General features: G+C 45.0%; 1 protein-coding gene across 3 annotated transcripts; it reads right to left on the bottom strand.

Annotated features, from left to right (window-relative positions):
* Window positions 1-32,706: 32,706 nt before the first annotated feature.
* Window positions 32,707-59,338, bottom strand: Cep43 (centrosomal protein 43). Of its 3 annotated transcripts, XM_036168877.1 has the most exons (13): window positions 59,085-59,338; window positions 58,716-58,769; window positions 55,349-55,403; window positions 54,855-54,943; window positions 54,348-54,485; window positions 53,471-53,551; window positions 51,088-51,147; window positions 43,548-43,774; window positions 42,106-42,218; window positions 40,575-40,643; window positions 38,285-38,324; window positions 37,499-37,595; window positions 32,707-34,715 (listed from the first exon to the last, which is right to left on the bottom strand). In XM_036168877.1, exons 1-13 carry the CDS (start codon window positions 59,211-59,213, stop codon window positions 34,641-34,643), a joined length of 1,227 nt encoding a protein of 408 aa, XP_036024770.1. In that variant the 5' UTR covers window positions 59,214-59,338; the 3' UTR covers window positions 32,707-34,640. The 3 variants fall into 3 exon arrangements, with proteins under 3 accessions (XP_036024770.1, XP_036024772.1, XP_036024771.1); XM_036168879.1 differs by lacking the exon at window positions 51,088-51,147 and having other exon boundaries at window positions 43,548-43,771; window positions 59,085-59,336; XM_036168878.1 differs by lacking the exon at window positions 51,088-51,147 and having other exon boundaries at window positions 59,085-59,335.
* Between the last annotated feature and the right edge of the window lie 7,586 nt (window positions 59,339-66,924).

The following is a 66,924-nucleotide window of genomic DNA, read 5'->3' on the forward strand; positions in this document are numbered from 1 at the left end:
GAATGTGAACATGTGATAAACGTTTGGGGTCTGCCATTCTTCACAGCGACAATAAATGTTTTATAGAGAAAAGTGTTGACATGGTGGGACTGTCTCTTCCTCCTCAAACTTCCCTGTGCAGTTTCAGGCGCAGTTGGATAGTTCTTGAGTTCCTGTTGGCGGCATGGAGGTTTTTGTGCTCACTAAACACTAGGGAATAGGCACTAGGGAAACCTGGAGTTGAGCTAAGCGCTGTTCCTTCAAGGGAAGAAATACAGAACTTGTTATCCACCCAGAAGGCCGGAGCAGATGTGTTTTCTAGCCTGGTGACCTTTGCGCTGTGTGGCCAGGGACTTTTTTAGCACCAGACCCTTATTGTAAATTTGTTTTTCTTAGTCAATCTATAGAATCCATATTTATGGACTTAAAAAAAAGAGCATCCATGTAGTCATGTCTGATCTGCACTTAATTTATTTTGTCTTCAAGGAAATTTATGTAGGTTTTGTTGTATGTGCAGAATCGAATTAATTACCACAAGAATAGTTTTCACCAAATTGGGCTTAAATATGCCTAAAATAAACCATGTGGAGTTAGACTCCCAAAGTTTGATCGAACCAACACTGGCTACTGAGTTGCATTGAGCTGAACTGCCTTCTTGCTTCCCATGGCATATCTCTCTGCAGCCCATTAAGGCTGCAGAGATCCCTGCAGACTCCTGATCTTGCCAACTGTGCACAGTGGGTCTCCCCTCCCCAGCTTTCCATGTGGGAGCTCTGCAATCTGCATCAGACACTTTGTCTTCTCCCATCTTCTAGAGGGCCTCGTGGACCCTGTTTTAATCACTTTAACCCTTGTCATCCATCGGTGGGACCCTCAGTGCAAACAGACACAGGGACAAAAGGCTAAGGACGGCTTAAGCTCACCCCAAGACCAATCTTGGGCAGAAATGGTGGGTTAGAGAACCTTAGTGATCAGAACATTTAATTATTAGAGTGTGTGTGTGTGTGTGTGTGTGTGTGTGTGTGTGTGCGCGCGCGCGCGCGCGCGCGCGCGATGGGCAAGCATAGTATAGGGATGTGTGCCTGCCTTTGAACATGTGTGGACAACTTTGGAAGTTGTTCCTTCCTTCTACAATTGCTTGGATTCTAGGGACCAAACTCAAGTCACGATGTGATGCTTCCACATAGCAAGCACCCTAACTCACTGAGCCAGCCAGCTTGCTTACTCTGACTTGGGCTTTAAAATTTTCATTTTTATTAATTATTTGCAGACATGGGCTTTTTAAAGTAGGTGCTTTACCAACAGGGACAGCATATACCACCACATCAAGAAACATGAAGACAGTGAAATGCTCTGATGTCCTTGTTCCTCATTTTTTTGCCTGAACCAGACTAGCTTTGGAGTTGTAGGAGGGGAAAGAGGAACGAGTTACAGGGCATAGTGATTTGTTTGTTTGTTTGTTTGTTTGTTTTTGAGACAGAGACTCACTACGTAGCTGTGGCTGGCCTGGAACTCACTATCTAGACCAAGCTGTCCTCAAACTTAGAGATCTGCCTGCTTTTGCCTCTGAATGCTGGATTAAAGGTATGTGCTGCCATGCCTGGCCTATTTTTATTTATTTATTTATTTGTTTGTTTGTTTGTTTAAAATTTATTTATTTATTTTGGTTTTTCAAGACAATTTCTTTGTGTAGCTCTGGCTGTCCTGGAACTAGCTCTCTGTAGACCAGGTTGGCCTCTAACTACAGAGATCCACCTCCTTTGCCCCACAAATGCTGGGATTAAAGCCATTAGCCACCACCACCCTGCTATTTTTATTTTTTAAATTATTTTTTTAAAATTTTATCTGTGTTTTACCCATCTGTACTATGTGCCTGCCTTGTGCCCTGGGAAGCCAAAATAAGGTGTCTAAGGGTGGAACTGTAGTTACAGACAGTTGTGAGCCACCATGTAGGAGCTAGTAATTGAACCTGGGTTCTCGGGAAAGGCAGTTAGTGCTCTTAACCACTGAACCATCTCTCCACCCCAGGGATATGTTTTGAAAGATGAAATTTCTGTAGACATTTGCTGTGTCAGAATGTTCTCAGATCATAAGGCCAGATAGAGAGAATACCAAAATACATCTTTCAAAATCCTGATACAAAACAATTAAGGTGCCATTGCCATCAGACCCTGGGGACTCCAGGAGCCAGAGTGCTGAGACAGGGCAGCCTGAGCTGCAATGACATCTGTCTTTTGCGGCAGAGGTCAGCAGAGCCAGGGGAAAGGTCTGCAGGCATAGAAGTCTGGAGGGTCTCGTCATAGATGAAAGAAGCCAACCTCAAATGTGGGAGAAATGCCTGGGGGCTGGCGGGCTGAAGACAGGACTGTGAACTGGAGTGGCCAGGACCTCAGCCGGCCTTGGCCTGTACCACTCAAATAATGTTCACCAGGTGCCACGGTGTTCTGGGAGCTGGAAACTGACAGCGCACAGCCCTGCCCCAGGAACTTGGCAGGCAAAAATGGAGAGAATAATGACAGAGAGGGGGTTCACAGCTTCAGAAATTCGGGAGGATCAAGGGTTCCTGGGGCCAGGGCTGGGCTCCAAGAAGCTCCTGAGAGCCATGTGTGAGCTTAGCATTGGGGAGTGGGGGGGGGGGCAGGAACGTACTGCAAAGGCCATGGGCAGAACCTTCCAAGCTCAAAGGAACCAAGCACTGTACTGGCTAGCTTTGTGTGTCAACTTGACACAAGCTAGAGTCATCAGAGAGGAAGGAGCCTCAGCTGAGGAAATGCCTCCATAAGATCCAACTGTAAGGCATTTTCTCAATTAGTGATCAATGGGGGAGGGCTCAGCCCATGGCGGGTGGTGCCATCCTGGGCTGGTCATCCGGGGTTCTATAAGAAGGCAGGCTGATCAAGCCATGAGGAGCAAGCCAGTAAGCAGCACCCCTTCATCACCTCTGCATCAGCTCCTGCCTCCAGGTTCCTACCCTGTTTGAGTTTCTGTCCTGACTTCCTTTGGTGATGAACAGCCATGTGGAAGTGTAAGCTGAATAAACCCTGTCCTCCACAGTGAAAACCCTAACTGGGAGAGAGGACTATCCTTGAAAAGGCCTGGGAGGGAATCACAGGGCCCCGAGGGAGGGGCACCTGGGTGGGGTCGATGGTCACCATCAAAGCAACAGATGTTGAGATTCCCGTAGGTATAGCCAAGCCAGCAGGAAGGTCAGACTTCTGGATGAGGCTCAAAGGAAAAAATACATATATAAAGAAGAACAAAATGAAAAAGGATACCAAGCCACACTTTCCCCTGGAATCCTTCCTTTCTTCTTTTTCTTTTCTTTCTTTACTTCTTTCCTTTCTTTGTTTGTTTGTTTATTTTATTTGTTTTGAGATAGGGTCTTGTATAGTCAAAGCTAGACTCAAACTCACTATGTACCTGAGGATGATCTTGAACTTGTGATCCTCCTGCCTTGTCCTAAGTGTTCAGATTATAGACATGTGATACTGCAGGGTGTTTAACCACCAACCCCACAGTTCCCTGAAGTTTTCTTGAGTGGGAGCAGCAGGAAATATTAGATAGAAGGATTTATAGTGTGGAAATAAACAGATAGAAAATACAGGATAGCCTTGAGAGGGCCTGGAACCTATTCCAATGGGCCTGACCATTTCTGCCGTAAGGTATTTATAGAAATGGCAAGGGGTAGTGCAAAAGACCTCCCCGCAGCACAGCCAAGTTCAGACCATCTCAGACACCTGCATTCAGGCCAGTGGTCAAATCATCCTCTCTATGCGGACCTGCTGGGTAAAGCCACAAGGAACCTGACACCCAGCTCAGATTTTTTTTTTTTTTTTTAATGAATAATTAAGAAGCTCCCAGAAGTGTGGCTTCACATCTGTTTCAGGATCAGAATGGCTCTATGGTTTCCTTGAGGACTTCCTAATCGTTCCTCATGTGGGTGAGTGTCATGAGTGACTCCCACATACAGGGCCCAGGTCCCCACAGGACAACTTGGGGGTGGGAGTGACTTGGAGCTGGACCCAAAGGTCCCAGGTTCCAAACAGAACAGGATGAGGAAATGCATGGGTGGGTCTGACTCAGCGCCTGGAAAGGTTTTTGTTTGTTTGTTTTTTTCATGCTGCAGACTGTGAGCTCACAGAATATGTAGGGACTCACCTTAGTGAGTCACAGAGCAACCTGCTTCCTTCCTGGGTGGCTCCAAGCCTGGGTGCAGCCGAGGCAATGGGGTCAACATAGAGCGTGGTTGCCAGGAGCACGTCTTGATTTGGGTGGACCACTTCAGATTCACTTAAAACCCTCTGGGTGGGGTGAGGGAGGTGTTTTAGTCAGTAAAGAGCCTCCCAGGTAAGCATTAGTACCTGAGTTTGGGTCCCTGACTCCCATTTAAGGAACACTCACATTAAAGCTGTGTGCAGCGGCTCGCATCTGTAACCCCAGCACTGAGCGGGTGGAGCGAGCACAGAGTCAGATGAATCCTGGGAACCCAGAGGCCAACCAGCCAAGATGATTGATAAGTTACAGGTTCAGTGAGAGACTGTCTCAAAATACAAGGTAGAGCAACTGAGAAAGACACTGGACATCTACCTCTGGCCTTTATGTTTGCATCCGTGTGCGCGCACACACACACACACACACACACACACACACACACACACACACACACACATGCACACACACTTCCTGGGCAGAATGGTAGCTCTCATTAGGGAGAGGCTTTGCTGTCTGAATTGGCTTGTGCTGGTTGGAATCTCTCACTCACACCTCGTTCATGCTTAGGGGGAGGCTGGGAACCTAGAGCTCAATCAGAGCACATGTCAGGCCAAACCGGACTCGTGTGGCCTGTGATAGGAAGAGCTGTGAAGCCACATTCACAAAATACAGGGATCTGGACCCTTACATCAGCCACCAGTGCCATCCACCCACTGGGGAGGGCAGTAGATGTGGGGAGCAAGAGTACCACCAACCTCTCTCTCCCTCCCTTCCTCCTCCGCCTCTCATTTTGGATTTTTGAGACAGGGTTTCTCTGTGTAGCTTTGGAGCCTATCCTCGCTCTCTAGACCAGGCTGGCCTTGAACTCATGGAGATCCGCCTGCCTCTGCCTCCCGAGTGCTGGGATTAAAGGCGTGCGCCACCACCTTGGCTCCAATTTCTTTCCTGATCAGACAATAAACTGGCCTTTTCTGCCAGACCAAGCCCATGGACTAGCACGGATGTATGTTGCCTCAGAGGTTGGTCTGAAATGAGTACACTCAGTCTCCAAACTAGAAAGGTGGGGGCATCGTGGTAGCTGTGTTGAGGTTGTACAGAGCTGTTGTGGTGAAGAAAACAGCCTGCTCTCACTTCCCCTTGTGTGTCTAAGGGTTGCATACCAGGAACCAAGCTGAGCCTGGGCAAACCCAGCAGAAGGGTAGTTCTTTAGTAGGAGGCTTTACATTAGGGAGAGTGGTCCAGCAAATGGATCTGGTCACTCATATCTCAAATCCAGCTGTCACGGGAGAGTTAAAACCAAAAGTGCTTAAGCAGGACACAAGGACAAGGGTCCCCCCAGTTCTCCTCCGCCTGCCCCACCTGGGGGCTCCGTGATCACTCTGTCTGTGGGACGCATAACTTCATGTTTATAAGCATGAGTTACCGAGAGCTTTAATGAGAGGTATGTGGCTGGAGGGGTATCACGCAGTGTTTGACCAGCATGTGCCAGGCCTTGGGTTCCCTTCCCAGCACCACACACACATCTAGTCAGAGACACAGCAGCATGTCTAAATGCCAACCTCAAGTTTCTAGGTGCTTTGCAAAGTGTCCTGTTATGTTTCCGTATGGAAAAGTACACAGTGTCTAAATAGCCCGGGATCACATGAGACGCTGATGCAGACTGTGGGGTGCTTCTCCAGGCAGGTCACAAAGTCCTCGTTGCTGCTTGACCACACGCCTACGAGACTGCAGTGTGCCCTCGATTCCAGTAGACCCACTGTGCGTGTGCCCCTAAGTGTGCGTGTACCCCTAAGTGTGTGAGTGCCGCTAAGTGTTTCCTTTAAAGTAAAATAAACCATTAAGAGAACCAGGAGTACCAGTCAGCCCCCAAGATGTTGTGCTTATGTGGAAAGACCAGCACTGAACTATGCCTATTTCCTCGCACATCAAGATACCCCCCAAACTCCAGGAATTCCCTGGACTTAGCATGATGGACTGGTAGCACACAGCAGGGCACCCCAAGCACGAAGCCATCCTTAGATGTTGAGTGGTGTCTGACCAATCAGCAGAGGCCTTAGAACAGACAGCAGCTCTCAGAAGAAAGGCAAAAATTGTCCACAGAGGCCAGTGTGGGAGGCCAGTTTTCCCCCAGAGCTGCCTTCTGCCTGACTTTGAGTTTGCAAAAATCTTCATCTCTTGGGTAAAGGCAGGAAATTCTGCCCCAATGCTGGCTTACTTCTTGAGGGTCCTTTATTAGTTCCCGAAGCCCACTGAGGAACTAAGGCAGAAACAAGAGGGAGTGGAGAGGTCCCAGGACCCAGGGGCCTTGTGGAAGTTAGGTGAGCTTCAGGTGTCCCGCAGAGACTGGTCAGGAGCTCCTGTCACCGGTGCGAGTCCCTTGGGAGTAGTCTAATGGTAAGCGTGCACGCCTGCCAAGTACAGCTGAAAACACTGAGGTAGAAGATGCCTGTGGAAAGCCCCTCTGGGTATCACTAGTGGTTCCTCGATGGTGCCTGTTCTCTGTGACCCAGAAGCAGAGACAATGTAAAAGCCTGACTTCCCTACCTCCTGTCCACACAGTCAAGCCGGGGGATGGACTGCCATCTCCATGTCCCATATCTATGCCTCTGTTGGCAGGACAGGCCCCCGGGTCACAGTCCCAGGGATCTGGAGGAGTGTGGGAGAGTGGGTGTGGGCAGGGCAGGAAACAGTGACCATCTGCCAGTCTGGGCAGAAGACCGACCAGGAAATCACTCTGAATGGGAAGATACACCAGGGTGGACTAAATGTTAAGCTCACTGGTTCTTCAGGAGAAAAGAGCACTGAGCAACAGTAGCTGCCTATTTCTATAGGGTAAGTACCCCATTAAGGACGGTCTCGGGCACGCAGCACAGCATCACTGTGAGGAGACTCATCATGTGATGGCTGGATTCAAGACCACAGTAGAGAGACTGAAGACCCGAGTGTGGAAGAATCCATGTTCAGAGAGCACACTCTTTAGTATGCCACTGACGTGAGATTCTTGGACAAGATCAGTGACGAGATCAGACAGTAATGCAAATAGATCAGCTGTTACTGCGAGTGGGAGAGAGAGGTGCAGGGTCTGTGAGATGGGAGGACATGGGGACAGCAGGGTGCAGGGTCTGTGAGATGGTGGGACATAGGGACAGCAGGGTGCAGGGTCTGTGAGATGGGAGGACATGGGGACAGCAGGGTCTGTGAGATGGGAGGACATGGAGACAGCAGGGTGCAGGGTCTGTGAGATGATGGGACATGGGGACAGCAGGATGCAGGGTCTGTGAGATGGGAAGACATGGGGACAGCAGGGTGCAGGGTCTGTGAGATGGTGGGACATGGGGACAGCAGGGTGCAGGGTCTGTGAGATGGGAGGACATGGGGACAGCAGGGTGCAGGGTCTGTGAGATGGTGGGACATGGGGACAGCAGGATGCAGGGTCTGTGAGATGAGAGGACATGGGGACAGCAGGGTACAGGGTCTGTGAGATGGGAGGACATGGGGACAGCAGGGTGCAGGGTCTGTGAGATGGTGGGACATGGGGACAGCAGGATGCAGGGTCTGTGAGATGGGAGGACATGGGGACAGCAGGGTACAGGGTCTGTGAGATGGGAGGACATGGGGACAGCAGGGTGCAGGGTCTGTGAGATGGGAGGACATGGGGACAGCAGTGTACAGGGTCTGTGAGATGGTGGGACATAGGGACAGTAGGGCAGGGTCTGTGAGATGGGAGGACATGGGGACAGCAGGGTCTGCGAGATGGGAGGACATGGAGACAGCAGAGTGCAGGGTCTGTGAGATGGTGGGACATGGGGACAGCAGGGTGCAGGGTCTGTGAGATGGGAGGACATGGGGACAGCAGGGTGCAGGGTCTGTGAGGATGGGGCCAGGATACAGATACTCTGTGTCTTGGTTGTTTTGGTTCTGTTGGTAAGGACTGGTTAAAACTCACTGACATGCTCCTGAAGTGAATGCATTTGGCTGTATGTAAATTATGTCAGGAAATCTGATATTAAAATGTAAGGCTCCCCTCTCTCAAGCTTTGCCAGTGAAGACAGCAAGGCTGAGTTTGGTTCTGAGGCCGGGGAGGCTCTCAGGCTTTTGACTGTAGATCTGCTGTGAGTCTTCCATCAGGAAGGCTACAGAAGTGCCCAGGCTGGCAGCTCTTTGTCAGAATAGCATGAGAACCTGTCGGATTCCTTCAAAAAAGTGCCCACACCAGGGGCTCACACACAGGAGGAATCTCTCACAGCGAAGGAGGGCAGACATTGGAAATCAGAGGATTAAGATGCTAACTCTTCATCTGCAGTACCCGAGAAAGCATCACTCCGACCTCAGCTGTCGCTGCATATTCTAAAAGGCCTCCATGCATCCAAGGTGGCATCAGCTTGAATCCATAGCTAACTACACTTCCCAAAAGTTATTTCTGAGGGTCCAGGTGGCCATGCATTATGGAGAGACACCACCATCTAATGGCACTCCCAGCTGCATGTACAGTCTAGATCTTCTCTGGTACTCCATATACCCACGACCCACCCTGAGAACTCAAAAGAATTCCCAGTGCCTGAAACCAAACACGCTGCTCCCGCCCCAAGTGAGTTCCTGAAAGGTGAGGTGTGCCTGGCTCAGCAGTAGGTGACTCTTGACTGTCTAGAAAGACACCTCAGAGTCATCCTTGAAGTCTTGTCTTTACAACTGTTGCAGCAGCCACTCAAGATTTTAACACAAGCCCTCCATAAGCCCAGTACCTTCTCTCTCCCTTCTACACCAACCATCTAGACATGGTCCTCACCTGCCAAGTGCACACTTTGCTCCAACCCCTGTCCTCCATAGTCAGTCTACACTCTTCAGAGAAGGGAGGTGAGTTTAGTGGTATTTGGATCACATGTGTGTTTTGCCTTGGGGCCACCCAGATGCCTCAGAATGGAACCCTAAATGATCACTAGGATTCATAGTGTTCACAGGGGAATGGCCGTGCTCATAGCTCCACGTCCCTGAAGTTTCTTCCCTCCCTGTTGGTTTTACCAGTCATCCTGGCAACCATGCTATTCCCTTGGGTGTGCTTAGCCCCCAGACATGCAGCTGGCTCCTCCCTTCCCTTGGCCATTCCTGATCGCCCTTCTCTCGAGAGCTTGTATTCCCAGAGATTCCTCTGTAGCCTTTGTGCCACCTCAGATCTGTCTGAACGTGTGAGGTCCAACCCAGAAGGACCAGGGCCTGTCTTGTTCCCTGCTGTCTCTCTCTTGTTTGGGGCAGAGCCAAGCAAGTAACAGGGACTGTTGGATCCGTTCAGATTGAAAGAATAAGGGAAGCCGCGGTTGACGTGAAAAACTAGAGTGTGGGTTTTCATGACGCTTATCTCATTTCTGCAGCAATCTGTAGACCCGATCTTGTGTCAATCTTGAGTGGATGCAGAGATAGGGAAGGCAGCATCAACCTGGGGCGAACTAATTTTGTGATTTGTCACCCTCAAAGGGAAAGAGGTTTGGACTTGAAAAAGAAATGCCATAGATGGTCTTTTTGTTTGTTTTGTTTTTTTCGAGACAGGGTTTCTCTGAGTAGTTTTGGTGCCTGTCCTGGATCTCTCTCTGTTGGAGACCAGGCTGGCCTCGAACTCACAGAGCTCTGCCTGGTTCTGCCTCCTGAGCGCTGGGATTAAAGGTGTGCGGCGCCACCGCCCAGCCATAGATGGTCTTTATGCATAAGCGGTAGAGTTTGCAAGTGGAGGTAACTTCCTTCCTAACCTCTCCTTGCTGGAGACCCAGCTCATTTGCCACCATACTAAGGACCCTGTAGACACAGCAAGTATCTTGTTAAACACAGCTTCTAAACTTGGCAAAATCCACAAGGCCATTCCAGCCCTAGATATAGCTGAGAATATTAGTGGGTCATGTCCTGGACTGCTTGACTTTACAATTCCTTTTAAAGTGGATCTCTCTCTCTCTCTCTCTCTCTCTCTCTCTTACTACACTATTATGTGGTACAGAATTAGTTACTTTTCTCATTTCTGTGACTAAACACGAGCAACTTGATAAGAAGCCACTTGAAAGAAGAAGGGCTTATTTGGAGTGACGGATTGAAGGTTCATTGTAGAGGGGAAGATGTAACGACAGGTGTGGCCCACAGCTGTGGCAGGATGACTTTGTTCACATCTCAAATCTGGAAGCAGAGAGTGGCAAACCCTGTTGTGCGCTTTGCTATCTCCTGTTCCCCTTTTTATTTGACCTCTGACCCCAGCACGTGGATAGAGTCACTGACATTCCGAGTGAGTCTTCTCTCCTCAGTGAAAGTTCTCTGGAAACAGCTTCACAAACACACCCAGCAGTGTCTCTCCTAGGCAAGTCCAAATGCAGTCAAGATGAGCCATCATGGGCACAAACTTAAGAAGCAGAAGCAGAGGCAAAATGCAGGCCTAAGAGATGAGATGCAGGGGCGGGGGGTTGTTTGGGTGAGGGACACAAGATCCACAGGGTGTTCCCTGGAATGAAAGAAGAGAGCTCTAACACTGAGGGCATAGACCAGCGTGGGAGTCTTATTTCTCTAATGTATTGACTTCTTTGAGCCTCTCTTTTTCTCTTCTGGGATGTGTATGAATGTGGCTACTTTAAAAGCACAGATTAGACACATACCAGATAAAAAGAACCAGAGGAGGGGCTGGAGAGATGGCTCAGGGGTTAGGAGCACTGGTTGCTGCTCTTCCAGAGGATCTGGGTTCAATTTCCAGCACACACATGGCAGCTGACAACTGCCTGTAATTCCAGTTCCAGGAGATCTGACACCTTCACAGCAATGCACATAAAATAAAGTTAAATAGATTATTATTATTTTTTAAAAGAATCAGAGGAGAAGCAGGACAGTCGGTCATGTCTGAGTCATAGTAAAGTGTTGATACCACAGACCAGAGTTTTATGGATCTAACTTGTCAGAAATAATGCTAAATGATCCCACTAAACAGCTACAGTTCTGGCCATTCCAGACTGTCCTGTTAATGTGATAGATAGCATTTTCTGGGAGCCATCTCTTCAGAAAGTTGATGGGGGAAATGTGGATTCAGGCATAAGGTCTGTAGGCATGTCTCCACAAACTTTACACTATGCCCAACACCAAGAATCCCCTAAGTGGGAGATGTGGGTATGGGGACCAGAAAAGGAAGGAAAGAACAGACGAGCTGCAAGAGGCGAAGTGGCTGAGACAGCAGACCTCAGAGTTCTGGCGTGGTTATGTGGCATTGCTGGGTGGGGAGGAGATGAATGCACTTGTTGAGTTCCTCCAGGGAGTCGGTACTGACAGTGGCATCTACACAGAGACTCCACACTCCCCTACCCCCACCGTCTTCTGTGTATTCAATGAACAGATTAACACTAGAGCCTTGTCTGATGCAAGAATTGCCTCCAGACCACTGCTGCAGCTGAGGGCCACTTTCTGCTCAATATGACGAAATGGAGAACGTAAGACAAGTGGGCAAAAGGCCAGCCTGGGTTCCTCAAAAGATTGCTGATCTGTGGCTGAAAAGAGTCCACTGACCAATGAGGCTTTCTCACTATAACCCAAAAGGGACCCTACAGCTCCCATTCTCTCCACAGAAGACCCTACACTCCCATTGTGCCCACAGGAACTCTACAGTTCCCATTCTGTCCACAGAGGACCCTGGAGTTCATATTCCACTTACTGAAGACCACTCCAAAGGCTGGTGTGGACCCAGGACACTAGTGTTCCCAGAAATCCCTGCTTCTTCATGAGGACCACCCCTATAAAACAGTTTAATAGGAAGGGGGTTCCTGGGTTTCAGCCAAAGCTGCACTGTCTACTTCTTGTATCTGGCCTGTCAGAGGCACCTCAGCTTGTACCAGTGAAAGTGGGGTCTCTTATTTGGAGAAGGCAGCAATCGCTCACAAGTGTGGGGCCATGAATCTCCTCTTTTTTATTCTCCAGCAGTCATTGAAATTGAGGTCAATCTCCTCCTGTTAGCAAAGCCCTCGACAGTGGAGGCTGCTCCTTCAAACAGGGGCCTCACCTGGAAGTCCACACCTTAGACCTTCCACCAGTGGGAGTGGAACCCAGAAAGCTCAGGATGCTTAATTTTTAAACAAGCTTTCCCACATGATTCAGATGTTAGCTCAATTTAAGGTGGTTTTTTTTTTCCTCCTTAAAATTTAACCCTCAGTTTGACCATTGGCCTACTTATGTACAATTAATGTATACTGTATTTAAGATGCTGGAAGCTCACCGACATCTCCAACAGATCTAAAGCAACCACTTACTGCCTAAAAGCATAGATCACACCCCAGTAGTTCTCATTTCCAGTTCTTCCCTCCCATGGCTTTTTTCAGACCTCCCTCCTCACAACTTCTGTGCAACTATTTTTAAGTTTACTTCTGTAAGCTATAAACATCATTAAAATTTTAACTTCAAGCAATTATTTTTAAAGAATTAATCATAAGAAAAAACAATTTTGGTATGCATTTTGTTTTTACTATTTCCAAAGCTTTTCATATTTTTTGTACATCTAAGTCTTCATCTGGTGTGATTTTCCTAAAGTCTAAAGAAATGAACTTCAGATTTCTTGCAGTATGTCTGCCAGCAGTGAGTTACACTATATTTTGCTCTGTTTTCTGTTTGTCTGAAAGGATGATCTGAAAAACGTGTTGTTTTGCTCTCCACTTTGAAAATATACTTGGAGTAGATACACAACTCTGGATGAACAGTTTATTTTTTTCTTTCTATAATTTATTATCTGAAAAATGTGTGTGCCTATATGTAATTGTGTGCAGGTAAGTCCAGGTGTCCTTAGAGTTCAGTAGAGGAGCGTGGGTCCTCAGGAGCTGAGGTTACAGGCAGGTGTGAGTGTCCTCGTAAGAGTCCTGGGAATGGAACTCCAGTCTGTCCTTCTCAAGGACATAAAGGTTCTTAGCTGCTGCCCTGCCTCCTGTGCTTGAAGACGAGTATTTGAAATGCTTGCCTTCCTGGGTGTTTGTCTGTTTTCCATCTCTGATGTGCCCTGTGTGTTCTCTTTATCTTTGATTTTTATGATGCGTCTAAGCTCTTCTGGCGTGGTGGTTTTGTCCAGGTTGTATGCATCTTGCCGAGCTTGCTGTCTTGACTGTAAGTGTCTCAGTTACTCTCTCATTTCTTCTGTCCCGTTCTTTCTCCTCCTCTGGGGCTCTGACTATGGGTATATTTGATCCTTGCCACAGTCCTTGGTCCCTCTACTGTGTGAGCCACCACATGGGTGCTGGGAATTGAACCCCGGGCCTGTGGAAGGGCAGCCAGTGCTCTTAAGCCTGGGCTGTCTCACCAGCCCTTCCTCTACTGTGTGAAGGTTCCTTCATTCTCATTTACTTCATGTGTTGCTTTATATGGCTTCTGTTGACCGGCCTTCAAGTTCATCTTTCTTCACGGAAGAAGTGTCCACTGGTGAGTGTGCCGAGGAATGCTTTGTATCTATTTTTAATTTTTATAAACTTTATTATGAAAAACCATTGCAAATAAATAAAAACATCACACACCAAAATTAACCAGACTCAAAATCTGCACAACTCAATGAGCTTCTATACAGTTAGAATTGACATTCAAACAGGAATATTAAATTTTACACTTTCAGTATTGAATATATTTTATGTACTTATTCACCACTAACACCAAAACTCCACAACAGAATTAGAAAGGCAACTGGCTTTATATCCCTTTTCATAAATCATGTCTATCAGCTAAAAATAAATCAAATTCCTTTTCTCTAGCATCATATTTTAATATACATTCCTATTTGTGGTATAATATCTCTATCTCTGCCTGAATTTCCAATCTGTTCATGTATGCTTTCTACATTTTTCCTACATATTTTAACATATAGAATAAATGTTATACACATTAGAATGTGTATCACATATAAATAGTATATATTATAGTTACTTTAAACTTTAAATATATAGTTCCAACATCTGGGGCAAATCTAAGTCTGATGCTGGGGATGGCTTTATGCCCTAGTTAGCTTTTACTGTCAACACAGCCAACAATCACCTGAGAAGGGACTCTCGGGGGAGGGACTGTTGGATCAGATTGGCTTGTGGGTAAGTCTATAGGGAATTGTAATGGTTGTCAACTGAGGTAGAAGGGCCCAGCCCACTGTGGGCAGCACCCTCCCTAGCCAGCTGGTCCCAGGCTGTATAAGAAGGCCAGCTGAGCTTGAACCTGTGTGTGCACCAGCAGGTAGTGTTCCTGCATGTTTCTCCTTCAAGTTCCTGCTTGAGTTCCAGCTCTGGCTTTCTTCAGTGAGGGAGTGTGACCTGGAAGCACAAGCCAGATAAGCCCTTCCCTCCGCTGACTTGTTTTTGTCTTGTTGGTGTTCATCACAGCAACAGAAGGAAACTCGAACCCTTTTACGATGAATGTGTTTCTGATTTGTTTTGCTTTCCTTTCTTCACTATCATTTTTTAAGTTAGCTGTTAGAAATTATATGTAAAATGTATTCATTAACCATAACATGGATACCCAGGGCAAATGAACCTTCAATGGGAAAAGCTTTGCTTTAGCCTATAGTTTTGGCAGCTTCCATTCATGAATGATTGGATGTAATGCCTCAGGCCTTGGATGAGTGGAGAGCTAAGTGGCTGTCAGCGTCATCAGGAGTGGAGTTAGATCTGGGGTTGTTTGTTGATCACACTTTCCATCACCAGTTTTTCTAGCGCCCCTGGGGAGAGACTGCTTCAGTCATGCAGGACTGAACTGCAGGGGTTCCCCTCCTACCCACTCTGCCTTCTTCCCTCTTTCTCTCTGCTGTTCTAGGTTCCCCTGTAGCAGACAGCAGCTCTCTACTGGTTCTGCACTTTCCCGGACCTGGCTGCTGCTGCTTGCCCTGTTACTCCCTGACAAGCTCATGGCGTTAGAAGGAGCCATTTCTGTTGTCCTACATCTTTCACAAACCTTGGAGGGCTCTTCTATGGCATGCTCACGTCTCCTTCCTGTGCCCATCTTGGATGGGAGAAAGTGTCCTTCCGAAGCTGTCTGTCAGCAGCAGAGTCTGAATTCCTCTTCTCTAAGCCAAGGGCAACATTTATATCTGTCCCCTGGGGCCACTGGTCATCACCTACAAACAAGCCTGTGCAGCTGAAGAAGCCTAGTTCTAGGTTCTTGCACCTCCTCAAACTCTCCTGTGGCCCCTGGGGACCATTCATGGAAAACAGTGTCAGTGAGAGTTGCTCGTGTCTGAGGTCCCACACTGGGAGAAGATGCAACCCAGGTTTGGCTTCTAATGAGTCTTTACATGTTGTGGAATAATGTTTTTGTACACTGTGAAGATTTCTCACCCATTTTGGTTTAATAAAGAGCTGAATGGCCAATAGCTAGGCAGGATTTTCAGGCACAGAGGATGCTGGGAAGAAGAAAGGCAGAGCAAGCAGCATGGGCTTTACAAAGTAAAAGTAATAAAGCCACATAAAAGAATATAGATTAAAAGACATGGGCTTGCTGGGTGGTGGTGGTGGTGCACATCTTTAATCCCAGCACTAGGGAGGCAGAGGCAGAGGCAGGCAGATCTCTGTGAGTTTGAGGCCAGCCATCGTCTACAGAGTGAGTTCCTGTCTCAAGGAAAAAAAAAAAGATATGGGCTCATTTAAGTTATAAGAACTAGTTAGAAACAAGCCTAAGCTATCAGCTGAGCTTTCAAAATAAATAAAAAAATCTTTGTGTGGTTATTTGGGAGCTGGCAAGTGGGACAGAAAAATCTGCCTCCATTCATGTTTTGGTTGCTGTGTTTCCATTCTGCTCAGCAGGCATCTGCTCTCTTTGGTGCTGTCAAATCTGGAACCAGTTGGACATTCCAGCCCCACAGCAGACTCTCCTCTCCCTCCCCAACATCCCGTGGTCCCTCTGGTATTCTAAGATTCTGATGTCTTTGCTATCTCTCACCCCATGCTCTGGAGGGGGTGGTGCAGGAGAAGTTATAGGGTTGCAGCCCACCCCCTTTCTTGTTAGGACAAGCAAGGCTGTTTTGCTACTTCCTACAGCGTAAGAGAAAGCAGAAGCCTGAGTTTATAGTTAATGCTGAGCATGTGTGTGCTTCCAGGTTTAGTAACAAACACAAATGTGGCCCTTCATGTAAACTACTTCCATCCTGAGGATCTGCCTCATTTCCCTCACATGAGGTGGCAAGATCACCAAGAGGGTGGAAGCAAAGACAGAACATGCTAAAGTTTAAGGGAGCCAGCACAGGCTGTGGGGAGGACAGAGTGGGCACATGGGGGCAGTCAGAGAATGGGAAACACTGGAAAAGAGTCTGGAGAACAAGGAACGCCTTGGAGATGCTAAGATCACATGGAGGGCAGAGACATTGAATCCAGGTGTGTCCTTGGGGAACTGGGAGCTGGAGGCATGTTCTTAGGGCACAAGGACCAGAAGACCTGGTCTGAATGGGGCAGAGCTTCATGTGTCTCCCAGGAAGTTTGTCCAGCCCCCTGGCAAAACCTTTGGTGCAGGGTGGCATTAAGCTATCTTCTTGCCCATGGGGAACTTTAGCTGGGGTCATGAGAATCAAAGTGTAGAGCAATAAAGGCCACATTCCCTCCCACATCAGGCTAGATCAGGAAGCCACGCTGCTCTCAGGTAGTGCACAGAGACTCCCCTAAAGGCCACTCAGCCTGGGGACCTGAAACTGAGACACCTGTAAGGGGCCCACTGGAACAAGTGGGGCTTCCCCAGAGGCAGGAGAAGTAGCGTGTTCAGAGCATAGGACAAGCACAGTATACATCAGGCTCCAAACGGAGCCAGGAGGAGGTGAGCTTTGCTAGTGCCACAGCCCCAAGCTGTCACTTGCCTTCTCCTATGAACACGCAGAAGGTTAAATGTCCAGCCTCACAGTGTTCCATTTAATATACATTTTCTAGCCCTCCCCTGATGATTGGAATCTCTAAAAATTAATCAACCAATTAATTAATTGTGCATTGATGTTTTGCCTGCATGTATATCTGCATGAGTGTGTCAGATCCCCTGGAACTAGAGTTACAGACAGTTGTGAGCTGCTGTGTGGGTGCTGGGAATGGAACCCAGGTCCTGTGGAAGAAGAGCCAGAACTCTTAACCACAGAGCCATCTCTCTAGTCCCCATTGTTAGAATTTACCCTGCTAGCTACTTGGCTGACCCTGGTCATTCCCATTATCCCTGGGCCACTAGGGACTGGCCTGTGTATGTATGAACCCCTAGATAAGTACTGTCGCCTTCATGGGTCCAAGTCGTCTGCAGTACCCAAGATATCTGGGGCTCTTTCTCAGAAGGCATGTGCCTGGGAACCTGCTACATCCTGGAGAAATCTTAGAAGGACCATGCCCTAGTACGGGAGGACTCATGTGGTCTTAAACACAGGTCCACTCAAAGTCCTCATGGTAGCATTGTGGGAATATGGTCCACAGGATTCTGTTGTTCTTCCCTTTCAGGTTCCGTATCAGCATTTCTGCAGCAAATACAATGCACAAAACTCTTGCTGCCAGGAGCATCACACACGGGTTCCTCTGCAGGGAAGAGTTTTCCCTCAACTTCAAGTTCACAGCACCCGATCTTTTTAAAAAGGTTTATTATTTGTGTGCATGTCCTTATGTCTACGAAGGGTGCTGGTGCCATCAGAAGCTGAAAGAGTGCATCAAATTCCCTTGAACTGGAGTTATAATTGTTTGAAAGGGAACCAAGCCCAGGACCTCTGGAAGAGGAGTCAGTGCTCTTAACCACTGAGCCATCTCTCCATTCCCTAAAGATTTATTTTATTGCTCTTAATTATGTGGGTATGTGCACATGCTTGTAGGTGCCTGCAGAGGTCAGAGGCTTTGGATCCCTGTGGAGCTGGAGTTATGGGTGGCTGTGAGCCACCGTGACATGCGTGCTGGGAATTGAACTTGGGTCCTCTGCAAGAGCTATATGCACTCTTGACCACTGAGCCATCTCCTCAGCATTTCCCCAAGCCTATCTTGGTCTGGTTTGTTTTTCTTTTATTAGGAACAGAAAAAGCTATTCCTAAAGGTCACTTTAAATTAGGCTACAAGTGATGAGCATTGTTTTGAATTTTCTGAAAACCAAGGTATTGTCCATCTGACATTTCAGTATCATTTACACAACATGGGAGAGATGATATCTGCTATGGATTTTGTCCATGGATCTAGGCTCATGAAGCCCCCACCCAAGAAAGGTTATGGGAACTCTCATTTCCTCTTGCCTTCTGCCTTCAGAGTCTCAAAAGGAAATTTCTCTGACCTATGGGGTCAGTGGTTAAAGGCGCTTGCTAAGCAGGTTTGACCCCGAGTTCAAGCCTTGGACCTATAGTGGAACGCTGTCTCTGATCTCACTTGTGCAGGGCTGTTTATGGAACTCTGTGGGTCCACATGGAGACACTGGGCTGCACTCACTGTATGAACCAATTGCTTCTTTTCCTTTGATGTTAGAACATACTGATTTTACCATCTTTTAGAATGGGTTTTTGGTATCATTGAGTCTATTTTTTGTTCTAGTTTCACTAATTTTGGGGGCTCATGAACTTTACATTTCCTTTTTTTATAGTTTCTTAAAGCAGCTTAGTTTTTTTAATTACAATTTTTAATTGAAAATATTTTTTGAAATATACTATGATTATGGTTTCCCCTGCCTTTACTGCTCCCATTTTTCCCCAGCACCCTTGCTTAGATTTTTTTGAACAATCACCAAATGCCATAAATTTTCTTCAAGTGCTGCTACATATTTTGATATATTTTCATTTTCTTTTCAGTTCAGATTTTATTTTCTTTGTGACAGGGCCTCACTATGTAGCTCTGCCTGTCCTGGAACTCGCTATGTAGACTAGCTGGCCTCAAGCTCACAGAGATCTGTCTGCTTCTGCCTTTTGAGTGCTGGCATTAGACGTTGTGAACCATCACGTCCGGCTCTCAGAATATTTCCAGCTCTCAGAATATTTCTAAGCTGTCTTGAGACTTCCTCTTTTCAGAATGGACTGTGGAGGTGCACTGTTTAATTCTCAGATGTTGAGAGATTTTGAAATAATGCCCCAATCTTACTTTCTGGGTCATGTTTTCCTGGCACACTTTCTCCATCTCTTTTCTTTGTAAACACTAGTTATAATTTGTATGTCATAAAATTCATTCATGTAAAGTGTGTGATTTGGTGGCTTTTAGGACATTGAAGAAAGCATTTTAGAATCTTAATAATTATTGTCTTTATGCTCACCTTCTGTCCCCTCTTCCTCAGCCCTGGGCCTGTTCTATCACTATAGAAATCATGTAATATGTGGAATTTGTGAATGACTTTTTCACTTACAGTATTTCTAAGCTTCAAGTTATAGACTATGACAGAACTTATTCATCTGTCCATCCATCATCTATCTATATCTATCTATCTATCTATCTATCTATCTATCTATCTATCTATCTATCTATCTACCTACCTACCTACCTACTTATTGTGGTCAAATTATTGTCTTGAATGGATGGAGCATATTAATTAGCCTCTACTCATCTATTGATACTGGAGGCTGCTGCCACCTTGACTATAAACATTCCTGGTCAAATTTGTGTTTCCATTTGGCATGAGAATGCAATTACAGACAGGTTTGTTTGCTCTTACAGTCACTCCTGATTTAGTCACCTGAGGGAGTATTCAGCCAGTTGCCAAACTGCTCTACTTCACATCCTCACCAATAGTATCTAAGGGTTCTGGTATCCATGTTTTTACCAGCACTTATCTGATTTTCCCACTCTGGCCATCCTAGGGAATGGGAAATGATATCTCACTGTGGTTTGTACTTACATTCCCTGGTGACTCATGATATCCATCCATCTCCCCATGCACATATTGGCCATTTGTCTATTTTCTGTGGGTAAATCTATTCAGATCGTTAATCATAATTAGGATATCTGGCTATTATTTTTATCATTATTGAGTTACAAGGACTCTTTATATATTATAGATCTGTGCCATTTGACTTGCCAAGTTTTTCTTATTTTGGACATTGTCTTCACCTTCTTGACAATGTTTATCAGAGAAATGCATGACTTGTGGTGCTGCTTATTTGGAGACAAATTCTTACTCTTTAGCCCAGGCTGGCCTTGAACTCAAAATAATGCCTCTGTCTTAGTTTTCCAAGTGCTGGGATTATAGATCCACCATGTCTACTTACATTTACAAATTTATTTTATTTTGTTCCTATTTTATTTTAGTCCTTGGACTTTGGGTAATTTATCTAAAAATGGTTTTTTGTGGGTTTTTTTGGCCAAACACAAGGTTGTGAAGATTTATATTCATGATTTCTTGTTAAGTAGTTTAGTTTTGGTCTTCAAGGCTGTGACCCATTTAAATTTTTTTACATTTATTATTTATTTATCCATCTGTGTATTGTGTGTGGGTGGGGTGGCATACATGCAACAGCATGCATATGGATGCCAGAGGGTAACTTCCAAGAGTCAGTTCTCCTACTATGTGGCTTCTGGGGAATGAATTAAGTTTTCAGTCCTGATAGCAGCTGTCTTTCCTGCCAAATCGTCTTGCCATTCCTAATCCATTTTAAGTTATGTTTTTTGTATAAAATGTGAGCTCAATATCATTCTTTTCCAGGTGTCTACTCATGTATTCTAGCTCAGAGGTTCTAAACCTGTGGGTCATAACCCTGTGGGGGTTGCATATCAGATATCTTACATATCATATATTTGTTACAATTCATAACAGTAGCAAAATTACAGTTATGAAGTAGCAACAAAAATAATTTTATGGCTGGGGTCACCACAACATGATGAATTGTATTAAAGGGTCACAGCTTTAGGAAGGTTGAGAATCACTGACCTGGCGTCATGATATGACAAGACTCTCCTTTCTGCAATACATGGCCTTGGTACACTAACAAGATCCATCTGGCTGTGGATGTCTTCATTTACTTCTCTGCTCCCAATTCCACTTTGAGCTGTATTTCTCTCTTTGTGTCAGTGCCACTATTATTTTAATTTCCATTGCATTGTGGGAGATTTAAAACTCAGGAGGTGATGGCTATGACAAAATCTGATCACATGGTCTTAGGCCTTTGGAACTGGCTTGTGAGAATTTGGGAGTGTGTAGAAGCTGGAGCTAGTGAAACCCTAAAATGCTGTGAGCAGAGCATTCTGGGCCACCTGGTGTGATCCTGAAAGGCCAGTCTGAAAGAGCAATGCAGAAGTGAAGAGTGGGTTCCCGGGGCGTCAGAGGGAACAGGAGCCCACTGGGACGGGAGGTCAACTGTGTCACAGTCCGGCATGTCTTACCACAACAATCTCAGCGAGGCTGAATTCAAAAGTAATGAACTAATTTGGTAGAAGAGATTTCAAAACTTAGTTTAATAAGATTTAGTTTCATCACATACTTTCTATTTCTATAGGCAAAAGTAATTCTATGTGATAGAGAATTCCCAATGCTGTCCACTGAGTATGCCACTTATGGGGCGTTTTCCCTGCACCACTGGCCTGGATCATGGAATAAAGAGTACATTAATTCTTTTAATAGCAAAAGAAATGTTAGATTCCTAGCATAGTTATTGTATTTTGGCAAACAAGAACTTTTGCCAGAATAGGAAAAGCCGGAAAATGTAATTTTTGGTGATGGTGACCCCCATATCCTTACACATTCATGCTTACGATCTTATTCTCCTACAGTGTGTTACCCACTCAAGTAACTCAGAAAACCAAATCCAACTAACATGGAGCACTCTCCATAAACCTTGATGCATCATTCTGTTTATCAGCTTTTCTTCCCTGTGACAGAATACCAGCTGTAACAACTTGAGAGGAAGAAAGGGTTATTTGGGCTTACAGGCTTAAAAGTGAGGCTGATCATCATGGTGGTGAGTGTGTCGTAGGGTGAAACTGCTCACATTTGGAGGCCAGGAAGCAACAATGAAAGACAGCAAAGGGCTAGTGCCTCAATAGCCCCTTTAAGAACACACCCTCAATGACCCAACTTCCCCCAACAGGCCGTCTCCTGACATTTCTGCTCCCTCTCAGCACCGCCATCAGCTGCAAAAACAAGCCTGTAACACATGGGCTGCTGGAAGAAGCCAACCACAGCAATGCTGTGGAACAATCCTTTTGTACACTGTAAAGATCTGTCGCTCGAACTGGCTTACTAAAAATCTGATTGGCTGAAGGTTAGGATTTTCGGGGCAGAGAGAATACTGAGAGGAAGAAGCAGGGAGTCTGAGGGTCATGAGCAGATGCAGAGAGAAGCAAGATGGGCATGAGAGAAGGTACCAAGCCATGTGGCAAAGTGTAGATAAGAAATATGGGCTAATTTAGATGTAAGAGTTAGTAACAAGGCTGAGCTATCAGCTGAGCATTTACAATTAAGTTTCTGAGAGATTATTTGTGAGAGGCTGCTGGCACAGGAAAACTGCCTACACAGCAGTTATCTTGGCACTCATATGGCTCACAGACTCCGTTAGAAGCATGAGCTATCCACCACTGCCCCAAGAGCCATGTGAGGAGTGAACCACAGTTCTCTCAGCACTTCTGTCAATGGTTAACTTTTCTGGTTTGTTGTTTGCAGTTAGGATTGCACAGGAAATATGTTTCTAGAAGATGCCCAGATGGAGCCTTTCCAGTACCAAAGGCATAAAGAAATGGCTAAAGAAACTGACTCAGTGAATGTCCTGGTACACATGAAGCCTGACATTTTCATTCTGATAAAATGAAACATTATGTAAGCTGAAGTATAAGTAAAAAATTCAGGAATTAAGCACATTAAAACTCTGTTTCTCTCAGATCAAAACCAGATCAGTGAGTCAGTTTTCAAGTGACAGAATTTTGCTCCACACAGTTTCAAGACCCGAGTGCTTTTTCACTGTGGCTACGCCAGGTTGTAGAGCCCTGAGGTAACTCAAAGGCCATAAGCTTAGTAGTCACTGACAGATGGCAGCCTCTGAAACTTAGTTTGGCCCTACAGAAACACCTGAAGTACTAGATGATTGACACTAAAGAGGGTGGCCTTGAATTCAGAAGTTAAATCATTAAGGAACAATTTATTAAACAATTGAATTGCATCCTGAGCATACTGTCAATTTTAAAGTTGGCAAATCTTCCATTTAAAGAGAAAATTGAGTTGATAAGTGCATCCATCTTTGAGTGGTCCTATTAGACAAGGCTATGGGGTCAAGTCAGGACTGGGGAATGAGGACTCGCTCAGCACACCGCTGCTGTGTGACAGGACTCACTCTCAGCAGGTACATTACTTCTAAAACCACACAGGTCAAACCACAGTGGAAAATTTGGCTGATCTGGAGAATAACAGCAAGATAATCTTCTGCACGCCTTCCTATTTGGGCACTAATCTAACGTGGCCTATATTTTTGTGTGTGTACCCACGTATGCATGTGTGATTATGTGTGGGAGGGCACATGCATGCTGTGGCCCACAGGTGGGGGCAGAGGCAGCTTTTGGTTCTCTCTTCCACAATGGGCTCTGGGGACCAAACTGAGGTCATCAAACTTCTACCTGCTAAGCCCCTCTCACCCACTCTCCGGGTCACTTTGTGAGAATCAGCTGTTTTGGGGGCAGACTGGACCAATCAGGAAGCTCACAGGACACTGTCTCTGCCCGCCCTGGTACTGGTGTTACAGATGCTCACTGCCACACTGAGAATCCAATTCCATGCTTGCCCCCCCCCCAGCCTCCTCTCCCACCTGCTCCTGCCCCAGCAGCCCCCCCCATTCTCCCTCTTCATCCATAGGCAGAACAGTGAGCCAGATGAGTATTTACTTGGTTATACAAAACTGCACCATTAAATACAGTTTTCATCTATACATCTTTCTTTTCATTTGCCTATTTATTTATTTTGGTGGACTAGGGCTCGAACCCAGGACCTTGCCAGGCAAATGTTTTACCACTAAACTATAGCCATAGCCTAAACAAGTTAATTTCTCCAATCTTTCAGAGTCCTCAGTTCACATTCAGTGGAAAAAAATTTTTTAAAGAAGCTAGTGTTTCTTAGGGCTCACTGCCAAATATTTTTGTAAACCCATGGTGATTTTTGTTTTCCTTTTTCAAAGAAGTGAAAAATCCCTTTTGATAAGCCGCCCCCAGGGCCCTAGCAGCATGATTTGAAAGTGTATGCAGGGTAGCTGACCTAGTTTTGGGCATCTTATGTAGGTGATCTTGCTTAGATACCACAGAACAAACAAAGCTATGAAACTGTTTTAAATACTCTTTGAAGGTGAGCTTTGAGGACATCTAGTCCTTTTCACTGACTTTGAATACAGCTTTCCCAGATCTCGGAGGCCAGCTTGATCTCTCATCGCATCCTAAGCACCAGGGATCGATGGCTTCTCTGGCTTGTTCCCTTGGCGAATTCTAAGATCCATTGGTTTCTTTGTGAAGTCTCATTGTCCTTCACCAAATATTGTCAGACCTGGCATCCTGCTGCCCACGGCCCCAGTTGAGGCCTGAGAGCTGACTGCACAGCATCAACTAGTCATTTCCAAAGTCCTAGGAGTTCAAGCAGTCATTCAGGGAGAAGTCATGTTGTGGAGGGGTGGGGTGAGGGGCAAGTGCCACTTTCATGGTTTCACGGTCTGTGGGACCCCAAGAGCTAGGGTTGCAACAGCTCTGAGGAAGGGCCGGGGTCTCGCCTTACTAGCCATAGGCTGTGGAGGACACAGTAGGACCCAGACACTGACTGCAGACAGTGGTCAGTCCTAATCTCCCTGAGTAAGCATTCATTTGACATCTGTATTAGTGTTTTCACTCAGGACACATACTTTTACACACACACACACACACACACACACACACACACACACACAAATTATTTGAACCAAGCCTCACTTTAACATCTATTTTGATTACTATTTAAGGCTTCAGATGAAGCTGGGGACAGATACATGAATGTGATGAGGAAGTGGGGAACAGGGGGAACAGTCATGAACTCACTGGCACAGGACTTTCTCAATAGGACTGATAGCAAGACAATGAACACATGGGACTTCATGAAACTGAAAAGCATTTGCATGCCCAAGGACACCACCATTCAGACAAAGTGGCCCGCTACAAAACAGGAAAAGACCTTTACCAATTACATATCCGATAGAGGGTTAATACCTAAAATACATACAAAACTGAAGATAAAAAGCTGGTCAAAAAACAGGGACATAAAACTAAACAGAGTTCTCAAAAGGTGAAACACAAATGCCTGAGAAGCACTTAAAGAGTGTTCAACATCCTTAGTCATCAGAGAAAGGCAACTCAAAACCGCTCTGAGATTTCATCTTACACCACTCAGAATGACCAAGACCAATAAAACAAATGATAGCTCACGCTGGCAAGGATGTGGGAAAAGAACAACACTCATCCATGAATGGCGGGAGTGAAAACTTATTAACCACTGTGGAAATCAGGAAACTGGGAATAGATCTACCTCAAGAGCCAACTGTACCACTATGGGCATATCTAGACTCAAAGGGCTCTACATCCCACTGCAGAGACACTTGCTCATCATCCATGTTCACTGCTGCTCTATTCATAATGGCCAGAAGCTGGAAACAACCTAGAGGTTCATCAACAGATGAATATGAATGAAAATGTGCTACATTTACACAATGAAATATTCAGCTGTTATTAATCATGTAATTCTCAGGTAAGTGAATGGAGCTACAAAAAAAAAAAAAAATCATACTGAGTAGGAGGAAAAAAGGTCCTAAAAGATGGTATGTCCTTGCTCATACGTGGATGTTAGTTTTTAAGCCTTCAATGGGCATGCTACAATCCATATACCAAAGAGGTTAGAGCAAGGGTATAGAACAAGGGAGATCTCCCAAGGAAGGAGAAACAGAACATACAGTTAGAGATGGGTGGGGGGAGACTGGGAGGATTAAACTGCCAGAGAGGGAAAGGGAGTAAGAAAGGGAATTCCGGGGGACAGCTAACACCAAGGGCCAGTTGAGGGTCATATGAAAACAGACTAGAGTAGAAGCTTCTTAAATGTACACATATTCAAGAAATCGAAATGGAGCCACCAAATAACAGTGGAGACAAAGTCCCAACTTCTGCCACCAAGTGAAACTCCGGGTGCCGGGAATGGGTTACTTCTAGTTGAAGTTTTGGCCAGAAGGGCCCCACAGAAATCCCCAAACAACTTAGGCTATTGGTTGTCCTCCACAAGCTGATGGTGAGGCCCTATTGCTGAAGACAATATTCTCACTGAGCACAGAGAAGTCAAGCTGGTGCTAACTACAGCCTGCACCCTGCCAACTAGTATTCATAGCACTGGAAGGTCCTCTGTAAGCCACCAGAGGAGAGAGGTTGAACACCAACCCAAACTATAAACCCTTTGATCTGCAGTGGTAAACTGCTGGGATGTACCAGTTCAATGGTGTCCACAACATTGTGGGAGTAACCACCCACTCTCTAACTGGCTGGAAGGCCCATTCCAGGAGATGGAACCCATGCCTGACACTGCTGGAGTGATCAGTAACTGAGACCAGATAAGCCATGGACCTAAGGGAAAACCAAATAGTGTAGTTCTACTAAAGAAACACAGCAACAAATGACTCCTAATGACATTCCACTCTACCTAGAGATCAGTGTCCCACTCAGCCATCATCAGAGAAGCTCCCTCCTACAGTAGATGAGAACTATACAGAGACCAACAACTGGACAATGTGCAGAGTTATAGACCTTGGAACGCTCAGTACTAAACAGGATGTCTTCATCAAATCCCTCCCCTCAGGGTACAGGGAATTCTCAGAAGAGGAGACAGATCCTAAGACCCAGAGGGGATGGAAGACACCAAGGAAACAGTGTCTTCCATACACAGTAGGACCCACACATATAAACTCAGAGACTGAGGCAGCATGCACAGGGCTTGCACAGGTTCAAGCCTGCTGTGGTCCAGTGCTGGGAAGGGAAAAGTTAATTTCTACAATGGAGTCTCACTGAGTATACACAACACACTAAGGGCAGGCCCCATGTCTGGCAGCAGATGGCTAGCACAAAATGAACTCAAGGGTGTTTTTGTTGACTTTTTTGTCTCATTGCTTTGTTAAAGCTTTTTTCTTTTTTCAGCCTTACTGATATTTTGTTTATATGACATGGTTTCATATGCTTATATATTGTTTTCATGGGGTTGTATGTGTGTGTGTCTGTGTTTCTCATGCTTTTATTTTTTATTTATTTTTTTACCTGTTTTCTAAAGAGAAAGAAAGGTGTGGTTTTGGATGGGTTGGTGGTGGTTGTTGGAGATGGCTGAGAAGGATATGGGTGGAGATGAGGGTGGGGAACAGTGATCAGAATATATTGTATGAAAAACATTTATTAAAAAAAATTGGGCTGGAGAGATGGCTCATAAGATAAAGTGCTTGCTCTATAAACCTGACAACCTGATTTTGATTTCCAGCACCTGTGGTGGAAGAAGAGGGCAGACTGCCACACGTTCACAATGGCAATGCACCCCAGTAAATAAAAAAAAAAAAAGCTTGGTGCACTTAGCAGCCTAGCTGCCCAGGCCTTAGCCTGGGGGAATTCTGTCCCCCAGACAATGGCTCTGTTGCTACAGGCAGCTTTAACTAAATCTCTAATGTTCTGATAAAACTTGAGATTCAAAGGCTAGGGTAAAAACCTGCAAGTTCAGCAAGTTAGAGTAGCAACTGGCTAACTTTCTCTCTCTGCTGGCATCCTGAAGTTCTCCTTCCACACTGCCCCAAGTAAAAAAACCCATGCTGTGCTCCTCCCCACTACTTCCTGTCAACTAGTTGCTAACCCCGCCTCTCTGAGCCCAGGCTAATTTTATTTAGTGATTGCAAATGCAACACATCTTTACATAGTTAAACTCAGGCCATTAGTGAGAAACCACAGTAAGTGGCATGACATGGGACACATTCTGGAGAGAGGGAACAGGGTTGGCTAGCACAATCAGGAGGGAGGTCTCCTTCTTGACAGGTGCATGTCCTCTTCACTCCATTTGACCTTCCTTCCTTCCTCTCTCTCCCTCCCTCCCTCCCTCCCTCCCTCTGAGCTGCCCTGGCTCACTTCTTAAGCTCAGGCACTTTAAAACCAGTTACAGAAAGCAGCAGTCCCAGCAGATGCTGGGCTAGTTACTGGGCACGCAGCACAAAGGCAGGGGCATAGATACCTGCTAGAGGTCAGACGAAGACACTGGAAAACTGAGACGTAGGCTGTAGGCCCTGGAGCAGCCACTGAGAAGGTAACTTTCAAAGATAAAGAAAAGTAATGATTTGGGGAATTACACTGGAAAGTAAGAAAATATTCACCAAGTACAAATAAAAACAAAGATACAGATCTGAGCCTTATAAAAAAGACATTCAAGTTGCACACATAAATTCAACTATAACCATTCCATCCAAAACACTAAGAATAATACACCGAATGAACCAACTCCATGGCATCTACAGGAGATGGTCTAGAATTCAAAGGCATATGGAGGTTGAAAGGAAATGATACCCCACGCCAACAGGGCCAGGGCAAGAATGGCTGCACTGTCACCAGACAAGATGACTTTAAACAAAGTAACTCGTCAGGCAGGGTGGCAAAAGCCTGTAGCCCCAGCATTGCCTTGTGGGCCATAAACAGGAGGCCAGCCTGGTCTACACTGTGAATCCCAGGGTTTTAAAGACTGCTTCTAACAGATGGGACACTGGGTACCCTAGACTGAATGACCTGCCCAACAACACTGCCAGTGGGTCATGCACATGCTCTGCAGTGCTTAGTGTCATGCTTTGTCTGTCACCCCACTTTCTGTGTCTCCACTGACCCCCATACTCCTCACTAGGGACATTTTTTCCTTGTAGTGGCCCTCTGCATGTCAATCATAGATCACATAATCCAAGAGCAGCTTTCTGGTAGCTTCTTTCTGGCCTGTCTCCACACACAGCCTTCCATCATCTTCTCAGCCAAGCTTCTTCATTTGGTGTGGCAGGCAGCACACCAATTTCTCTGTCACTATCACTCCGCTGCAGACTGAGTTAACTGGGAAGCTGAGCTTCAGGCACAGGGTGTAGGGTCAAGGCCTGAAGGGAACTGGGGTGGGCAGGGGTGCTAGGTCTTCAGGGCTCACAGAGAGCGTCCGATGGAGGCTGGTGACTGCCTTCACACCTGAACATACACGCGGTTGGATGGTACCATCTAGGGTGAGCCCACTCTTGGGTGACATGGCCATTAGAATTTGGCATGATCATGGCAGAAAACTGGCTCTAACCTGAGCCTTGAAGTCGGGGGAGACTGGCAGTGCCAAGGTGAACATGAGATGGGTAGGGTCCTGCAGACAGAAGATGGCAGTGTAGCCAGCCCAGCAATGCCACAGTACCTCAATGGCACGCAAGGTCCAGGAACCAGTACAGCTGGATAGAGAGGCAGGAGCTGTCCTACCAAAGCTCAGAACCTATGTCAGAAAGACCAAAGCCTCAGACCATAGGAGAAGGGAGAAGGGGAAGGGAAGAGGGGAAATACTTGCCAGCGATCTTCATCTCCAACGGCATGGTGAGCAGGAGCTGTACGTGGTAAAGGAAACTGCAAGTTGCTTACATATGCTGCTGTGAGAACAGAGGCTAGAGGCAGAGGAAAAGTAAGGGTTAAAATGGAAAAGTCTAGGGCTCTAAGGAAGATGGACACGGTTGCTTGTAGCTATGAGATAACCATTTCTGGGCTGGTGAGGTTGAGCTAACCATAAGTCCTTATTTCTGAAGCAACTAAGTAATGGAACAAACAGCAAGACTTTCACCTAGGAGAATGCCCCATAGACAAGGAGCTAAATGCGGAGCAATCCAGGAAGACTGCAGCTACATCCTGGAGCTGTCAGTCAAGCTACAGGCAGGTCCCACAAACGTGCAAACGAGAACAGTCTTAACTAATGCCTGCAAAGTGGATGATGGCAAACCTGGCAAGGACTTACAACAGCAGCCAGCTGGGGTCCACAGTTAACAAGGCACAAAGCAAAGATGGAGAAAGGGGCTTCAACCACCCCAGCTGGGTGGGCAGTGCACAAACAGGACACGATCATGGCTCTGCTGGGTGAGAGGGACATACATGGAGCATACAGGGGAGCCTTCTCACCCCTTCCCCTGAGGGAACCGCAGGACCCAGCAACACAACACAGATGCTTCTTTGAGGCACTGAAAAATTAAACAGGAAACTCGTTGAGTGTGTAAGAGGCCAAACCAGGGCTGGAGAGATGGCTCAGAGGTTAAGAGCACTGGCTGTTCTTCCTGAGGTCCTGAGTTCAATTCCCAGCAACCACATGGTGGCTCACAACCGTTAATAATGAGATCTGATGCCCTCTTCTGGTCTGCAGGTAGAAACGCAGGCAGAACAGTGTATACATAATAAATAAATCTTTAAAGAGGCCAAACCAAGCTCCCAACTGAGATGCCAGAAACTAAGATTATCTTTGGTATCTTGTCCACTTACATTCATACCAGCATGGACTCAGTCAGCTACAAGGACCTTCCCCTTCCTGGTTCCTGTTTCTTGGGAAGAGAGGCAGGTCTACAGGAATAAACCTCAGTCCACCCAGCCACCATGAAAGCAGGCAGACATGGATAGGACAACCTTCTAGAAGCTGTTGTCTTTGGAAGTAGATCTGCCCTGCAGGACTACAGTCTAACTTCTGTTGAAGTGCTGATTTGAGGCTGCTCAACCTCACAGGCCCAGGTTGATGTAGTTCTGGTAGCAAGAATTTCTAGGCTGTAAGCTATACCCACAAGCCATTTTCCTGGGAACCATTGCTTCCTCTGCAGGATCCTACCCAGGGACATTCTGTTCTCCACCTACCAAGTTTTCCACGTCACTACCTCAGTGTTGACCAGTTACAGGGGGGCCTCAACTATTCTTGCCATCTTGGCCTTTTTGTAAATAGAACTGTTTGAATTCATCTGTAAGTTCACAAGTAAGGTCATGATGTCTTGTCAATCCACCTTTCAGCCCTCAATCCTAGCCTAATGATTTAAAATCCAAATTCACTTGAGAGTCAGCCCCAATGGTAGACGTCTGCAGCCCCAAACACTTAAGGGAATGAATGGGAGGATGGTTTGAGCCCATGTAAAAGAAAATAAACAGAAACAAAACCCCCACAGCTATGGCAAGATGGCTCAGCACTTAAGAGCTCTTCCTGAGTACCTGGGTTCAAATCCCAGTATCTACATGGTGGCTCATAACCATCTTTAACTCTGACCCAGGGGATCCAATGCCATCTTCTGGCTTCTGTGGGCACTATATACATCTGGTACACAGACATATATGCAGGCAAAATACCCATATGCATAAAATAAAAATAATTTTTTTTTTTTTAGTTCATCTTAACAACAATGTTTTAGGTAGAAAAAAAGTCATCTCAAATCTGACTAGCTTGACAGATTTGACTTCATCTGCTCTGTACTTCATCTCCCCACTACTACCTCCCTAGAACTGGGCCCTAGCAGCATGGCCTAGTAATGTGCACAGGCAGAGACCCATGGGGACCACTTCCTAGTCCAGTGCCCAAAGCTGGGGCTGGGCACCTCCCTCTAGAAGAACCCTGGAGATGCTCTGCTTCTCCCTTATGCCAGCAGGGGCACCAGGGCTATGAGAGGACATCTCAATGTGAGGGCAATGACCCACCTGGGCTTCAGTCCGAAGAACTCTGAGCTTCTAGAGTCAGAGCTGCACCTAACAACCCCACCTGCAGACTCGAACTGGCAGGGACAGTATCCCAAACTGTAGCATGGAACTTAGGAGGAGCTGCCTGGCCACTAAACAGTCCCCTGCCTTCTGCAGTACCTAGATAAATCATTTTTAAAAAATCTGTTATGAAGTATATATTAGGGCCCAAATGCTGTTTTAGGTAAACTAGTTTTTAGAGAGGTTCCTGCTCTTCTGGAGCTTTCAGACAACACACAAGGACATGGACCACTCCAGAGTGAGTGCTAGGTGGCTCCCTCCTAATCCAAACACTCCCTTCTACAGGGAGAAGGCTAAGGAGGACCAGAAGACTTGTAGACTTAGGAAGTTTAGAAAGGTACAAGGCTGGTGCAACTCCCCTCCCCAAGGTTAGACATGCCGACACAGTGCCAGGGAGACTGCAGCAGAGCTGCTCCAAGGATGCTGGACCTAAGCAAGGATGCTGGTGTGAGCTCTTATCAATAGCCCCAATAAACTTAGTTCACCAAAGTAGACTTGATAGCTTCTTTGGTCTGTTGTTGGTATCCCACCTAGGGTAAATGACATTGTTCACATCTCCCATAACAATGAAAGATAAATAAAACACAAGGATAAGAGTCAACATGGAGAGAGGGCCCTTAGTCTAGTGTTCTCTGAAATCAGCCTTGTGTAGCTCTGCAGAAGCCAATTCAGACAAGGACGTGAGTACAAGCAGCCTGAGCTGGGGTGGGGTGACTGGCCGCATGGCCTGCAGTGCTGAGGTGGGCAGAGGAGGGAGGGAAGCAGGAGGCAGGAGAACATCTGCACCATGAGCCACCGCTGCTGCCACACAGAGTCGCTCATCAAACACAACGGCACAGCACTTTTACAATGAAAGCACAAAAAGTCCACTGTAAAATACGGGTTACCACTGGCCAACATTTTAATTCATTTTAAACAAAAGGAACCTTACTATACGCAGAACCTGTCATTTCACAGGTTAAAGTTTAACAGGTTAACAATACCTAAGCAAGGGACAATTTGAAACCACTGCCTCCTTGTTAAATTTCACATTATTCAGGATCATTCAACACCTTTATGTAGTGCTGACTGCAAAGCTGCACTCTGGCCTTCTCTCTCCACCCTCTCAAGAATTACCAAAAGGCCAGCACTGGGTGATAGAAAGTGACAGATTTCACACTTGGCTGTTGGAAAGTCTTCCTCAAATACAAAAAGCCACATCCTGCCACGCTCAGGTAAGTTCACTCTCTTGGAGTCGCCCACCCAATGTTAAAAGCACACTTGTGATCCAGACTCCAGAGGCCCACCAGCTACAGAGCTTTCCAGGACTGAAGAGAGGGCACAGGGTAGTGGAGTTTCTAACCGGCAGACGGTGTCGTCTTCTTCTGAGAGGGAAGCGGGGAAAACAGACAGCGCCATGTCAGGGCAGACTGAGGACAGAAATACACAGGGGCTTCCAGGCCGCCCAGCCCCTCTCTGTCCTACTTCCTCTTCATGTCTGCAGTTCAGTTTCACTTAAGTTTTCAAAAGCCAGGCTCTGCTGTTGGGGCCTGAATCTTCTCTACACTTCATTTCCTCTGCACTTACAGCCTCATGTCATTGTTCTGTTAGCAGTTGTGGAATGGAAAGTGGCAGTGACACAAACCACAGCTTCTGCTCACTCACTCAACATGGTGGATGATTTCTAATTTCTCTTTTTATTCATAAAGGTAACTTTTGACAGTCATAATGGAAATAAAAGGAAGCAAAGTGTCACACCTCCTGAATTTTACTTAGTGGTGTGACTGCGCATGCGTAGGGCTGAGTTTCCTAGTTGCACATTTAAGCGATTTTAGCATTACAAATGCCAATGGCCTATATCCCTGCAGTATAAACACACAGCAGCACAGATTAAACCTGCGAGAAACCCTATGATTGGCTCTATTTTTAAAGGACTACAATGCAATTATGTACAGTATGCAAAGTTTGTCAAACTGAATATACATGGTCTTAGGCCATTACTACTATTTCATTCCAATTTGGATTTAAATATAATCAACTTACAGATCTGAAATAAAAGCACTGCTTAATGGTTTCAGATGCATTTTGGTATTGAATGTTTCAAGGCATCTTTAGAAATAATAAATTAAGACTGTAATGAAGTAATCTGTGTCTACAGCTGCTGACAGACAGCAGAATAAAATGTGACCTTAAACATTAACTGTTATTGACAAGTCTATGAATGAAGAGTCCTGACCACTTCTAGTTTAAAACAAGCAAAACTAATAGCACAGAGTACTTTAATATAACCTTAATGGTCTAACAAACCTTCCAAATGGAAGGAAATACAAAATAAAGTTCAGACATCCAATTTAACTTGTACTGATACACTTTAGCATCACAGATATATCAGGTCAGCTCACCAACTCTGGGCTAGCCCACCTAACAGACACCAAGTGAGCAAGCCTTCGGTGGCTAACGCTAAGGTTTGTTTCCCAGGACTCTGCAGCAACCAGAGACATACAGTGACACACACTATGGCTGTACTGATCCCTTGTTATGCTCTTTAACGCTGACATTTCAGGAGTTCCCTTGCTATAATGAGCTGGAATTCAGACAATTTCCTTGGCAATATACAGCAAACCAAATTAAGAATATTAACCTCCTAGACATGGGCTCATATAGGAAGTATTTTGTTTACTAAACTGAAAAGTTAACTTTAAAAAATATCTGCTGTCTTTTTGAAATGCAAGGCACCAGCAGGAGCATACATTCCAGCAAGAGTGACTGACTGGGACCATGGAGCCGACAAGTCCTTTCTCTTCTGTTGATTAGAATACTTCCTTTTCCTGTCTATGCAACATCTTCCAGATAATCGGCAACATCGCTGAGCTGGGAAACAGTCAGGTCTTGTGTGAGGTCATCGAGCTTTGTTATCCAAAAGAAAGAAAAGAATCAGTATAAACAAAGTCTGAATCCATCTGTAAACGTATGTTGTTATAATTCATTTATCTTCTGTGGCCTGTTTGGAGGGCCAACCCTGGACTAGAGCTGGCTAACAGGAGAACAGGAACACCGAGTGAGAACAGGGTTCCTCTCCAGACTTTGTGGCCCTCACTCTTAGATCTGTTCATTTGGTCCTTGACATCGTCTCATTTTGCCATTCTTTGGATACAAGGAAATATTAGAGAGAAAATCATTTTAAATAGATACCCTCATTCCCTCCCTCTTGGTCAAACAGTAGTCTTGGTATACAACTATCTGTACTAAGACAATTACTGGGAACCTTAATTAAAGTCATTACATTTCTCTTTTTGCCAGGGGTAAGCTGGATTTTTTTGTTTTGTTTTGTTTTCTTTTTTTTCCTTGAGCTGGTTTTGTTCCCTTTGTTTTTTATTTTTGTTTTTTGAGACAGGGTTTCTCTGTGTAACAGCCCTGGCTGTTCTGAAAGTCACTCTGTAGACCAGGCTGGCCTCGAACCCTCAGAGATCCAACTGCCTCTGCTTCCTGAGTGCTTCGATTAAAGGCGTGTGTCACCAGCGCCCTGCCCAAGTCATTACATTTTAAAAGAAGAAACTCAGAAAAACCCAAACACTGAGACAATAGGTAAGACTGATCCTTTGCATCTGTATTTTTTTACTCTCATTATTAAATAATGAACTCATTAAGTTATGCATTTTATTTGCAAAACAACCGAATGCTGTATTAGACAAGAGTGAGGAAAAACTATGGATAAAAAGTGATCTTTCAGAAACTACAGTAGAGAGCAGTTAGCTGAGGGGTTTTCAGTTTTGATTTAAAGCAAGAAAGACCACAGCAAATGGGGTTGTGTTTTTGTTTCTGTTTTACACTATGCTACTGGTGCGTAGCAATGCTGCTGGGTTTTGTATGATTTTGTACCTATGATCAGTTAATCGAGACTCTTTTGTATTTCATATGTATTCTGATCACGCTGGCTGCAAACAATGTCAATTTGACTTCTCCCTTCTCATTTGGATGCTGCTTCTCTCTCTCGCCGGGCTGTTTTGGCTAGGATCTCCTGCACTGGGTAAACCAAAGCACTGAAAGTGTTGAACACTGTGAGAAGCTGACAAGTGGTAGTTGCTCTTCAGAATTCTCCCTCTCCCTCCCTCTCAGCTAGTGCTACCTATAAGTACTACAAGTGCTCACTGATGAGCAACCCCCTTCTGTTTTGAAATCTGTGATTACCAGGAAGCTGAGTTAGCAGCTCACCTCCAACATGAATTCCATCACAAATGCTAAACGAACAATCCTCAGCAGTTTTTAATAAGAGCTCACACTGTCTGCCTCTTATGGATGACAAACAGTGAAAAGGTGGGAGAAAGGCCAAATATTTGCTTATTCACTGGGGCAGTAATCAGAGTACTGTCTCTAAGTAGTAATAGCTTTTCACCTTAAAAGAAACTGAGAAGGACTGAACTAGGCCCGCTGAATGTGGGTGACAGTTGTGTGGCTTGATCTGCTAATGGGGTCCCGGGCAGCAGGGCCAGGACTTATCCCAGGTGCATGAACTGGCTTTTTGGAGCCCATTCCCTGTGGTGGGATACCTTGCTCAGCCTTGATACAATGGGGAGGGGCTAGGCTCTCCTTCAACTTGGTATGCCAGACTTTGTTGACTACCATGGGAGGCCTTACCCACTCTGAGGAGTGGATGGGGACAGAGTGGGAGGGAGGTGAGGAGGTGGGAAAAGGGGAGGTAGGGGGAACTGGGGTTGGTATGTAAAATGAAAAAATTTTAATAAATAAAAAAAAGTAAGAAACTGAGATGAAACTGGGCAGAGTGGCACACATCTTTAGTCCCAGCACTTGGGAGGCAAAGGCAGGCAATCTCTGAGTTTGAAGCCAGCCTCGTCTCCAGAGTGAGTTCCAGGACAGCCAGAGACCCTCTCTCAAAAAACAAAACAAACAAACACCAACAAAAACACCCACAAAAAGAAACTGGGATGACAGAATCATGTTTACCTAAGACAACTAGCATCTGAAAGGCAGAGGGAGGCAGGAGTCCTGGGCTACATACTGAGTTCAAGACCAGCCTGGGACTTAAACCAGGACCCTATCTCACAAAATCAAAGCCAGAAAACAAAGAAAGCTAACACATTAAAACGGCACAAGCCAAATTTTGCTTCCTCACTTTACAATTCAGTCTCTCTTGAGAGATGCTTGATGCTTCCTCATGCAACGACCTGAAGCCGGCCTACATCACCTCACCTGGAAGGCAGCAGCCATCTTCTAGCTATGCTCACAGAATGAAAGGCAGACCCACCCTGGCTGTGAACAACAGAGAGCAGATGCAAGGTGGACTCTGATGGATCTCTGGCTTTGAACCTCCAACCAATGCCTTCTGCTGTGCTGCCTCCCGCAACTGTCTCAGCCTTACTTGGCCAGTCTGAGATGACCAATGCCCCATAGACACCACCTCACTTCTAACCCTAAGAAGACAGTTCTGACTCTAGTCCTGATCCCCGTGGCTACCCTTAACCTGTCAGAGTGCAAATACCAGCTATATGACAGCTCTGAGTTTCACATATCCTTAAAGTTTTCTCCAGACTTAGAATAGGTAACTGGCATGAACTTTTTGTGATTTTCAACCATTTTTTTTTTTTTTTTTTTTTACTAGTCATACATTTACTAAGTCTCATAGCAAATCAACAAATGGACAGATGCACCCACAGAACATGCTAGCACCTTACTTTATCACTGGTGTTGACATCATCTACTCCCACGGAAAGGTCTTCTTCAATTTCTTCACCAATACTTAACTCACTTTTTTCTGAGCGATGGCTAGCACTAGTTATGAGAGGGGAAAAATGAAAAAGAACTCTGAAGAATAACTACCACTGCTCAAATTTTCAGAGATTTTAATCCTACAAATAACATATAACATTAAACATAATTTCATATATATCATCTAAGAAAACTTCTAAGGCAATAGTGGCAATCACACAGAAAACCTGCATTTCTCACTCGCCACATGCTATTCTTAGCTCCAAAACACAGTACAATAAATTATTGTAATAAACAGAAATTCTAATCAGAAGAAAACTGTTAAAATTCTCAGGCATTTAAAATTAAATTTTCTAATCATATCTATAACAAATATTATTTTCATCAGTAGGCAATTCATACAAGTCACCTCCAACAAAACGTCAAGTAATGCCACATCGAAGAAGGAAGTTTTTAAAAAGTCAAAATCACAAAGACAAAAGACATGAGAAAAATCAGGATAAACTACTGACTTGGTTTCATGACAGGTCAACCCCCTGATATCATTTCTTTATCTTATTCTTTCCAACTCTCCCAATACAACATACATATTCATCTATATTCTAATGTAAGAAGTCATCACTCCAAAACATAATTTTGGATGAACATGAACAAGAGAATCAAGTACAAAGTAAACTCTAATGTAATTTTGCCATACCTGTATTCAGAAAGTATCTAAAAGATTTACATATTCACCTCAAGGTTTTTCTTACCTATTAAAATCATCAACATAGTCTTCATCTTCTCCAGTTCCTGGTAACCAGTATAAGAAAAGATTATGTTATTACACACTTACAGAAAAATACTTGTTTTAAATAAGTGTGTCTCCTGCCAAAACAAAACATTATTGAATGATATTATTTCATGAAAACGTAAGTACCAAAATAGTATTTAAAATTCTTTTAGATTTACTTATTTTTATATGCACAAATATTTGGCCTGCATGTATAGTATGTATATATACCATGTGTGCCTGTTGCCCAAGGAGAAGAGTCTTGGAATCCTTGGAACCAGAGTTATGGATGCTGGTGAGCTACCATGTGGGCACTGTAAAATGAACCTGATTCTTCTGTAAGAGCAACACATACTCTTAACCACAGAGCCACCTCTGGAATAGGTGTTTTACCACATAAAATAAAGGCGAAGAATAAAAACTGTTCAAGTGATTATACCACATGCTAAAAAGTGAATACCTTGTTTGTGCTCTAGGTTCAAGAAGGTGGCTTAATCAGGGCAGCTCACCATGATGTGCCCTGTGACCGAATGAAGCACAGCTGCAGATGCAGCGAAAGGCAGAGTATTTGCTTAGCATATTCATGGACCTGGGCTCTATCCTCATCAACACAAAAACAGAAAAAGGGACACACCACAGCAAGCACCATCTACTCTGTGACTTTCCACTCAACAGCTTGTTCAAAAACAATCAGAAGGTGTGAAGAGAAGACAGAGCATGTGGGCCCATCACCCAGAAGGACCCTTTTGGTGCCCTTCCATGGGCATGTCCAAGTACCATCAACATCTGTATTCCTCAGAATACCAACATTCTTGCCATGCACATTACAGCAAAAACAAAGCTCAAATGACTGTGCCACTGAACAAGACTACTCATTTCTATTGAATCTGGTGAAATACTTACCCACCCTGTACAACTATCCAAATTTCAACTTACAGTGTGCCCACATGCCAGCAGAGGGTGAAATAAAGCATCGACCTGCCCTTTATTCTCTCCAACAGCTTGCAGTCAGAACTGTCTTCCCCAAAGGGGAATTCTCTGCAGTCTCACCTTATCAGCAGAGCAGGGAACCCACACTTTGATCAGAGAACAAGAACAATGAAAAGGGGAAGCCCAAAGGCTTGGCACCAGGTGAGCCACCACAAAGTGAAACAATGTCAGAATGAAGGGGGCAGAGCAGAACCTGAGGTGTCATGGTCAAGAAGGGGGCAAAAATCCTGAGGTGCAAGGATAAAGAGCCCCTGCTGCAGGTGTGATCACACCTAATGGGGAAGCAGGGAATGGAGAAGAGTAGGACCACCTAGCCAGCCAGCCAGCAACCAGGAGGCACAAAGGGCAGGACTACTGGCAACTCAGCACTATATGGAACCAGAATCCTGGCAGCTCAGGGAACACCTATTCTTCTGCTAAAGGGGAAGAAAGTGACACAAAAAGGAAACTAGCATTTGAGGCACCTCTTGCATGTACATCGACGTGTTTAAATCCTATTTAGTCTTCCAAGTGAGGGTCATGTTACTGGACCCAGTAACAGAGAAGAAAAGCACAGTTTATGCCAGGTCAGGGCCACAGCTGGGATCTTCATGTAAACCTATCCATTTTTCACCTAGGTCCTGTGCACTATAGCTAAGGTGTCTGGTTAGAAACGAGAGGATAGTCTCTGCACTGTCCCAGGACATGCCCAAGTTCACAAAGTGCACAGGGTATATGGTACTTTCTCCCCAGCCTGCCTGAGAAGCAGCGCTCTCAGAACAGAGCAACTTAGCATCACATTGCATCCATAAAGAGGACAGGAGATGGCCGAGAGCCCTCCTGTGGCACCTGTCTGCAGCGTGCCCAGAACTCAGTTAGGTTCACACCGACTCTTACCCCATAGGAACCTGTTGAACTGCATCTGCTCCAAACACCCCAACAGCCTGCAGCTGTCCTCTCATAGGTCTAAGCCTTGCACCAGACGGACTCCTTGCACCAACTTCACCCACTCTCACTGAAACCTTTGTTATACAGCTCTGCCTTGATCACCAGGTCTTGCCATAGCCTCTTCCGGAGGTCTTCCACAAAAGTCCAGGCCAGAGCATTCCCTTACTACAGTCTGAACACACAAGGCAACGGATGGTCCAGCTTGTTGCCACAGCCATCCCCCAACACAGGGGTGAACTCTGGACGCATGCCAACCCCTCAACACCTGCTGAACGACAGCAGGAAGGCTCTCCATGTAGACTTTAATCTGGAAGATGATTTCAACAATCACACTAGAACTGAAATCTAGTTACCTAGTCCAAGTGATCCAATTTTTTCACCGACCAATTTCAGATCCTTCAGGACTGTGCTTCCTCTTTTACCTGTAAACAGGAAAAAGTACTTGCATGAAAGGAATTGAGAGCACTATTCTCTAAGCCACATCAAGCTTTCTCTCAGGTGGGGTATCTATAGCCCTAAGAGTATAAAAAACCCTAGAGTAAAATTATAAATTGTAATCAATAGAGGCTAGAATCATGTACTACCATTCTCTGGGTATTTTTTATTGGCAAAAAGCAAAGGATTCATGTGTTACAGAGAGAAACCAATTATACTACTCTTTATTAGAACACAAAACCCAGTACTGTGAACTCCAAGTGGCTCTACTTCTGGGGCTCTGAAGACCTGTTGGTTAAACACTGGCTGACTGTGATAGCGTGATGTCCAAACACACTCTTGAAAGCCTTGGCAATGTTGTCCCGGGGTGGGGTAGGATGAGATGGGGTGGGATGGCATAGTGCAGGAAGCTGGCTATCACCCAGCTTGCTGGCAGCCTCTCCTCTGGGCCACATCAGACGAAAGCCTCGGATGGCAGAGTGACTATGATGATCACTCCATCACAGAACTTCTTTAAAAAATCAAGTTATTCCAAGAAACCACGAGACATGACTTACAAGTTAACAATGTTCTCTTCTTGGAATGGGACAGCACCTAACACTCATCCGAGGCTGACAATACTACAATCAAAACTCCACTGGAGCTGCCTAACCTGCTAGCCATCCCAGACCAGCAGTATGCTGCAGAGCATTAGTTACCTTCCTTAGTGATCAGGTGGCTGCCCAGCATGTTGATAAAACACAGCGGGACATGCATACCACAGCCAGAGAAAAATCAAATCTAAAATTTGAAGTATTATGTATCACTTCTATATAAAATTTAAAAAAATGTGTATGTATACCTATTGATAGTCTAAACCAGTTAAAAAGTCAGCTTCCTAAAAATACTTTGATAGCCTAGCAAAGGATCACAAAATGGTGGAGAACAGTGACATTAAGAAATGAAAATAGCAAAATATTGTCTACCTTATTAAAATTAGGATTTTCTAAAAACAACCCATAGTAATCATATCACATGTGACTAACTAGATTTTCTTTTTTCTTTTTGTCAACCTAAGACAAACTAGTCATCTAGGAAGACTAAATAATCAACTGAGGAGCTGCCTGTCAGATGGGCCTGTAGCGTAAGCCTGTGGGGCATTTTCTTCATTAACGACTGATGCAGTAGGGCCCAGGTCACTGTGAGTGGTGCCATACCTGGGCAGGTGGGCCGAGGTCATATCAAAGAGCAAGCCGAGTAACCTGGGGAGTAAGCCAGTAAGCAATGTTCCACCAAGGCCTCTGTTTCAGTTCCTGCCCTGATTCCCCTTCAAGAAGAACTACAATTATATGCTGAAATAATCCTTTCTCCCTCCACTTACTCTGGGTGATGGTATTTTATCACAGCAATGGACACCACACTTACTTAGAAACAAAACATAACAAAACCCTGGAGTATTCAAGTACTTACTCTCAGCATCTGTTAAGGAAGGGGCTCCTGCCAGGGAGCTGAGGCCACTCCTTAAGGGGGGTCTGTCAGAGGCTGAGGCCAGACTTCCCACTTGCTTCCTAGGCTCACTTCTCCTAACAGGAAGCAAATGACAATGAAATGTTAATTTCAGACCTTGTCACTATAGTCTTTTACTCTATAAACATAAAAAAGCAATTTGAAGAAGTTTTATATGCATATATATAGTGGTTGGGAATGAATAGATTTTACAGATTGAAAATCCTAAGGCATACCTACAGGGCAGTACAGACTGCAGACCAATCTGGTACAAATGCACCAGTAAGTGTGTCAGAGAAGCTAAGCTCCAGCTCCCTAAATTCACAGCCACTTGCCATCTCTCAAGCCAAGTTGACTTTCAACACCTGTACTACCAAGGACTTCCTTCAGAAGCCTCCTCCGTCTCCCCGAAACACAAAAGACAGTACAAGAATCAACAAATAAACATTACCTCTCAAATGCACACACTCTTCCGGAAGCTGCAGAGCCCCTCTAACCTTGAGGGGCTCTTTAGTCACAGCTTCACCCAGTCCAGTCAGCTGGCTCCTAACTTCCCAGGCACTGCCATCAGGGCCTACACTGGCCATCCTCTCCATTCTGCTGACAACTCCTCCCTGGAGTCCAGCACAGGGCAGCACTCCAGGAATGCTGTTACCTCATTCTAACCTGGGTGTGCCCTGATGCTAACATGCAGCTCCTGTCACATGGTGAGTACCTGATACGGGCTCATCTGGTAAAAATGGCTTATACCTGGTATCTTCAATAATCCTGGCATTATTTTAAAACATACTAGGTTTTATTGGTACAAAATCAGACTTATGGATTCAATAATTACATAGTTGTTAGCAGATCATTAGGTGTAACACAAATCTCAACAGGTTGTATTAATAAAAACAAACCCAGGGCCAGGTATTGGAGTGAACACTGGGAGATCAGAGAAGCAGAACAAGCCACAGCCACCTCACCTCGCCAATTCCTCAGCTGATCCTGTTTCCTCAGACTTCTGAGTCCTCATCCAAATGGATCTCAGCTGCACTGCTTCTCAAAAGCCTGAAAGCTTAACCAGACCTAGTTCCTGGTTTTCATGCCTTATATACCTTTCTGCTTTTTGCTATCACTTCCTGGGTTAAAGGCATGAGTTACCATGCCTGGCTATTTCCAGTGTGGCTTTGAACTCACAGAGATCCAGTTGGATCTCTGCCTCTGGAATGCTAGGATTAAAGGTGTGTGCTACCACTGCCTAAACTCTATGTTTAATATTATGGCTGTTCTGTTCTCTGACCCCCAGATAAGTTTATTAGGGTGCATAATATATCAACCACAATTAGGTTTAAAATACAAAATGAAAGCATTTAGGAATTTTGTTTTTAAATCACAAGTCAGATGATCCAAAGAAGTCTACTTACCAACCGTAAGTTTTTTCTGGCTTAGGAATGGGATCATCAAAGAAAGAATCTCCTTCTGCATCATCTTCGTCTGGACAGAGAGCACTTTTGTCTTTGGCATCTAATGTGCTGCTGCTCAAGAAGGATGCAATTCTTGTCTCATGGGCCAGGGAGTGCAGGCTGCTCTTGCTCTTTGGCTCTGACAAGGAGATACTGGGCTCGCTCTGACTGGTCTCACTGCTGGTCTTCTAAGAAAGAGGGAGGGAAAAGTCTCCGTGGTGATAAAACTTCTAAGATATTTTAAACAACAGTCAACATAGGGGTGTGTATGTGAATATGTGTGTCTGTGTGTGGGTGTGTATGTGTGCACATGCCTGTGTCTGGCCTTTCAACAGCAGGAACTGCAGTGTAATCCTATGCTTTCCCACTTTATCCCCAGGCTTCCTGACATGGGCAACTTTCAAATGGCAAAATGTTAAAGAAGATCTTTACACCATTTCTTAATGTCTTTACCATGCCTATCCCACTTAGCAAGTTTCTCATTTATAAATAGCTTTCCCTTGTCATCCTATGTGTATGTCACTGTTGCATAAAATATCTTTATACATTTTCAATCTGAAACCAGGAAAGCATTAAAGTTAATTAGACTATGTCACTAAAATAAACTAAATTACACTATTCATCAGAAGAAAGAGCAGCTTTCTACCCAGCACCAATGAAGGGTGAAAGATATGGCCTTCGAATGCTCACATTTCCGACAAGCAGATGCTGGACAAAACAATTACCTGAATTCAGGCTTGCTGGGCTGTTTACTAACCTGCACCTCATGTCCATGAGGAAGCACATAAATCCTTTATGTGTCTTAAACCAAGGCTGAAAACTCCTCCTGAGGAAGTACTTCTATTCCACTCCCCTGGGACATAGCAAGGTTAGTGTGAACTATTACAGTGTTTGGGTGACTCTGATGCCACAGCATAATTCTAGTCTATAACTGGCCCCCCAACCTCCTTTTTTTCTGTGTAAGCTGTCCTAGAACTCACTCTGCACACCAGGCTGGTCTCAAACTCCACCTGCCTCTGCCTCGGCCTCCCAAGTGCTGGGGTTAAAGATGTATGTCACCACCGCCTGGCTTTATCTATTTTAATAACAAATATAATGCCAGTAGCAACAGCAGTGGCTAACAATTATGGAGAATACTCAAATGCTTCAAGTGTTATGCCTCACTCAATCTTTAGGCCATGCATGTAGGATGTGTTACCTATATGGATTCTAAAGAACACAAAGGCAATTTATGTAACTTGTTAAGACCCCAGGGTAGTTAAATAATAAAATTAGCTCCCCCTTTTCCTCTTTTTGAGACAAGGTCTCGTGTAGCACAAGTGGCCCTGAAGTCGCTGTATAGCTGAGGATGACCTTGAACCCGATTTTCTTGCCTCTTGTCTCCCAATAGCTAAGATTAGAGCCACATCCAGCTGAGGTTAGCTCTTACTACGCAGGTTATACCATTAGGTTCAGTCACATGAAACTGTATTTAATGTGGGCTGAAAAGACAATTTCCAAAGAGCTGGCCTTATATGCTATTGTGTAATATCAAAATAGACCCCTGTGATGCTCCAGAAAAAGCACTCATATGAAATAAGAAATCTGCAAAGTGCCTGTCCTGGGTCATTAACTGTGTGATCTTAGGGAATGTTTTCAGACATGAATTTTGTCAAGAATTAAATGAGGTCAGTTACAAACAGGCTGGGACAGAGCTCATTAGCAGCAAGGCAAGGAGCTAGGCCATACAGAAGTGGAGCAGACTAACACACAAGGCACTGAGCAGGGGCTGTTCTATTTTCCCACGCGCAGAGAGCACAGCATGTCTTAGGATGCACACATATGTTTTTAGACTTGAGACCTTGGTTAGTTGCCAGAGGCAAGGCATATAATACGTAAGTTTTAGAAACTTAGATGGGTTACACAGTCTATGGGCTATCAACAAGGCATATAATACGTCAGTTTTAGAAACTTAGATGGGTTACACAGTCTATGGGCTATCAACAAGGCATATAATACGTCAGTTTTAGAAACTTAGATGGGTTACACAGTCCATGGGCTATCAACAAGGCATATAATACGTCAGTTTTAGAAACTTAGATGGGTTACACAGTCCATGGGCTATCAACAAGGCATATAATACGTCAGTTTTAGAAACTTAGATGGGTTACACAGTCTATGGGCTATCAACAGTGGTAAACTAATGATCATGAAAAGATAGCTGGAAAATAAATTATCTAAGCTATCCTTTTAAACAATATAGGAAACTCTCAAGGAAGTACATAAAAAATTCCCTTATAACTTTCTTCAAGTTTTCCTGGTACTGTGAAATACAGAAGTATAATGTATTTAAATATACCTAAATTAGATTCACATCAGTTTCAATTTCTGATTTGAAAATGTTTTAATAACTGAGTTTTTCAAAGGCCCTGCAAATAAATTCCCCTGAGTCTTAGGATATTTAGACACATTCACTCTCGCCTTAGAAAGGTTAACAGGGCCGAGGCAGAGTGAGTCAAGCACAAAGTAACATCACAGGTCAGCGACTGCAGAACATGCTCTCCTCCTGGAGTTCACATCACCAGCTCCAGTCCACGCACAGATGACAGGACACTGAAGAGCTTGGTGATTAATGCTTGTCCATGATTACTGTTTACTGACATTCTTACTAGTGATGCAAGGTACAGTTTTAGGAAGACGAGTTTCATGGAGAAGGACATGGTATGACATAGTACATTCTTAAAATAACATTTGTTTTATTCTAAACATACAGTTCTATCTATGAAGTGAAAACAAACTTTCAAAATAGCTCTGCAACTGTGCTCAAATCAATTTCTAAACCACACAGAAGTGCGTCAACAAAGACAAACAAATAACATCTGTGTGAGGAAGGAGGCGGAGACTACAAGAGCGATCCATCTGGGAGGTGGAGGCCAAGAAGACACCTTTCCTTCCGCTCTGCCTTCAGACTAGGGACAGGCCATGTCTCAAGCTCCCAGGACACACCATGGCATAGAAGCTGAGGAAACCACAGCTGTTTATAGTATACCACTTAGCCTTCGTCATTTTATAAAAATGAAGGGACTTACTGAACAGCACTGCATCAGCCATTCCCTGCGATGGAGCTCAGGATTAACAAACTGTATGGTAAATTATGATAAAAAGTTTTTCAAAATTTTAGTATAGATTATTTTTTCCAATAAAACACATAATTAAAACTTCAATCATCTAAAAAAATTAATAGAAAATGAGCATCAGAGAAAGGTTTCACAATGAAAAATACTATTTGTCTAGTAGCCAAAAATTGAATTATTGCCACGTCTTCAGGAACTGAAAAGGGGCTTAGGTGTGGCTCAAATTAACGGGACTTGTCAGCACAAAGGCCTCAATTCTCAGCACTGAGGGAAAAAAAGGATAATATAATTTGTGTTTCCAAAATAAAAGCTTAAGGTGTACTGTTCATAAAAAGACAAACTATTCCAGTCTTACAAACATCTTCAAACATTTGCCTGCAACATTTCTTTGCCCCACCCAGGCTTCTGTCACTCTCCACTCCTCCTCTACTGTCAAAGGCAGCTTTTGATTCACGACTTACTTAAGAAGTTCACGTTTAGCACCTATTTATTTATTTACCAGAGAGTGTTGAAAAAGTTTACTAGGAAAATGGGCACTACTCTTACAAAGTTTACTTTGCTCCCCTCAAGAACCCATCTTTAACCCTCTAGTATTCCCCGAGGAGCGCTCTGCACCGAGAGCCAGCAGAACCATGGCCTCGAAGCTGTCAGACAGGTGGCTGGCCCCTGCATGGGGGTCAGCCTTGTTCCCTCAGGCCTCACGTCCCTAGCAGCTCACAGAAGCTCAAGAGACAGGGACCACTGGGCTGGGTAAGTGCCGGCTTCCAACTACTTGCCTACCATTCACCCAGCATCATGTTGGGGATGAATAAGGAGAAAGACAACACTCAGTACAGAAAATCCTGAGGTGACAGTCACAGACTCAAACACACATAGCCTGAAAGACACATACAATGTGATTGTGACCAATGTCCAAAATCAACATAAAGCTAAATACTTTCAAGAATTCTGAAAATAACGACTTATTAAGGATGGAAAGCGAAGTGCCTCACTGTTCACTAGCCTGGAAACTAATGAAGGATAACTTCTCATATAACATTAGGGGCATGATACAAGGTACTTCATTCTAGAACCGGAGGTGCTTCCGCAGGGAAGTGACTACTCAGCAAACCTGAGGCCTTCAAGTCCAACCCTGCCCCAGTGCTGTCAGAAAGTAAGCAAAACCATTGATCTTGGTTTGCTCTTCCAATCAGATGGCAAAGACCCAGGGAGCAAAGCTTCTGCAGAAGTTGGCTATAATTATTAGTTATTAATAATTATCTGCTGAGTTTCTGAGACAGGGTCTCACTATATAGTCCAGACTGACACAGAACTCACCACATAAGCCCAGACTGGCTTTGGACCATCAATTCTCCTGCCTCTGCTTTCAAGTGCTGGAAAATAGGCACACACTACTACACCAAGCTATTCTAGTTTTTTACATTTATTATTTTTTAAGAGACTTTTTTTTGTTAATTCTTTTGAGAATTTCATATAATGTATTTTGAACACATTCATGCCCTCCTCCCATCCAAATGGGTTTCCTTCTCCCCCACCACCTGCATCCAGTCCAGTCTATGTTGTCCAACTAGTCTTGGGAGTAGCGATTCTTCATCTTAATCTCTCAGACAACTGAGAAATGATTCGGTGAAACAACAAAGATACAATCACAGGCGCTACTTTGAAGACGTGAGCAAATGGCTTGAAGGGTCCCCTTTATGCCCAGTGAGATGTCTCATCAGGCAAGCACCTGACCCAAGCCTGGCATCTTCAGCTCCATGCCCAGGACCCACATGATGGAAGTGCCCACTCTTAAACTGTTCTCTGACCTCATGTGTATTGTGGGACACGTTCAACTACACAAACACACATCATATAGTTAAATGCAAAAAAAAAAAAAAATCTAGTTTGCTGTGGATGATTGATTGATAAAGTGATGATTGGCCAGTAGCCAGGCAGGAAGTATAGGCGGGACAAGGAGAGAGGAGAATTCTGGGAAGTGGAAGGCTGAGTCAGGAGACCTGCCAGCCACTGCTGCCAGGAGAAGCAAGATATAAGGTACCAGTAAGCCACAAGCCATGTGGCAACTTATAGATTAATAGAAATGGGTTAATTTAAGATGTAAGAACTAGAGAGCAAGAAGCCCGAGCCATTAGGCCAAACAGTTTAAATAATACAAGCCTTTGTGTGTTTATTTGGGTCTGAGTGGCTGCGGGTCTGAGTGAGATTGGAGAAAACTCCAGCTACACTAGTTCATTAAAGAACTCCTCCTCATTAAATTTTTATCCTCTGTATTCTGAATCTATTCATTCTATTGTTTCTTTTTTTTTTCTTTCTTTCTTTTTTTTTTTTTTTTCTGAGACAGGGTTTCTCTATAGCTTTGGAGCCTATCCTGGCATCTTCAGCTCCATGCCCAGGCTGGCCTCGAACTCCGAGATCCACCTGCCTCTGCCTCCCGAGTGCTGGGATTACAGGCATGTGCTGCCACTGCCCGGCCATTCTATTGTTTCTTAACAACAAAACCAAAACCTTTTTACTGAAGTTATTGCTTGAAAACCTTACACACATCAGTTACGCATGCGCAATTTGTTGATTTGAGACAGGTTTCAGTACTGTAGCCCTGGCTGGCCTCAGACTTACAGCAATCATTGGCTCTGTCTCCAGAACGCTGAGATTATGGAAGTGCATGGCCACAATGAGATTATATACAGATAATTATATATACTGTAACCCTGGCTGGCCTCAGACTTGCAGCAATCATTGGCTTCTGTCTCCAGAATGCTGAGATCACAGAGTGCACTGCCACACTGAGATTATACATGGAGAATTCAGAAGTATACTCCCAGGATTAATAAGGGCTTTGGGCCTCTGAATCAACAGTTGCCCACAGCCTGTCTCAGAGTTCCAGAGCTCAATGGGAAGTACCCTGAACTTCCTTGTTTTTGCTCAAGACCCCTGAAACACACACACAGCATGCACACTTCATGTCTGTGGATCACATGGATGAGGCTCCTGCACACGACTTGGGAAATGGCACTCACCTGCCACAGCAATGGCTCCCACTGGCATTCTGGTAGGCGTAACCCCAACCACTACATGCAACTAGGTATCTTGATTATGCTGTTAAGAATGTTTTGGAAGGGGTTGGGGATTTAGCTCAGTGGTAGAAATTGAAAACTTAACTGCATGCAGAGGGCAAAGCAGAGAGGCAGAGGAAGGGGAGTGAAGGGCTTAGCTATCTAAGGCTGGAAAGAGGTAACACTGAGATCCACACTGGCTACAAAAGCAATTCAGAAATAAGGTCAGAGAAGAAAAGGGAAAAAGGATTTCCAAGTGACTGAGGAAGACATTCTGGACTCAAGATACGAATATATAACAATAATGAAACGGAGGAACTAGACTAGTCTCTGTTATGAGACATGGGCCCATCAGATCCTCAATTCCCCTCAAGTCAGAGAGCACTTGAAGGCTGAAGTCTGGCCCCACCACAGCCATGTCACATACACACAGAGTGAAACCATGTCTCCTAGTGTGCACTGGTTTTATACACTAATTTACTCGAAATATTTTAAGTTAGAGACCTAAGAACTAGTAAGGTTATAGAAACTCAATACTATGAAACATGCATTTAACTTAAAAATTCTAAAAGACCAATTCAATGAATCTTCACAACACAAACCACAGGTTAACACACATATATAGTTTCAAGGTGTCCCACCTCTCCAGTTAGACTGTGAGTTCCAACAAAGTCACTTTCACTATGCAAATGTTCCAAAGCACTTACTGGACAATGGGACATCTTTTCACTAATAACTGCATGAAGACAGTGAATAGAAAGAGATTTCTGCCTCTGAAATCACCACAACTAAAAAGCCAGTTAACAGAGAAATCAAGTTTTTTTGTTTGTTTGTTTTTTGTTTTTTTTAAGCCTTTGTTTTAGAAGTTTTTAACTTAGGAAAATGTCTGTGCATCAGACTCCCTCCGAAAACTGACAATGCGTCACTGTGCCGTACTCTAGAGGCATGTGTCTTACCTAGCTTAGACGACAAGTTCCTTTATGCCAGTGTGCTTCCCACACTCCTGTACATTGTTTCCTCTTCTCAGGAAGGAACTCAGTGTGCTGGTCCAGCACTTGACCACTCACCAGTACCCCAGCCTATTCACTGACTTTTTAGTTTTAGACAAGACTGCACTCAATTGCCCAGGCTGCCTTCAACTGCAGTCCTCCTTCACCCTCTCAAGGAGCTTAGGTGACAGGCCTGTGCCACTAGGTCTGGCTCTCACGGTCGGCTAACAGACGACAGTAATGCTTAAAAAGAAAGCTTAGAACCCAGGCCAGCAGGAGGCCCCAGGAGTCTGAGGCTGGCTCAGCACAGGCGGCTTTTCTCTTCTGCTCTCATGCATGTTACCTGGTCACCAGACTTCCGCCCGCTTGTCTTCTTCTTACCTTGTCCTTTATACCTTGGTATCTGAGCATGAGAATAAAATGACATTTTACCATAAAATATAAATCTCTAAAAATAAACTAACTCATTACCAAACTAATAGAGATTCCTATTAGACAGTATCTGTGTATGGACAATCTAACATATTCCTCTCCCACACCTGCTGCTTTTGAAAGCCTTCATAACTTCCTGGCATGTCCCAGAGTTTTAACCAGTTTCCAACAGGTTCCTGGTCAGCTACAGGCACTGGCTATCCCGTCAGCTTCCTACTGTGTGTGCAGCCTGCTCCTTCCACATCGCACGCAGTTCCGCTCTACACTGGCCTGGAGTGAATTCCACGCAGCTTGTCTTGTCTAGCTTGATTTGACCTTCCTCAGGAGCACACAACGCTGCTTCCTAAATGCTGAGTCTAATCCTTGGCTACAACTTCCCAGTGTCCCTCACACTTACACTTTCATTCTGTGGGCTCACAGGTGGACGAGGGCTCATGGGGGGCTGGCAAGGAGAGAGGGAGAACTTTAGGTATATAATGGAGTTGTATTCTAAGTGACAAAGCAAGAGTGTATTTTAAACAGACCCCAGCCCTGGCCAGCTAGCAAGGATCTTAGGTATTTCCTAAGGGGCTACTCCAACCCCAGCTCACACAGAAGACTACATGAGAAAGAAATGAAAGGTGGCAGACACGTGATGTCCCTAGTCCAGGAGAGACACAAGCCTCTCTCTACACTAGCCTTTGAGACTGTTCTGCAAATATTTATACAACATTCCTTAAGACTTAAAACACTCAGGAGGATCATCATAACTCTAGAGCATGCAGCAACAGATTTTATTACGGTTTTTGAGGATTTACTTTACATGGAATGTCAGTACCAATTCTAAAAATACTTTATGAGGAAGTGGATTTCCAAACAGCTCAATGCCTCAAGTATTGATAAGTATTTTCAGAATATTAGTTTCTTTTTCTAACATCAGACATTATCGTGGAAAATACATTCTTCCACAGGCTCTTTTGTAAAATTGACTCATGACTTGCTCTATCATCAGGGCTATAGTTTTCCATAAGCACCAGGAAAACAAAAACTTCTGTAATTCTCCTTATCTGAAAAGGTCTGGCTATCTCAGAGGGAGCCACACTAGCAGAATAACCTTGCTGGCTTGAAATATGAAATGTCTTAGGCTTTTGAAGCTTACAAAGGAACAAATAATCAAACAAGCCATAAGTAACAGCAGTGCCCTGTGCCTCGACACTTAGCAATGAAGTACTTGGCAGTGTAAACACATGCTCCAAAGGTCACCTGATCTAAGATACCAGTTTGATCTATAAAATTCATGTCCTACCCTGCACCCACATGAAATCGTGTGCGTGGATGGACTCCACACCATCTTTCTGTCCCTATGGAAGAGTCACAGAGTGCAATGCTGACTGTGATGAACTACAGAGCTACACCTACCCACTCTCCTAAAAAACTGGTTATGTTTAAATCCCAACCCCTAAGATAATGACAGTATTAAGTGGGGCCTTTGGGGAGGAATTCATCAATGAGTGGAGCACCTGTGTATAGCTTATTGAGCTCCCCTTCCCCATCCCACTACATAAGGATATGTAGAAGGTACCAGGGACCTGGGCCCACACCAGACACCAGACCGTCAGTGCCTCAATCTGTGAGAAATCAATGTCTGCTGTTCGTAAGCCATGCAGTCTGTGGTATTCTATGACAGCAACCTGGGTGGACTAAGATAGGACCCAAAACCATTATTTCACAGGGCCAACTAGAACCAATTAGGATGTTCTCTATCCAGCCAGAGACCATCACTTTTTCATTAAATCTTCTATTATTAAAAATACTCAAGTGCTCAATTCCATATTTTTCTTCTTCATATAGTATTCCTGAAATCAGGTCTTATCTTTAACACACACACACACAAAACCATAGTACACTTTCCTATAAATCTTGTCAAAACAGTTCACTAATACTTAAATAACACCATGATTCCAAATCTGGTTATCCAAAAGTCTACAAAACTCAACTACAACCTTTTATATTCTGAAAGCCCATACTCTCCAGCTCGGAGTTTATGCAAAATAAGAAAAGCCTTCTTATTAATGCAACATAAAAATATTCCAGGTATCAATGTCCTCTGAGATACAAAATTCAAGACATTACCAATGACACAAAAGAAGCAACTTAAAAAAAAAAATCACCTACTTAATCAAGAGGGAAATGATCTTTAAGAAACTTTGAAACGACTTGTCACAAAAGAACATTCACAGGTAACAGGAAAGAACAAAGAGCAGGGCCCCAGGTGTCTGCCACAGCGCCTGCTTCTCTGTCCAGCGCAGACTCACCTTACTTGGGGTGGAGTTCCCACTTGCTTTTCCTTCAGGGGACTTTGATGGAGGATGCCCATCTGATAGATCCAAAGCACCCTAAAAATTACAGTTTAAACTGAAACTAAAACATGATTGTGCCAATGATGCTTCAGTATTATTTTAGCATTTAAGAACATTACATTGACATTTCTTCACAAATACCTATACTAGATTTTCCTTTAATTTGAATACACATATCCCACCCCCAGATTCAAGTTACCTGCAAATTATTTCCCTTAGCCACCTTGAACTGGTCACCCAATCTATACTGTGGGGCCCAGTCTATCTTTCCATTGTGACCTCCTGGAGACCCATCTCCCCTCCTTTTTCAATTAACATTAATGACTCTGTGATTCTCAAAGGTTGATTTCTCCTTCTCTTCTTGGGTTTGCTTCCGTTTCATTTTTCATGAAAAGCAACCCAGGGACGGTGAGAGGGGTCCTCTGACCCCCGTGCAGACCAGCCTTCCACACCGAGTGAACAGTAACAACAACTAGCAGTGCAATGCTGCCCACGCTCAGCGCCGTTCCTACTCTCCCACTGCCTCATCTCATAAACGAGGGAGTGGAGAGGTGAAGCAACTCGGTCAACGGCTGGTCAGCGAGGCGCGATCATCTGTTCCAGTCTGTCCTGAACAGAACATTCTGAGGGCCAACAGCAACACAGGTACACAAGTATATCTGCTTACTGTAATGTTCACCGAAACACTTACATGCCATCTCAGTTCATTTCATTTTAAGGAGCAGCTTCTTTTTATGCAAACCTCAATTCATTACGTATGTACTAATCTCCACGACTTAACTAAGTAGCCAATTACTAAATAAGCTAAAGAAGGGTAGCACAGGATACTCACTTCACCACTGGTGGGTCCTTTTTCTTTCTGTTGACAGCGTCTAATCACTTCTAATAATAAGGGTCCACCCACAGTACCTTCTGCTTCAATGATACCTAAATCTCGGGCTAAGTTCTCCCGACCTTCAAGACCTTGAAACTAGAAAAGAAGTAAGATTTAGGTGCAGGAATATAGCAGAAGCAGTCAGATATGAAAGGGAGCATTTTAGGACCTTAAAGCATCTCTATATTCAGAGGCTAACTGTGTAGTGAATGACTTCTGGCTGTTTTAGAAAGAACATCTAGTGTGCGGCCTCTCCTGACAGCTGCAGGGTAACATCTTAGTAGGATCAACTCTACAGTAGCATTCCTTTCTTAGCAGCTTCAAGTTACACAAAGAAACTCGGATGGCTTATAGAAACACAATCTAACAAACACAAAAAATAACTAAATGTGAGCAACGGTGAACTGTGAGACGTCATTAATTTTCAGAGATTTCACAGGATAGATATAAAACCATGTTTCTTACTGTGCTAGTTTCAGGATGGAAAACAGCCAAGGTGAAATCAAGGTTAAAAAACTGAAGAAATTCTGCCACGAGACTAGCCACTAAACGACCTGTGAAGACCAAGAAAAAGACTTGTGAACAAAGCCTGAAACCTCAATTTCCTTGTGACCTGAAGCATTCTAGGGGAAGGATGACGTTTCTAAGTTCTTTAAAAATCACATATTTCTTCTCTGAGTAAATCACTTAAGTACAAAAATCCCAATCTTCCCATTTTTTTCCCTTAAGAATCATCAATCTGCAAGTGTAAGACAACACAGTATTTCAAACACAGATTTCAGTGTTTCACTTTCTATACTAGGCCAGACATGGTGGTATACTCCTATGTAAAGTCAGCCTCAGGCAGGAAGATCACTGAGGGTCAGAGGCCAGCAAGGGCCATAGAGGGAGACTATTCTCCCAAACATTGACAGAACTTTAAAATTCAGAGGCAGATACACACAAGAATAACATCTCACCATCTTTTGTATTTAGAAACTTTCTCAAGCTCTCATTGACCAAAGGAGTTTTGTTCTGTTAAAAAATAAAAGAAACATTTTAAGTGTTATATGTTTATCCTAAAACAACTAAAAAGCATACGTTAAAGTTCTCTTTTCCCCACAGCCAAAGTTGATTATTAGTAAGTGAGCAAATTAAAAGTGGAAAGTACACCGTTCAGTGTGGAGAGTAGACAGACCAAGCCGAGTGCAACAGCTACATTTATTTATTTTGGCAAAGCTATAAAGAATATATACATTGCAATTCATGAAAGTCATGGTTTTAAGAACTCCATTTCACAACTGTTTACTTAGCATAGGACTTGCTTTGTGCCATTTAATAACTTTTCAAGTTAATGAAACCAAACTATACTTGAAGACATTTATTTTCAACTTTTTAAATCATTTTTTTACACTGCTGGGAACTGGACTCAAGACCTTGAACATGACAGACAAGCACTCTACACTTGGCTATACCACCAGCCCTTCAACATTTTATAATTTAAGTGTTATTGAAATTGTTTATCTACAAATATTTGTGTGGTATTACTTTAACTCTATATTTCAAGTACATACAATTTGAAATTTATCATCTTAGATATCTACCATTTGCAACATATACATTTGTAATTCCAAATTAATCAGCAGTATATGACATGACTTTGTGTGGCCATAGGCCAACTTATTTTTTGGATTACAGATCTGAGCAAACATAGTAAAAAACACTTCTTGCGGGTTGAGGATTTAGCTCAGTGGTAAAGCGCTTGCCTAGCAAGCAAAAGGCTCTGGGTTTGATCCTCAGCTCAAAAAAACAAAACAAAACAAAACAAAACAAACAAACAAACAAACAAACACTTCTTGCAAATCGAGCCTGAGGTGACTATTCAGAGTGAGGCTAATGTAGGTAACACATGATGGGCTTCCTTAAGCAGACTCACATCTTGCTGGTGGCAGTACAACAAGGTACAAATACTTTAGAAAACAGTTTGAGGCTGTTTTAGGGTTAACATTATCCTCAGCATGTGAGCTAGTCGCTCTATTCTCAAGTATTTTCTCAAGATAAATCCCAGATCCCAGCGAAGATCTGGACACGACCATTCACAGCAGCCTCATCTACAAGTGAAAACCCAAAGATGGCATCAAAGAGTAGATGATTAAACAAATTATGAATATCCACTCAGTGACTAGTGGAATGACCCAGAAACCCTGAAATCAGGATTAAATGGAGTATAAGATACACTACTGTATTATGCCGAATAAAAGATCTCAGATCCCATGTGTGTTTTACATGTTTCCATTATGTGGTTTTGAAAATGATTATGATGTTGAGGAAGACAGCTTACAACGAAATAAGGAGAATTTGAAGGACTGCAGGTATATTCTCTTTCTTGGCTGTGCAGTTCACATCCTGTAAATGTTAAGTTTATCAAACCTGACATTTTAAAGTGTGAGTTCACAGAAGCAATTATACCTTGTTAAAATGAAAGAGGGAGAAATATCACAGAAGTACATGGTCTAGAGAATTTATGACACTTATTAACTGAACTAGTCAAAGAAAATGGAAGAGCAAAATCAGGTATGTACTACCAACGGGCAACCCAGGACAGTGAAGAGAGACTTGAAATGGTGAGGGGGACGAACAAGAGTGGAGAGTAGGAAGTGCCACCCTGGAAAAGCCATAAGCAAGCCCAAGCAAGGCAGGCAGCAGAGGACCCTCCCAGTGCCAGGAGACGATGGTGAGGGTGGGGCTGGCCTGGAGAACTGGGAATGTCAGTCTCCTAGGCACACTGGTCTGATGTTCAGGAGGAAAGGGAGTGATTCGAGGAGACAGGAGGAAGTCACTAGTGGAGTCAGGGCTACCGTGGGGAGGCTGCAGAGTAGGCACTGTAAAGAGACAGCGCACCAACCCGGAAGCAGGATGAGCAGGAGTGAGGCCTCACTAAAGAAACAGAGTGAGCAAAAGAAAGAATCGGAAAAGGCTCCCACATTCCAAAGAATTCCAAAAACGAAGGGGAAATCAATGTCAGATGCTGCAATGATCAAGTAACGGTGAGAACTAACGTACACTCAACTGGAGGAGCCTTCTTGACTACAGCAAAAGCAATTCCTTGGGTATAGCAGTAGTATATTTAAATTTTTAATGGAGTAAGGGATACCTGGCGATAAAAAACAACATGAGACATAGTCTTCCAAAGAATATGTTAAAAGAAGTAGGAAAAAAAAAAAACAAGTAAAAGAACTATTTTAAGATCAATTAAACATTTTTATACTCAAAAGAGCCAGGAGAAAAGAAGTCAAAGACCCAGTGATTAACCAAGGAGATGAGACTACATGGAGGACTAAATCAGACAATATATTTGGCAAGACAGAGCCTTTTCTCCTAGAGCAGGACAGACGGGTTCATGTACAGACACGGGTCACCTTTCCCTAAACCGACAGGTTGGGGATAGCAGCCAAGGACAGTTAGGACCTAGTCACTTCTATTCTTCCCAGAGGAAGGACAGATAAGAAAGCTAAGTGACGGGGACCAGATGGGCACACTGCAGTCCCCACTCAAGTGAGTATCCACCACTCTGTGGCTTCAGGGGGTCACGTGGTTAAGTGACTTTTCTTTGGCAATGCTTATGCAGAAACGGTAGAAGGAGATAGTTTGCTGGGATCAAATGATCATCACCGTATAACTAGAGAGCAAAGAAATATGGGTTTCTGAGGTGTGGACAGGGGGATCTAGCCTAGCTGAGAACACACAGGAAAGATGGTGCAGAGACCAAGATGAAGAAGCAGGAGGCTGAGGAAGCTAAGGAGTAGATTCGCAGGTCCACAAAGGTGGAAGGATGGGAGGGCATGTACTCAGGATGGTTAGCTAGGTCTTGGGGTAAACAGAAAAGCCAAGTTACCATTTAAACACACAGGTTTTCCTGGATTTTTTTTTTTTTTTTTTTGAGAATAAGTTCAGAGATGCTTTTAAAATAACTGATCAGACTGTTAACCCACCAGTCAGAATCTGGAGGAAAGGTTGTGTTCTACGTCCCTCACCACCAAGACATTCAGTGCGTATGTACTAGCTTACTGAAAGTTCAGAGTAACCCTGCAGGCAACTCCCTGGACGGGTTTCAGGCAACTCCTGTGACTGAGATCTGGCTACGGTCTGTCAGAACCACTGTGGTACTCCGAGGCCGCTCTCTAACGTGCAAAAACGATGCAGAAAACGAGCCACGGCACAGAAATGCAACCCTTCGCCATTCGGAACCCCGGGTCGTCAGTCATCCAACGACGTGGAAAGGGCTTTCAACCTATGAGAAGTTAGGAAGTACGGCCCTATCAAGGTCTGGGGGCGGGGATCTCTTACCTCCACCTTCTCTTGTTCTTCGAGCGCTAAAAACACGGCCGCTCTGAGTTCAGCCTTCAAGAGAAACACACACGATGGCTTCAAGTCAGCTCCGCACGCACGCGAAGCGCCCTGCCCTCGGAAGGACCCGCAGGAGCTGCAGCGTGCGGCGGTCACGGGCCGCTGGGCCGGCGCTCGGCCCCACACCAGGCCCGCGATCCCGAGCCCGAACCCGAACCCGGGCCCGAGCCCGGGCCCCACGGCCGCGCGCCCCGCCCAGGCCGCCCCCGGCGCCCCGCCCCGCCCCGCGGTCGCCCCCCGCGCCCGGAGAAGCCCCGAGGTTCCGGGCAAGCCTCCCCGGCCTGCCCGAAGCCCGGCCTCCCGCCGCACCTTGATACGGTTCAGGACGCCGCTGTTCTCCAGCGTCTGCACCAGCAGGTCCCGCAGCTCCGTGTCCTCCTCGGCCACCACCGCCGAGGCCGTGGCCGTCGCCGTGGCCGTCGCCGTCGCCGCCGCCATCTTGGTTCTCCAAGACAACCACCCAAGCCGCGCTAACGGCCAACGGCGGGCGCGGAAGCCGCAGGGCGCGCGAGCGCGCAGTCGCAACCCCGCCCCTCACGCCGCGGGGGCAAGACCTAGGGGGTGGAGCCTCCAGGCATCGTGAGGTAGGGGGGCGAGGGCTCCGGGTTTCATGACGCAAGGGGCGGGGCCTATTGAAGGCGGGGCCTCCGACTCCAGGGGCTGTCTATGGGCGGGACCACGGGCGCGGGGCGGGGCCTGACTTGGGCGACGCCCCCTGTGGCATAGTAACAGACTTGTACTAGAAGCGTCATTAAATTGCACTTAATTTCCCTGTTCCGGCGAGAGAAAAGAGTCCACTGAGGCTAACCCTACCGCCCCAAACTTCTAACTTAGAGGGTTCTGGGTGGGGGGACCGAGGCGAGCCTCGGGGCGGGGCGGAGACTCCTGGTGGGCGGGGTAAACTGTGGGGCGGGGCCTGCCTGGGATGCTTCACCTTCCCAGGTGTATGTGTTCTGTGTTTTGTCTCTGTGAGCGTGCACCCTGAGTCCGTTTTTCCGGGCGGCAGGGCGTGCTGTCTCTGGTACCTTTGGCTCTGGTGAGTTCTTTTGGAAGAGCAATCGGCCAGGAGTGGAAACTCCATGCTGCGGTGTACTTGGGAAGCTTGAACAGCGTTGGCTTGGAACTTCACAGAGATTCCGGGACCGGTTGGTAATAATTTGAATTCATTCCCTACCATACAGGTGGGCCGTGCATTATGAGTGCAGATTTATGTAAGTATAAAGTCAAACCCCTCCTATGTAGCTTTTCAGTTTATGGGAGAGAGTTGTTTTGTTTTATTTTCCTGCATCTTCCGAGAAAGGAATCATTGAGAGGTTAGTTTTAAAAACTGGCCTTAAGGAGAACGGTGAGAGGGGCAAAATGAAGGAACTCTGACTAGCTCGAGACGGAGAGCATGGCTCTGGCAGGCCCTGCCCTTCCTTCGCATTCCCCCTGCCTTGCTAAAAACCGTTAGATTATATTCCTAAGGCTAGCCACAAAGTTCCCTTATTTGGCCACTTCCTCCTCCTGAGGCTAACTGCCAACGTGCAGCTATCAAAGTATTGAAGTCCAGAAATCAAAAGCCCCCTTTGGCTCACCTAATTAACATGCCCAGTTAAAAGGAAACACCTCATCCTAACACTACCATCTTCCTATGCGCCTGTCTCCTCTCTATCCAGAGGCAGTCCCTGTCCCTCTGGGACAAATACCCTGCCCTCTTTCCCTTCCCAGCTCCCCTGTCATCTATCTCCTGTCTTTGTCCCTTATCCCTGTCCTCTGTCTCTCTGGAGTAACTAAATCTTTGTGCTGAGACTTGGTCTTAGGGTCCTGAGCTGATACAGACCCTTTCACAAAGAGTACTTCCATGCTGGCAGTCTGATTACAATTTGGGCACATGAAAAAAAAATGGGGTTAATAGATCTGGACAAACTGAGAGGCGTCCTTGGGGTGGGCAAACTTCAAGCTGAGGAAGGATGAAGAGGAGAATGCTCCAGGCAAAGAAGAAACCTGTCTGTGTGGCCCCTGAGCAGTGCAAGCAACATTGGTGTGGTGGGCAGAGGGAAGGAGGACTCAGGGAGGAGCTAGTCCGATGCAGATAATGACGTGCTAGTTTGGAGAACACAGGACTTGAGGCATCAGCTGACGTCTAGGTTTGGATATTCAGGAAGGTTTGAAATGCATTTAATCAACACTTTTAAACCAAGTGCCTTCTTAGTTCTACACTCTAAATTCAGTGGCTGTTTCCCACAGCCAGGCAGCCACCAGTCCTGCAACTCTGATAACAAACCTTTACAGTAGTGTGACGTCCTGGAGTGAGCCCTTGTGGGGAGGACAGGAGAAAGTGCAGATCCAGGGCCAGGAAGGAGACTCGGGGTGCTCAAGACTCTGAAACCGTAACCTGTACCTAGTGTGATTACATTTGAAAATGGGACCTGCACAGACCAGTAAAGGTTGGGTGAGGTCATCATCATTGGGCAATGTCCCAAACTCTCACAACACCGTAATCCATGAAAACGGCTAATAGCAAGCAGGAGCTGAAGACACTGACGGACCATCTTGAACTTCCTCCAGAATACTAAGATCAGTTTCTGTTGTTGTACGCACAGCTCTGTGGTATTTTGTTATGGCCGGCTGAGCTGCCAAAGCCAGATGGCTTCCCTGAGGAGGTGATGCTGAACAGCTGTTGTGCTGGGCGGCTTGCTGGTGAGTGAGGAAGAGAGGAACTAGCCAGAGTGCAGAGTCAGGACCCAAAGGCAGATTACTCTGCGTAGAGTAGCAAGATGCCCGTGTATGTACACACACACACACCTGCACAAGTGCTTGGGTCTGCAGGGTGAGTTGGAAGCTGGAGAAAACCTAGGAAAACTGTCACTGAGCCAGTGGGCTCAACACCCTGGGAAGGTGTTTGAATCTGAGCTTGGAGTGCACCCCCCTCCGAGCCCCACGCCCCAGTGTAAAGGCCAGAAGCAGGAAATACCCTCTTATTGGCAAGAATAAGTCCTTCGAAAATTAGAGGTTGGAGAGATGGCTCAGCAGTTAAAAGCATGTACTGCGCTTGCAGAGGACCCAAGTTTGGCTCCCAGCACCCACATTGCACAGCTCATAAATGCCTGTAACTCCAATTTTGAAGCATCTGATACCTCTGGCCTACTTGGGTTCCTACAAATATGTCCACACTCACAGAGAGACAAAAATAAATCTTTTAAAAAATTAAAATAAGGACTGGAAAGATGGGTTGGTGTTAAGAGTACTATTTGCTTTCCCAGAAGATCTGTGTTCAATTTTCAGAACCCACATGCAACTGACTACCTGTTCCAGCGGGTCCATCGCCCTCTTCTGGCCACCACAGGTACTGCACACACATGGTACACATACATACATGTAGGCAAAATGCACATACACATAAAATAAAAATAAAATCTTCCCTTAAATGTAAGAAAACAAATTTTAAAGTGAGAAAGTGCCACCCAATTAAAGAAAGCACTATGTTCTACTTAGGCTACCAAAATTTAAACTGCATCACAGACTAAAACTAGCCAGTGTAGGGCTGAGCTTTTTGGTGCCTTCCTGTCATCTGGTGGAGAATAGGAGAAATAGAAGCTCAATCTTATCTTCAGTTACATACAGATATGAGGCCAATCTGGAATACATAAGACTTGTCTCTAAAACAACTCAACATATTGCAAAAGCCTCATGTAACTATAAGAACAAGCAGGATCAAGCAGGGGAAAATGTCTTCTCAGCTCCCACTTGACTTCTCTTGGACCAGAATATGTTTCTTTACTATCAAAAATGTGTCTGAAAGCAAGATCGTCTTTCAATCTGGACACAGGAGTACTAGCACTTTCTCATCAAGAAGGTCTGGGGAGGATCAGGCAGGTAGAGAACAATGTTCTCTGTGGCCTGTGAGGCTCCATAAATGTTTACAGATTGTGTGGGTGATGTAGCCTGCTGGGGAAAGAGGTGGCCTCCACTCTTCCTCTGTTAGAATATTCACCAGAGTGTACTGAAATTGCTTAGTTCATTATCTGCACAAAGATTTGCCACTAGGTTGTGGATAGTGGTTAAAGTTTAGCGTGGGCTTTGCAGCCACATAATACGGATTTCACATGCTGTCAAGTTGTATTACTATAGCAAGTTACCTAGCCTCTGTGCCTCTATTTCTCATTTGGGAACAGAGTCCAGCATATATATGTGTATGCATAGAGATGTGTGTTTTATTATTGGTAAACCGTATTCAATGTCTGAAACAGAGACAATAAACTATTTAAAATTATTCACTGTTTGAGCATACAGCTCCATTTCATTTTCTTTGAAAATCTCTTTGATGCTGTGAGCAGGTTACATGTTTTTGTTTTCTTACTAGCTTTGTGCCCTAGAGAAGACCTGGAACCTAGAAGAGACAAGTAGTTTACCCATTGCTCACAACCAAGATGAGCTAATCTGGACTCCTGCTCTTGCCGTGGTATCTTTCTCTCTTCCAATATTATGGGATGTAGTTACCCGACTCTGTCCTCTGTGGCTGTAACTGAGTAATTTACAAAGAACAGGGTTTCTGGAGACTGGCAAGAGATTGTCAAGGGGTGGCTTCCGGTGAGGCATTGACAGCCCGTGTGCTACCCAGTGTGCCAGCCCGTATGCCAGCCAGTGTGTTACCCCGTGTGCCAGCCAGTGTGTTACCCAGTGTGCCAGCCTGTGGCCAGCCAGTGTGTTACCCAGTGTGCCAGCCTGTGGCCAGCCAGTGTGTTACCCAGTGTGCCAGCCTGTGGCCAGCCAGTGTGTTACCCAGTGTGACAGCTTGTATGTCAGCCAGTGTGTTACCCAGTGTGCCAGCCTGTATGCCAGCCAGTGTGTTACCCAGTGTGCCAGCCAGTGTGTTACCCACTGTGCCAGCCCATTATGCCAGCCAGTGTGTTACCCACTGTGCCAGCCTGTATGCCAGCCAGTGTGCCAGCCCGTGTGCTAGCACAAGCCGGGGCCTTTTTTCTCACAAAGCCACTAATGCCATCACGGGGCCCCTCCCCTGAGCCTCTCTCTCCTAGCCTCCTCCTGAAGGACCTTGGGGTTCACTTTTGACACATGAACTTAGTGGAGAACCTTTCAGCCACGGCAGTACTTTGACTAAATAAAATTAGATAGTAATAAGATTATTGTTTTAGTATTATAAAATAGGGCACATAAAAGCGGAATAAAGGAAATGTGGAATGAAAGACAAGTGGGCCTTCCCGAGACCAGTTCATACCCATCACCACCAGGGGGCAATGTGCAGCAGAACAAGAAGAGGGCTGTTCCATTATGTTCTTACTACCTGTTCAAAGATGTGGAGTATGCCACACCTTCTGATCCCCTCAAATCCCCCTCAACTCCCCACAAGACCCACTTTGGCATAAGAACTATTTTGAGCTGAAGGCAATTTAGTAGAAGCAGGTATGTATTTTTAAAACGCTCTCTGCCTGCCTGCCTGCCTGCCTGCCTGCAGGATGTGCATTTATAAAGGGACCAGTAACCTACCAGACCCTCTGCAGCCTGGGAGTACTGAGGGCTCAAACTCTACTCACCAGCCCCGCCCACCACTAGATCTTGTATGTGTACCTGCCCATGTTTCTCGCCCTAGGACCGGAGCTTTTGTCCATCACTTTTCTAGGTTGTGAAGGGTCAACTTCTCCATTAGGCACCCTCCCGATGGTGCCCCTGGGCACTACACGGCACATGGGGTGTGCTTCTGTCTGCTTTTCTCGTAACCTCTTGGCCAGACACTGGCATGGGTGGAGGGAAAACACCTCTCCTACAATGCAGAGGTGTGCAGCCAATGTTATCAGTGAAGTTCACGCCTGCCCTTAAGTTAGATTTTTTTTTTTTTCTGTGCTGTGCGAAGAACCCAGGGCCTCCCACATATGTGCTTGATCGCTGAGCTAGAGCTCCAGCCCCTACATGCTTAAATGTGAACAACAGGAAACGGCTTTTGAGTGTTGTTTTGTTATTTACTTCTGCATTTTACTTCACACTGCCTAGCTCTTTTTATAAACTTAATTATCTTGTTGCTAAGTGCACGTCTATGCTAAATTGATTGGTTCAAAAGTTGTCACCATGGTAACCGAGCAGTACCTGGCACATTCAAGCCTGGGAAGGCACGTTCTCAGGGCTGCAATGGCTGTGGCTGAAGGCTCACAACCATTTTAAACTACTTTTTAAAAACTACTTCTGATTGTCACTAACCCTCCATTTTAATCCATTACTGAAGTGTATTCCACATTTATGCATAGAGTCTGGCCAGATCCTAAGACACAGTGCTGAGATAAACGGATTAAATGGGTGTTAATATTATTTGATTTACTTTTAATTTTCTAATGATTTTTGATTCTCATTCTGGGGCTAGAACTGAGGGCTTTGAAGTCTGTGTGCTAAGTACACACTGTAAATCTGACATAGACCCCCCCCAGTCACCTGCCAGTAGTATTTTAATTAAAAAAATCTATGTAAATTCATTCCAAAAAGTGTGTGTTTATATGTGGGAGCTGGGGAAATGGCTCCAGTCACTTAAGTGTCTGCCTTACAGTCCTGAGAACCTGGATGTGGATCCCACACACAGCTAGGGGCCATAGGTGTCAGTGTTCCCAGCACTGGGGGGAGGGAGAGAGGGAGGGAGGGAGGGAGGGAGGGAGGGAAGGAGGAGGGAGGAGGGAGGTCGGTCTAGGACAAGACACTTGACATTCTTTGGTCAGCCAGTATAGGCAGCTGGCTAACTCCAGGTTCAGTAAGAAACTGGACTGGCCTCTACTGGATGTACCTCCCCATGGGAGGCCTTGCCTTCTTGTGGGAGAGAGTGGGGGATGGGTTGGGAAGGGAAGGCTGGGAGGGCAGGAGGAGGGAAGCGGGAATCTTTGATTGGTGTGTAAAATGAATGGAAAATTTTTCTTAGTTAAAGAAGAAGAAACTGCGACTCAAAAAGTGGGGGCTGGAGAGTCGGATCGGTGGTTAAGAGGACTCTGTTCTTTCAGGGGACCCAGGTTCCATTCCCAACAGCGACATGGTGGCTCACAACCATCTGTAACTTGAGTCCCAGGTGATGTGATACCCTATTCTGACCTTTGAAGGCATCACATACACGGGTGGTGCACAGACATACATGCAGGCAAAACACTCATACACACAAACTAATAAAATAAACCAATCTTTAAAAAAACAAGGTGGAGAAAGAGCACCCAACATTGACCTCTGGCCTCCATACCCCACACCCTCCCAACATGAACATCTACATGCTGTACACAAACACATACACCTACATACCATCAAAAATGTTAGAAAATTGTAAAAAGAATATTATGAATTAACTCTTTGTTTAAAAAAGGAGAATAAAGAGAATTGATTTTGGACTCAGTGTCACAGGTTTGATCCCAGTTGCTTAGAAGTATGAGGCAGGAGGATTGGAAGATGAAGGCCTGTGTGGGAGACAGAAGGGGTCGAGGCCTGTCTGAGCAGTTTAGTAAGGTCCTGCCTCAGAGTAAAACTAAAGAGAGAGCTGGGGGTGTAACTCAGAGTGCCTGCCTAGCACTGCACAAATTCTAAGTTCAGTCCCCTGAACGGGGGTGGGGGGGTAGGGGGGTAGGGGGTGGGGTAATTCAAATAGATTACCAGGAGAAATTTCAACTCATAGAATTTTTTTTTGACAAATAATGACAATATGCACACCTATAATCTCAGTTACTCATGAGGTTGAGGCAGAAGGATTATGAATGTGAAGCAAGCCTTGGTTACATGGTGAGTTCTAGACTAGGCTATCTTGAGCTATGAAATAGGACTCATTCACAAAAAGGGGGGATGGGTGTTTGGAGGGAGCTGAAGAGATATGCTTAAGAGCACAGGTTCTTGCAGGAGCCCCAAGTTTGGTTTCCAGCACCCATGTTAAGTGGTACACACCACTTGTGACTTAGTTCCAGAGGGCTGTGATACCTCTGGCCTTCGTAGGCAACTGCAGCCATGTGTGCAGACACACACAATAATAAAAGTCTTTTTAAAGAGGAGCCCACAGAAGTAAAATATTATTATTTCCCAACCATTCAAGGGGTGGTCAGTAAACACCGAAGACCGTAACAACACACATGTGCACAGAGACACAGGACACATGCTCATTTTGAGGATGGAGAGGCTCACACCTATGATGTAGCTGAAT

This window comes from Onychomys torridus, chromosome 19 (assembly GCF_903995425.1).
Source record: "Onychomys torridus chromosome 19, mOncTor1.1, whole genome shotgun sequence".
Taxonomy (NCBI): domain Eukaryota; kingdom Metazoa; phylum Chordata; class Mammalia; order Rodentia; family Cricetidae; genus Onychomys; species Onychomys torridus.

What these genes read in the sequence shown, in the direction of transcription:
- Cep43 (XM_036168877.1), bottom strand. Translation starts at nt 59,213, where the DNA reads ATGGCGGCGGCGACGGCGACGGCCACGGCGACGGCCACGGCCTCGGCG. An exon ending in AAGAACAAGAGAAGGTGGAG is followed by an intron (nt 55,404 to 58,715) that starts GTAAGAGATCCC and finishes ATTTTTTAACAG; the next exon opens with AACAAAACTCCTTTGGTCAA. An exon ending in GTTTCTAAATACAAAAGATG is followed by an intron (nt 54,944 to 55,348) that starts GTGAGATGTTAT and finishes TGGTCTTCACAG; the next exon opens with GTCGTTTAGTGGCTAGTCTC.